Source organism: Lactuca virosa, chromosome 4 (assembly GCF_052849685.1).
Source record: "Lactuca virosa cultivar CGN04683 chromosome 4, Lactuca_virosa_CGN04683_v6, whole genome shotgun sequence".
Lineage (NCBI taxonomy): Eukaryota > Viridiplantae > Streptophyta > Magnoliopsida > Asterales > Asteraceae > Lactuca > Lactuca virosa.
In genome coordinates, this window is record NC_136429.1 from 75,861,463 (window position 1) to 75,933,551 (window position 72,089).

General features: G+C 38.1%; 1 protein-coding gene across 1 annotated transcript; it reads left to right on the top strand.

The window, feature by feature from the left end:
• Nucleotides 1-19,551: 19,551 nt before the first annotated feature.
• Nucleotides 19,552-20,893, top strand: LOC145105551 (ATP synthase subunit delta', mitochondrial-like). The gene is made up of 2 exons (XM_079042634.1): nt 19,552-19,985; nt 20,372-20,893. Exons 1-2 carry the CDS (start codon nt 19,701-19,703, stop codon nt 20,714-20,716), a joined length of 630 nt encoding a protein of 209 aa, XP_078898760.1. The 5' UTR covers nt 19,552-19,700; the 3' UTR covers nt 20,717-20,893.
• Nucleotides 20,894-72,089: the final 51,196 nt, after the last annotated feature.

Here is a 72,089-nt window from a genome sequence, read left to right on the forward strand (position 1 = left end):
GCCTTTGCATGGCTGTAAGAGTCACCAACACCCAAATCATTCCACTTCCAACACTTTAAAGCCCATAACTCAAACATGACTCCCTAATGACGACCAAGTTGGGATTTTTATGGATCTACAACACACATATCACTGAAATGGGACAGATTTAGGTCCATGGAGCCCCTTTTGCTCATAAAGTCTCCACCTTTGGGACTTAAACCCTTGAAATGGACCATGAAACACCAAACCAAAAGAAAGAGGAAAGTTCTGAGCTTTTTACCTCTAAGTGAAGCTCCCTTCCTCTGAAGAACTCAGATCCAAGCTTGAACTCCAAACCCTAGAATCCACAAGCACATCCCCTTCTTCTTCACTAACACACGAAGGCACTTTTAGCTCAAAACACTCACACACAAGCTTTAGGACGAAGGAAATGCTCTCTTAGGGTTTCTCTCTTGTGAAATGGTGGCTGAGGATAAGGCCATATCATTCCTTATATAGTGCACAAGTCTCATTTAGGTTTTGCATCTGGACCAGTTACGCCCAGCGTAACTTTGGTACGCCCAGCGTACCTTAAAGAGTTCGCGTCCATTTCAACCGCATGAGTACGTGCAGCGTACTCTCCACTACGCCCATCGTACTCATTTGCAACATCCCCCCCTCAGGGACCAATCTTGACAACTTGACAAAAGAGATGTAACATCCGGATTTTCAGGGACATTATTGTGTATGTTAATCTTGAGATTTAAGGAGGGACTCGACGAGTTGAGGGACCAACTCGCCGAGTCGAGTCGAGATTGTCGTGTGGATTTAATGAATGGACTCCACGAGTCAGAGGAGGGACTCGTCGAGTAGGTGCTGGGCAGAGAAACCCTAATTTCCCGGGTTTGGGACCTATTTAAAGGCATTTATAGCCTCAATTGCGGCTACCTTCCCCTGAGAGCAAACCCTATTTGCTATTGTAGCTAGAGAGTGAGAGAGAAGCTCATATTGTGGTTCTTGGTGCATTTCTATGGAGAAGGATGAAGAGCTTCTTGATGGGGAACAAAGGAAGGCAGTGGATCTGTGGTATTGAGTGTTTCAGCTGCTAAGAGAAGGTACAAAGTTCTCATCTTGTTCATTCCTTGTACTAGATCTCATTTTAGGAGTTTTAGGGCTTTGCTTCCATTCTTTTGAATCTATGAGTCGAATGAGACCTAGTTGTGGTTGGAAACCTCAGATCTGGACCTCCTAAGGTCCTTAGAGTCTAGATGTCTCAGCTTTAGTGGTCCAAATGAGGGTTGATGAGCAAAAACCTTCATGAAGAGCATGTATTGGCGTTTTGAAGAAGCAACATCATGTATGAACGTAAAGATCGAAGCTTTACGTAATTATTGAGCCTTGGGATGATAGATCTATAGTTTAGAGTGATAGATCTGGTTGAAATCGTATGAATGAGAAATCAGATGAAAGGGACTCGCTGAGTCCATGACCTGACTCGACGAGTCGACAGGGTTTGTCCCGATGGATTGATTGTGCGATAACTCGGCGAGTTGGGGGTCAACTCGACGAGTTGAGCTGGACTTTTGAGACTTCTGAGGATACGAGGGGACTCGACGAGTCGCAGGAGTGCACTCGACGAGTCGGGTCAAACTTGGATTGTTGACTCGAGTTTGACTTCTGTTGACCATGGGATTTTGGTCAACATATGTGATGGAGACCTTGGAGGGGGTAAAATGGTCTTTTACCCACTTTAATGAGTTAGAAAGAGAAAGACCCGCCTTCGATTATCTGAGTTGTTAGAAGAGTATTAATAAGAGATATTCATCCTTTGTGTTAGGAGGAGACTAGTTCGAGATCCAAGCGCGAGGTTATTTGCTCACCTGCTAGCCGAGGTGAGTCTTCTCACTATACATTACCTAGAGTGGTATCTATGTGTAGACCGAAGGGTCTTGTGTGCTATGTGTATGTATGAGATTATGTACATTGTGATATATGTATGCAATGTGTTGTATAGACCGGACCGGAGGGTCCAACGATATAGACCGGACCGAAGGGTCCAACGATACAGACCGGATCGAAGGGTCCAACGATACAGACCGGACCGAAGGGTCCAACGAGCTATGACCGGACCAGAGGGTCCAACGAGGTACGGGACTGGAGGGTCCCGCTGAGACACATCGACCGGAGGGTCGTACTGTAGCCTCGAGTGGCGTATGTGTTGTATGTGGTATTTTGGGGAACTCACTAAGCATTTATGCTTACCGTGTTATGTGATATGTGTTTCAGGTATCAGCGAGGGTTGCGGGAAGGCGCCGGCATGATTTGTACACACTGGCAGAAGATTATGTGTTGAGATACTGGGATATGTTTTATTGTGATGACATTGATACATGAGATTTTGAGAATATTATATGAGATTTATTATGTTTGTAAAATGAAAAATTGTTTTAAAATTTACGTCGTTACAAGTTGGTATCAGAGCCTTGGTTTGAGGGATTCGGATGTACCTTCGGGCGTATCTGAACTCAAACTGAGGATTTGAGGGAATTTTCATAAAAGAAACAATTTTTCTAAAAAGAGTAAAAGATTTTTGAGAAAATCATAACGGAGCAGTGTGTACGATCAGCCAACGCCCGAACGGTGATTTCCCAAAATACCCTTACATTATGTGTTATGAGATATTATGTGATATGCTATGCATGCTAGAGATAGGCTAGGTATTCATATTTTAGGACTAGAGTGGCCTGATTTGTGATGCCTTAGCCTAGGAGTTGCTGTTATATGTGATGTGCCTTCGAGTATGTGCTGAGTATGAGTATCCAGCAGGAATCCTTTTAGAGAGGGATCTGAGTAGAGGAGTAATCTAGGAGAGATACCTAGATGAGCATTTGAGGAGTCTACTGAGAGAGTAGTCAGATGCCCGCGTGGGGTAAAGTTGCTTGAGTTCGGTGATATCCTTTGAGTATCAGGAGAGTAAGTGGGTAATAACCTAGAGTGGTTTTACATGTTGGTAGAAATTATTCGATGCCTGAATACTGCTTGCTTCGTGCTTTGTGGAACTCTTGATGATGGGAGTCACCTACTAAGTGAATATGACGATATTCAGGAGGTAGATGGCTGACATCATAAGGAGTTCTTCAGCAGCTGATGGCGGAGAAGTGTGAGAACCTAGGAAGAGCCTAGGAAAGGGTAACCCTAGTCAGATGAGTACACTGACAAGAGTAGAGCATTTCGTAGAGGAGCGAACACACGTGACAGGATTGGTGATCGAGAAGGTTGAGCAGCTACTTAGGAACTCGGGGATGGTCCGTGTAGAAAATATGGGTAGATGTGGCAGGTAGTATGGGCCCGTACTACTGAAAGCAGAGGACCCATACTCGATACAGGGAACATTCCGGAGGATCTAAGTAGCAGATCGAGAGGTGATTTCATGGTTCGAGTACCATGATTTGTAGCAGAACGAGAGGTGATTTCATGGTTCGAGTACCATGATTTGTAGCAGATCGAGAGGTGATTTCATGGTTCGAGTATCATGATTCGTAGCGGATTGAGAAGGGAGAACATGGTTCGAGTACCATGATTCGTAACGGATTGAGAAGAGACAACGTGGTTCGGGTACCATGATTCATAGCAGATCAAGAGGTGGCCACATGGTTCGAGTACCCTGACTCATGGCGGTTAGTGCTTCTGGTTTACCGATTATTCTGTGGTGATTGTCTAGACTGAGATCATATGTGAAAGAGTATGGGGTCAGAGGGCCATGATGAACGAGTTTTAGTGGAGCATCCCTTGAAAGGGGAATCGAGTTAGCTCCGAGGGATTTTTGGTGAGATGCCAGTTGGAGTTGCAAGACTCAGGGATGAGTAGGGATGGTGCGTTATTGGAGAATACGGTCTGGGCTGAGCGACTGGACGATAGTGGAGATGTCATTTTCTGTGACCTGAGCGCTGCTATTTCTGTTCCAGTGGGAACAGGAGAGATATTGAGATTTTGGGTTTCCGAGGTTGGGGGTGAGCCATGTGGCGTAGTTTTGGTTACGATCTTTCATCAGAGTATCTGGGCAGTATGTCTGCCGCGAGGTAAGGATATAGCATGAGTAGGTTGTCAGTGGGGACTGAGATGGTCAAGGACCAGGATACACCCTATTTGAGCATAGTAGGGCATGTGTTAGCTGCAGCAACGGACGGTCAAGATGAGTATATCGGAGTGGTGGCTCTTATTGACTATGATAGGTATCGAGTGTGGAAATGAGGTCTCTGCTCTTATGATAATTCACGTGATGGGACGTCAGTTGAGGAGTCGAGGATGAGGAGCATGTTAGTTCATTATTTTTAGACTGAGGGTCAGTATTACTACTGGACAGTTGAGATGTCCGGTAGTGGGATGGTACGAGATTCTGAATGACTAGAGGCAGTCATGATGAGAAGTTTCTGAGGATTTCATCTGAGATTCGGGGTAGTTGGAGTTGTTTGATCTCCATCGGGGAGATCATCGAGCATTGTGTATCACCTTCCAAGGGTAGGTGCGATGTTACTGGTAAAAACAGTCTGTGGGATAGATTGTTGGTGAACCAATTGGTGATGGTTCGAACCCTGAGTGGGGGAGAACCGGGTACCTTTGAGGAGATTAGAGGTTGTTCAAGAGTAGTTGGAGAACTGGATATAGAGACCTGCGGTGCAGATTCCTGAGACTAGGGTTATTGGTGGTCAAGGCGAAGTGCAGAGCGAGATAGTGCATGTGGTATGTGTTAAGGAAAGGATGAGTGTCTCCACGGCAGGTGGCTGTCGATCGAAGACCGTGTGTGGCATGAAGATTAGTGGTGAATCCTGAAGGAACGCATTGTTGTATCTGTGTATGATGTGGTAAGTAGGAGATCAGTGGTTGAGACAGGACATCATGAGGTTCTATGATGGTGTACCGAGGTATCCGAGTATGATGTTCTAAATTTCAGACTATTTTGAGACTTGAGTTATGGGATGACGAGTGGTGTATCAGGTGTCTACGGTTCCAGTGGGAGCCCTTTCAGCTAGTTGACATCAAACGGGATTATTCGAGAATGTGGATTGCAGCAGGGAAAGGTGTTTTGTTATGGCAGATGTCGTCAGAAATAGCAATGCATAATTTGGGTAAGTATGTACACCTATGGTTGGTCCGCAGGGCATGAGTTAATGATCGCAGTGTGGCGTCGACCTGAGGATGAGATTGTGAAGTGGTAAGAGCAAGGGTGGTGATGCTACGGGGAGCCGTAGTACTCACTATTCAGTGAGAGGTTGTGGTGAGAGGTTCACTATTCAGTGAGAGGTTGTGGTGATGCTACGGGGAGCCGTAGTACTCACTATTCAGTGAGAGGTTGTGGTGATGCTGCGAGGATCCGTAGTACTCATTATTCAGTGAGAGGTTGTGGTGATGCTGCGGGGAGCCGTAGTACTCACTATTCAGTGAGAGGTTGTGGTGATGCTGCGGGGAGCCGTAGTACTCACTATTCAGTGAGAGGTTGTAGTGATGCTGCGGGGAGCCGTAGTACTCACTATTCAGTGAGAGGTTGTGGTGATGCTACGGGGAGCCGTAGTACTCACTATTCAGTAAGAGGTTGTGGTGATGCTATGGGGAGCCGTAGTACTCACTATTCAGTGAGAGGTTGTGGTGATGCTGCGGGGAGCCGTAGTACTCATTATTCAGTGAGAGGTTGTGGTGATGCTGCGGGGAGCCGTAGTACTCACTATTCAGTGAGAGGTTGTTGTGATGCTGCGGGGAGCCGTAGTACTCACTATTCAGTGAGAGGTTGTTGTGATACTGCGGGGAGCCGTAGTACCCACTAGTCAGTAAGAGAATGTTGCGACGAAGTACTCTCTGATCAGAGCATGAGACAAAGGAGTTTTGGGCTTGGGTAGCCTTAATATTTGAGTTTTGTGGGAGCCTGGTGGTCGAATCAGGGGTGAGACTGGGATCTCCATAATTGTCGGGAGTTGTTATATTCTGAATTGAGTAATGGTTGTCGCAACCAAAGGGAAGTGGATAAGTGAAGAACGCATGAGTTGCGGGTCATGAGTCATGAGTTGAGTGGTTCGTTGGGACGAGTGGTTCCAATTCTGTGCCGGATCAGACTCTTGAGTTGAGTTCGATTCTAGTAGTGTATCGAGTAGACAGAATGAGATTCCGGATTTAGAGATGCATTTCATTTGGAAGGGGGTATTGTTCCATATGGTGTCTTGGACCGGAGTGGGTCAATTTGTTGGTATGAGAAAACCGTGAAACGCATGGAACTAATGAGTAGTGGACGACAGAGATCGAGAGTGAGTCGAATTCAGTATTCGCTTGAGGTACAACGAACTCCGTGACTGGTGTGTGTCACACTGGGTCGAGATAGTTGTTGTGGAAAGGAAGTAGACGAGACGTTTTGGGACATGCAAGGGGTAACCTTTAGAGGTTCAGCTGCTGGGTCGGGTGAGGACCTGGTGCTCAGATTTGAGAGGGGAGCTGAGGTTTATGTTTGTTAGATGTCGGAGGACGCTTCAGAACAAGCATGATCATTATCTGTGTTTGAGGTCAGGGTGTTGAGGATTCGTTGTTCAGATGGATTTGATTGTAGTACATTGGATGAGTCCCTGGTGTGATGTGATCCTTCCATTCCTTGGTATATGATCTGGGTTGTTTATCATGTCTGGGACGAGTGATCGGTAGCCAGTTTTGGGCATGGACTTGTTTTTATTGGTCCCCACCAGAGAATCAGAGGTGCAGTGAGCTATCTGGGTTTATTATTCGAGGAGCGAATAACGAGGTGACACCTGAAGAGAGCGGTCTGGCTGTGTATCGAGATACTAGAGTTTCCAGACTCTTGAGAGTCAGGAGGGATAGCATAGTGGCAGTGAGTCTGTCCTTTTCCAGGGAGGAGTTCCTGTTGGATTCAGGTGCCCAGAGAGAAAGATAGTTGTGTGGTATGAGATCCTTTGGATGGTGCTGTTCGATTATTGGATTAGATCTATATGTTGTTGAGAAGCGATTTCGAGGGCGAAATCTAATTCAAGTGAGGGAGAATTGTAACATCCGGATTTTCAGGGACATTATTGTGTATGTTAATCTTGAGATTTAAGGAGGGACTCGACGAGTTGAGGGACCAACTCGCCGAGTCGAGTCGAGATTGCCGCGTGGATTTAATGAATGGACTCGACGAGTTAGAGGAGGGACTCGTCGAGTAGGTGCTGGGCATAGAAACCCTAATTTCCCGGGTATGGGACCTATTTAAAGGCATTTATAGCCTCAATTGCGGCTACCTTCCCCTGAGAGCAAACCCTATTTGCTATTGTAGCTAGAGAGTGAGAGAGAAGCTCATATTGTGGTTCTTGGTGCATTTCTATGGAGAAGGATGAAGAGCTTTTTGATGGGGAACAAAGGAAGGCAGTGGATCTGTGGTATTGAGTGTTTCAGCTGCTAAGAGAAGGTACAAAGTTCTCATCTTGTTCATTCCTTGTACTAGATCTCATTTTGGGAGTTTTAGGGCTTTGCTTCCATTCTTTTGAATCTATGAGTCGAATGAGACCTGGTTGTGGTTGGAAACCTCAGATCTGGACCTCCTAAGGTCCTTAGAGTCTAGATGTCTCAGCTTTAGTGGTCCAAATGAGGGTTGATGAGCAAAAACCTTCATGAAGAGCATGTATTGGCGTTTTGAAGCAGCAGCATCATGTATGAACGTAAAGATCAAAGCTTTACATAATTATTGAGCCTTGGGATGATAGATCTATAGTTTAGAGTGATAGATCTGGTTGAAATCGTATGAATGAGAAATCAGATCAAAGGGACTCGCCGAGTCCATGACCTGACTCGACGAGTCGGCAGGGTTTGTCCCGATGGATTGATTGTGCGATAACTCGGCGAGTTGGGGGTCAACTAGACGAGTTGAACTGGACTTTTGAGACTTATGAGGATACGAGGGGACTCGACGAGTCGCAAGAGTGCACTCGACGAGTCGGGTCAAACTTGGACTGTTGACTCGAGTTTGACTTCTGTTGACCATGGGGTTTTGGTCAACATATGTGATGGAGACCTTGGAGGGGGTAAAATGGTCTTTTACCCACTTTAATGAGTTAGAAAGAGAAAGACCCGCCTTCGATTATCTGAGTTGTGAGAAGAGTATTAATAAGAGATATTCATCCTTTGTGTTAGGAGGAGACTAGTTCGAGATCCGAGCGCGAGGTTATTTGCTCACCTGCTAGCCGAGGTGAGTCTTCTCACTATACATTACCTAGAGTGGTATCTATGTGTAGACCGAAGGGTCTTGTGTGCTATGTGTATGTATGAGATTATGTGCATTGTGATATATGTATGCAATGTGTTGTATAGACCGGACCGGAGGGTCCAACGATATAGACCGGACCGAAGGGTCCAACGATACAGACCGGACCGAAGGGTCCAACGAGCTATGACCGGACCAGAGGGTCCAACGAGCTACGAGATTGGAGGGTCCCGCTGAGACACATCGACCGGAGGGTCGTACTGTAGCCTCGAGTGGCGTATGTGTTGTATGTGGTATTTTGGGGAACTCACTAAGCATTTATGCTTACCGTGTTATGTGATATGTGTTTCAGGTATCAGCGAGGGTCGTGGGAAGGCGCCGGCATGATTTGTACACACTGGCAGAAGATTCTGTGTTGAGATACTGGGATATGTTTTATTGTGATGACATTGATACATGAGATTTTGAGAATATTATATGAGATTTATTATGTTTGAAAAATGAAAAATTGTTTTAAAATTTACGTCGTTACAAGAGAAGGGTTAAATAGTCGTACCTGTATTTCGGGATGTTACAATTCTCCCTCACTTATTTTGATTTCGCCCTCGAAATCGCTCCTTAACCCACACATAGATTGAATTCGACAACCCGAAAGGCACCACCAAAAGGATCTCATGCCGCACCGAACCTTTCCATGGACATCTGAAAACACACAGAAAACTCCCAAATCCATAACTAATCCAACCCTTCTGCCTCTAATATACTCCTTCTCAAAATCTGGTAACTCTGGTGGCCTGACAGCCGTCAGATCGCCTACTCAAGCGATCACCATGATATTCGCTCCTCGAGTATCAAACCCAGATAACTCACTGGTCCTTTGATTCTCACAAGACCAATTCCAACAATCGGCTACCGTTCACTCATACCAAACATGCCAAATGATCTGATCACGCCCCAAGAAACGAAAGGGTTTACATCCCACCAGGGCTCATCAACTGAACTACTACCAAAATCCATCCGAACAATAAACTTTCAACATCCTGTTCTCTGACACAAGAGAATCATGCTCGCTCAGAAGTCCTTAGACATTTAAAATCATAAGCCTCAGCTGCATCCCTCGTATCCCTTTTCAATACTGAGCACCAGATAAATTCCTGAGTCCACCGATGAACCTCCAAAGGTCACCCATAACATGTCCCGAAATGTCTCACTGACTCCTTCCCTACAACAACTATCTCAGCCCAGTGACACACAAGTCACGAAGTTCGCTTAACCCAAGCGAATGCTACCTTCCCAACTGGAGATCGACTCAACCCCGACCTCTATCATCTGTTACTCATCGTTCCATGCAACTTGCGGTACCTCCCGTACCCGAGTACTAACCAACACAGGTCTAAGACATCATATAACAAACAATACTCCTCAACATGGAACCCACCTCAGAATCCAGATTCTCATCTTGCCTATCCAACGCACCACCAGAGCCAAACTCAGCTCGAAAGTTTGGTCCGACCAAGAGTTGGAACCACTCGTCCCAACGGGGCACTCAACTCAGAACTCATTTCCCGCAACCCATGCGTACCTCACTTATCCCATTCTTTCGGATTGCGACAACCACTACTCATTTCAGTATATAACGACTCCCGACAAGTATGGAGATCCCAGTCTCGCCCCTGGTTCGACCCCAGGCTTCCACACACCCAAATATTAGGGCTACCCAAGCCTAAAACTCTTCTGCGTCAAGCTCTGATCAGAGAGCACTTCATCACAACATTCCCTTGCTGACTAGTGGGTACTACGGCTCCCCGCAGTATCACAACGACCTCTCACTGAATAGTAAATACTACGGCTCCCCGTAGCATCACCACACCCCTCACTGAATGATGAGTACTACGACTCCCCGTAGCATCACCACAACCTCTTACTGAATAGTGAGTACTACGGCTCCCCGTAGCATCACCACAACCTCTTACTGAATAGTGAGTACTACGGCTCCCCGTAGCATCACCACAACCTCTTACTTAATAGTGAGTACTACGGCTCCCCGTAGCATCACTACAACCTCTTACTGAATAGTGAGTACTACGGCTTCCCGTAGCATCACAACAACCTCTGACTAGTGAGTACTACGGCTTCCCGTAGCATCACAACAACCTCTGACTAGTAAGTACTACGGCTTCCCGTAGCATCACTATATCTGGCGGCAATCGTCATAACAAAACACCCTTGCCCAGCAGCTCCTGAAGCTGCGAGGATCGGCACATCATCAATCGAACTTGGCCCCTCGGCGGCCGCTCGTGAATCCATCACATATGCCACAAACCCGCTACAGCCCTGCTGTAGACTCCGCCTTTCCCTAGCAGCCGAACAAAATGCTGACTCAGAATGGGTACCCTCGCCGTACACCGTAAGAACTCCCTCACTAGGGTCTCGTATCGTCACCAACTGTCGCTCGCAGTCTATAACACCCACTATGACACACACATCCCCCATCGCAATCAGGACCAGATCTATCGGGAACTCAACACCGAAGATCTCGAGTACACAACCTCGAATCTCATCTGAAGCATATACCGCTCGTTCGTCAGCTATGGAAACCCGTAGCGGTCGACTCAATGCCTCCCGCTGGATACTGATGTGCTGACTAAACGCTAAAGACACAAATGACCGACTCGCACCCGAGTCGAATAACACCAAAGCAGGTACAGAACTCACAAGAAAAGTACCAGCCACGACATCGGGCGATGCGCGGACCTCCTCCGCTGTCAACTGGAAGGCTCTCTCGCAAGCCTTTGGTGCCTCAGCCTTCACTGGCCTGGTCTCGGTAGCTCTAGCAGCAGGTGCGGATCCCCTCAATAAAATACCCGGTTCTTCCCCACTTAGGGTTCGAACCATCCCCAATTGGCGTATCAGCAAGCTATCACACCGACTGTTTCCACCAGTACTCATCGCACCTACTCTTGGAAGGTGCTACGCAACGCTCGATGATCTCCCAACAGAGACCGAGCAGCTCCAAATGCCCTGAAACTCAGATGAAATCCTCAGAACTTCCCACCATGACTGCCTCTAGTCATTCCAAATCTCACATCAATCAATCACCGGACCTCCCAACTGTCCAACATTAACCCTGACTCTTAGTCTGGAAGTAATGATCTACTGTAATCCTCATCATCGACTCCTCGACCAATGTTCCATCACGTCACTTATCAGAAGAGCAGAAACCATATTTCCACTCTTAATACCTATCACAGACAATAAGGGTCACCACCCAGATATACTCCTCTTGATCATCCGACGCTGCAGCTAACACATGCCCTACCATACTCAATTAGGGTGTATCCTGGTCCTTGACCATCTCAGTCCCCACTGACGACCTGTTCAAGCTATATCTTTGCCTCGCGACAGACCTATTGCCATATACTCTGGTTGGAGATCACCATCCGTGCAATCCCATAGGGCTCACCCCCAAACTCAAAAACCGAAATCTCATCACCTCTTACGTCTCCCACAGGAAACGGAAATAGCACCACTCGGGTCTCAGAAAAGTGACCTCTCCATTATCGGCCGGTCGCCCAGCCCAGACTGTATTCGCCCATAATGCACCATCCCTGCTCATCCCTGAGTCTTGCGATTCCAACTGGCATATCACCCACAATCCCTCGGAGCTCGCTTGGTTTCCCTTTTCAAGGGATGCTCCACTAAAATTTGCTCATCAAGGCCTTCTGGCCCCATACTCATTCACCTCTGATCTCAGTCTAGATAATCCCCACGGAATAACCGATAAAAACCAGGAATACTAACCACCACATGCCATGGTACTCAAACCGCGTGGACACCTCTCGATCTGCTATGAATCATGGTACCTGCACCATGTTATCCCCTCTTAACCTTCTACGAATCATGGTACTCGAACCTGCTCGGTTTTGAGCAAACTAACACTCCTAAGGTGTTCATGCAACCCTAGAAACCTTGGATCTATGTTTGTCTAAAATACATGCAAAATGATTTTCCAAGGTTCATAACTTATCTAGCATACATGGGGTACTTTTAAACATAAAAGATACTAGCAGAATTACATACCTTTTGTTAATGAGTTGATTCCTTGGGAGTTTGAGAGCCAAGCACCAATAATGTGAATGCCTCAAATGGAAATCACAAATCACCACAAACTTGGAAAAACTTATGAGAGAGTATCCAATCACTCTAGAAATTCGGCCACTCTTATGCACACACACATAGTGTCTTTTCAAGCACCATAAGCCTCTTTATATAGTGTAGATGATTAGGGTTATGAACCATGCAAACCCTAATAACCCATGTCTTTTCCTATTCCAAGGATCCATGGGTTAAAAGCTCCATGGACTCCCATTTAAGCTTAGCCCATTTCCTAATGAGTGTTAGCCCACACTATATAAGTACAATAGCCCATTATTTAATTAGTCACCTTATGATCACTAAATTAATTCATAATTAATTTAAGATCAATACTAATTAAATAATACAATTTCATATTAATATATTATAACTTATAATATATTAGTAGGCCGCAAATATACTCTTCTCATAATGTTATCCATATAAATAGTTCGGGTGAAGTGCAACCCAAATGGACCATGCCGGGTCGGGTCAAGTATATACCAAATAAGTTATGGACTTAGACACCTTATCCAACAGAACCATGTTTCCCCCTTCTCATTCCACCTCTCATCATGGAACTCGAACCAAGACATCACCTCTCGATCCGCTACTTATCATGGTACTCGAACTATGTCATCGCTTCTCAATCCGCTACTTATCATGGTACTTGAACCATGACATCACTCCTCAATCCGCTACTTATCATGGTACTCGAACCATGACATCACTCCTCAATCCGCTACTCAAAATCCTCCGGATAGCCTTCCGGATCGCCGCGGTCATCTCGTCATAATCATACGGAGAACCTCATCATCGCTAACACCGCTACTCTTCGGCGTGTGTGGTGTACCAATCATGATGTCTTTGAAACACAACACAAAGATACCAGAGACTCGATCGAGTATGCTCGCACTCGATCGCCCAACCCTACTTGTTCCTTGGTACCCTAAGGATTCTTACTTGGACTGCTCACTGATCCGGTGTCTACAGTAGTACGGGCCCTATACTACCGTCCACACCGCATCAGTATTCACCCCAAGTCCTCCTCCTTGGATCCCAGATCACAAGTACTCTACATCTCGCTAGCATAGGCTACCCTTCGGTATACCTCTCATAAGCTCCTCACTGCTACCTACTCACTCTCAACCATCTCATGGCAGCATAAACCTTCCTAGGCTAAGGCATCACAAATCATGCCACTCTAGTCCTAATATGAGTACCTAGCCTACTCTAGCATGCATAACATATCATAACATGTCTCGTAACACATAATGTAAGGGTATTTTGGGAAATCACCGTTCGTGCGCTGGCTGATCGTACACACTGCTTCCTTCTGCTTTTCTCAAATTCTTTTACTTCCTTAGAAAAATTGTTTATTTTGTGAAAAACTTCCTCAAATCCTCAGTTTGAGTTCAGATACGCCCGAAGGTGCATCCGAATCCCTCAAACCAAGGCTCTGATACCAACTTGTAACAACGTAAATTTCCAAAACAATTTTTCATTTTTAAAACATACTTTTATTCATAAGGTAATATCAAAACATAATGTATCCAATGTTATCATGACAAAACATATCCCAGAATCTCAAGACATAAACTCCATAAGTGTGTACGGATCATGCCGGCGCCTCCCCGCGATTCTCGCTAGTACCTGAAACACATAACACAACAATTGTAAGCATAAATGCTTAGTGAGTTCCCCAAAATACCACATACAACACATTCGCCACTCGAGGCTACAGTACGACCCTCCGGTCGATGTGTCTCAGCGGGACCCTCCAGTCCCGTAGCTCGTTGGACCCTCTGGTCCGGTCATAGCTCGTCGGACCCTTCGGTTCAGTCTGTGTCGTCGGACCCTTCGGTCCAGTCTGTGTCGTTGGACCCTTCGGTCCGGTCTATATCGTTGGGCCCTCCGGCCCGATCTGTTCAACACATAGCATACATATAACACAATGCACATAATCTCATATATATACACATAGCATACAAGACCCTCTGGTCTACACATAAATACCACTCTAGGTAATATATAGTGAGAAGACTCACCTCGGGTAACTCGGATAATCCCGCACACGGATATACTGATCTAGCCCCCGCCTAATCACATAAGCAATATCCTCAAATAAATAATGGCTCTCAAAGGCTAGATTAAATCCCTTTCCACAATCCCAAAGAAGGGTAAAAGACCATTTTACCCCTCCCTGACCTAAAAGTCCATATGTTGACCAAAACCCTAAAAGTCAACGAAAGTCAACTCTCCGGGTTACGCTGCGCGTACCAAGACTGTACGTTGGGCGTACCCGCCCACTCCCAGAATCGGGGTACGCGGCCCCCTACGCTGCGCGTACTGGAATTACGCCCCGCGTAAGTTCCAGTTTCATGCTCCTTTGCTTTTGGGGTCTTAAACGGTTAAGACACACGTCCAACTCCCAGATCTGACTACTCCTGAGCCTCTTAATCCATAAAGTTTGTGACTTTAAGCCTTTGCATGGCTGTAAGAGTCACCAACACCCAAATCATTCCACTTCCAACACTTTAAAGCCCATAACTCAAACATGACTCCCTAATGACGACCAAGTTGGGATTTTTATGGATCTACAACACACATATCACTGAAATGGGACAGATCTAGGTCCATGGAGCCCTTTTTGCTCATAAAGTCTCCACCTTTGGGACTTAAACCCTTGAAATGGACCATGAAACACCAAATCAAAATAAAGAGGAAAGTTCTGAGCTTTTTACCTCTAAGTGAAGCTCTTTCCTCTGAAGAACTCAGATCCAAGCTTGAACTCCAAACCCTAGCCTCCACAAGCACCTCCCCTTCTTCTTCACTAACACACGAAGGCACTTTTAGCTCAAAACACTCACACACAAGCTTTAGGACGAAGGAAATGCTCTCTTAGGGTTTCTCTCTTGTGAAATGGTGGCTGAGGATAAGGCCATATCATTCCTTATATAGTGCACAAGTCTCATTTAGGGTTTGCATCTGGACCAGTTACGCCCAGCGTAACTTTGGTACGCCCAGCGTACCTTAAAGAGTCCGCGTCCATTTCAAGCGCATGAGTACGCGCAGCGTACTCATTTGCAACATCCCCCCCTCAGGGACCAATCTTGACAACTTGACAAAAGAGAAGGGTTAAATAGTCGTACCTGTATTTCGGGATGTTACAACAAAGTACAGTATTACTAAGTAATACATACAGCTTCAAGTACAAGGGAACACTATAACACTACACGTAAACTAATTAATACAGGGTTGTGAGACACTACTTCGGGGTACCCATCTGGGTACAGGTTCAAGTCCTATAAAGTATAACTAGAGTCTTCTGGACGTAGAGCGTGAAATTTGTGTATAGATCTATACGCGGCTGACAATCTCGCACCTCGACTGTTAGCTACAGTCAGGCCTGGGGTGACAAATGTCATAATATACCGACGCCTGAAGAACGTCGTGGAGGCCAATAGGTCATATTAGTATGGATATATGAAACTCACAATAGTATTAAATAAACTTTGTTTACGGGATTAATACCACTTTAATAGTTTTATTTTAATTAATGAAACTACCGTACACTACTATAATCCAATAAAGTAACACTTACTAATATATAAATATTATATGCTAAAAATAATATTTGTAAATATATAATAATACAATAAAAAAGAATTAACACAATAAAGAAGAAATTAAAAAAATAATAATCAAAAATTAATATTTATTAATATATAAATATAATATATTAAAAATAATATTTCTTAATATATAATAATCCAATCAAAAGAATTAACGAAATAAAAAAATTAATTAAATGAATTTAAAAATCTAAAAAAGTAACACTTACTAATATATAAATATTATATGTTAAAAATAATATTTATTAATATATAATAATCCAATAAAAAGAATTAATGCAATAAAGAAGAAATTTAAAAAAAAAAATTTAAAAATTAATAATAAAAAAAGTAATATATATTAATATATAAATATAATATATTAAAAATAATATTTATTAATATATAATAATCCAATAAAAAATAATACAATAAAAAAAAAGTTAAAAAAATAATAATTAATATATAATAATTCAATAAAATGAAAAAGAAAAACTGCATAATTGGTCCTTGTAGTTTGGTAAAAATATAAAACTGCGGAAATGGTCACAGGGGTAAATCCGTCATTTTCCAAAAGTTAACAGCCATGCTGTTAAACTTAACGAGGTTGGGACCAAAACCGCAACAAAACCATCAAATAGGGACATTTTTTGCTAATAAACTGTTTTTTGGACCTTACCCTTAGAAATTGACAAACCACAGGGACCATTTTTGCAATTTTGTCAGGTTCAAACATACCAAATATTCTACTTACAGAAGATTGTTGTTGGTGGTGATATGTCTAATTGTTAACCCTGTAACCTGGTTTCAATCGGGTATCTATACACCACAAAAACAAAAAAAAAAAAAAAATTAACCGCTGTTTGGCAGAATCTGAATTTTTAAGAAATCTGAATTTCTAAGAGGGTCTGAAATTTCAAGAGCTGAATGTTTAACATGCTGTTTGGTTGAGACCTCTGAATTGCTGTGCTGAATTATTAAAATGACCATTTTACCCTTCTGTTTTATTTTTTATTGAATTCAACTGTTTGTTTAGAAAATAACCTAATAAATTTCTTAAATATGTATTAAAAAAATATAAACACCATATAAAATCCAAATTTAGCATAAATCAAAATTAAACACAAATCCAAATCAAACATAAATATTTTTAAATCCACAAAATCATACTAAAATCCAAATAAAATCCTACAAATTTAATTTTACCCAATTGATTCGCAATCTGGTCACGCAAAAAAATGCATGTTTTCAACAACAATTTAACAAAAAAAAAATGCATGTTTTCAACAACAATTTAACAAAACAAATGAACAATTTAACGAAACAAATACACATTTTCAACAACACAAATGCACAATTCAGATAAGTTTCTAGCTCATATTTAACTATTCTTGACTAAAGACATATTTAACTAATGAGGAAGGATGAAGTAACTATTAAATTAGTTGGGAAGAATCAGCCAAAAAAGTAACCTAATCATATGGCAGCTAATAAAGTCACCTGATCAATAATTTCCAACCCCTAAATCGACCTATAATAGCAAATCGAGATTGGAGGGGCAACATGGGGGACAACTTTGCTATTAAAATCACTACCAAAAACAAACATGATCCAACACATCAAATGCATAACTGATAGCATAACAATTTCAGTTTTTTATGTTCAAGTTTAAGGGCAAAGAAGGAAGAAATAGAAGAAGAAACAATGTGCTATCAATTTCAGTTTTTTATGTTCAAGTTTGAGGGAAAAGAAGGAAGAAATAGAAGAAGAAACAGTGAACTCGAGGGAAAGAATGAAGAAACAGAAGAAGAAACAGTGAACTCGAGGGAAAGAATGAAGAAACAGAAGAAGAAACCGAAGAAGACCTTGTTGTTGGCTGCTGCGGTCGGCGGAAGAACGACACGTAGATGGAGGCGGCGGAGGAAGGCGACGTTGCTGGCTGCAGCGTCGTTGGGGATTAGGGTGGGCGGCGAGCACGCGTCGTCCGATGCTGAGGAGAAATACGCGAAGCAAGCAGACACAAGGGAAGAAAAGAAGAGGGGTCGATTGTTTAGGGCAAATAGGGAATCCTTAAACGCACGTCTTTTTTTTTTTGTTTTCAGACTTTGTTTATTCTCTAAAAAAATAAGAGGTATTATTCATTTTAAGAGGCGAAAAATAATACAACAACAAACGGTCTGAATCTGAAAGTTTAAGACATTGCCTCTTAATTATGAAATTAAGAGGTAAACAAACAGCCCCTTAGAACATGAAAGCAAATAATCTAACAAAAAATCAAGGATAAACGGAAAATAAACATTAAATTGGTTAAAAATATAGAATAACACAAGAGCAATAAGCAAAGTATTATAAGTATCCAGGCTTTATTTCATAACAACCACAACACAAATCCAGTAAACTAAACAATGATTAATAACAGTTGGCATGCATTCTATATTCATTAGGAACAAATAAAATGTCACAAACATAGTCAAAAGACAAATTGAAGAAGTACACTTCGGCCGAGTACATGTGCTTCTTTCTATATCTCTCATTTACATCACCTATACCAACTCCGGAAGGAAAAGCAAAACATAATCTAATGTTCATACACAGATTAATGATTTAGAAAATAGAACTATTGAAAGATTTAAAATTACCATCATGGATGTTAATGCCTTCGATCTGTTGCTTATGAAGATAGTATTAGGCTATCAGTTCCCAGAATATCTAATTTCTGACCATGGCTGATAACCTCCATCATATAATCTACACTTATGAACTAATGTAATTTCACTCAATCTATTAACCTTATTTTCGGTATGTCTAATTTATTTATATTTTAATACGTTTTATTAACAAACTATTTACTTGAGTGATCCATTTTTGAGTTTTGGGCCCATTTCACAAAAAGTTCAAGGTCATGGTCTCATGGACTCATCGTCTCATGGATGATTTTTATTTTTATTTAATTTTATTTTTTTTTTACTAATTTTTGAAAAACTAAAAATAATGGTTATTTTGTCATTTTCACTTTTATTAATATCTAGTATAGTAAACATAACTATAAAAATGATATTTTAAATTAATCGTATAATCTTTTTGAATAAAATGATTAATGATATTATGTACATTTAAATACAATTACTCGACTTTCACTCCATTATACCTATTAACTTGATTTATGTTTATCGAATTTATTTATATTTTTAGATCTTATATCAATATATTAAAATGTATATATTTATCTTATATTCGTTTTGGTAAAAGCATAAGAATAATTTATCGTAATTTATAAAATAATTTATAAATAAGTTAGCTTGAAATAACATTAAATATCTTAAACTAACTTATCAATAAATTAAATAAATTAACTTGGAAACTATATTTATGTTATAAACTGTTGATTTACAATAAATAACATACCCTTGATATAGCTCTTGAGAAACCGTTTACAAACATCGATTAAAGTCTTACCCTTGATATTTTCACTTTTTATCGTCTAAAAATCACCTATTTTTATTTATTTATTTATTTAAATTTTATATTATCACATTCATATGTTAAAAAATTTATGTAATTAAAAAGATACAATAAAATGCTACCCTAAAAACAACCCAAGAATCCCCAAAGTTTGCGGTTGCCCTGTCTGCTTTGCCCAATTCAAACCTCCCCAAATCCGATCAAAACCATAAGCAAAAGACGAATCAGGAGTGCCAATCCTCTCTTCAATCGATCTCCGACCTTGCGATCCGAACGATCTCTGCAACTCCATAAAAACCATGTTTCGTCAAGTGGCTTCTCGCTTCCTCACCCGATCCACCAACACATACTCCGCCGGCGCCGCTGCCACCCTTCGCCGGCCCTACTCGACCGAGGTCTCTGCTGATAACGCACCCGGTGACAGTGCATTCGTCGAGGCATGGAAGAAAGTGGCTCCCAACATCGATCCACCAAAGACACCGATCCAGTTTATGCAACCCCGTCCCCCTACACCTTCCACTTTGCCGTCTAAACTTACTGTCAATTTCGTTCTCCCTTACGCTTCAGAACTCTCTAAAAAAGAGGTTTGTGTTTCTTGTTTTAACAAATCGTGCAAGCCGCTTTAATTTTCGCTTATTTGGATTTTCTAGGGTTTGAGATGGTTAATAATGCCTTTAGCTCGTTTATCTTTTCCAGTATACGATAAATATACCATATCTCGAAACTATCTGGTTTATTCATACAAAATTACAACGTTTGCATTGTAATTAATCAGTTTCATTTTAGGTCACTTTGTATATCCGCAACGGTGCAAAGTTATTTTGATCATGTATCATTAGAATCAAATCACAAGTTTTAAATCTTTATTGATTCATTTCTGCACTACATATGAATATGATTAATCTTACCATGTGTCATCTTGAAACTCTGGAAATGTTGTTGATGTTTTGTGATGATTACAATAATACAGGTTGATATGGTGATAGTTCCTGCAACAACAGGGCAAATGGGTATTTTACCAGGACACGTGCCAACAATTGCTGAGCTAAAACCAGGCCTTCTTTCAGTCCATGAAGGAAACGATGTGAAGAAATACTTCATCAGCAGTGGGTTTGCTTTTGTTCATTCAAACTCTTATGCAGACATATTGGCTGTAGAAGCTGTACCAATTGACAGAATTGATCCAGCACAAGTACAAAAGGGATTAAGTGAGTTTACACAGAAGTTGGGGTCTGCATCAACTGATTTGGACAAGGCTGAAGCACAGATTGGTGTGGATGTTCATAGTGCTCTTAACTCTGCTCTTACAGGCTAGAATAAGTATGGTGAGAGTTCATTACTTGTTTTTTTTTTAAACTCAAAATAAGAGTTTTCTCTTAACTTTATGGAAATGGGAAGACTTTTGGTAGAATGTTTTGTGTTCATGATGAACGTGGGATGTAAGATTTGTTACATTTGATATCCAATTTTATCAGATTTGGGTTTCTTGAAATTTGAACTGAAATTCAAGAAATAATATTACTTTTTCCATGTCAATGCATAAGTGGCCTACTACTAGCAAGGAGATGAGAATTCATAAGACTGTGTTGTTATACATGCCCATCAGCATTGCGGGGGTGCTGATGTGGCATAGCTGGTAACACCATGCCACCTAGGGTGTGCACCACTCAACTCAAAATGGAAGGACTTTTAAGGTGGAAGGTGAAGAAGTTCAAGCAACAGTTTTTTAAATCAACGTAGGAGTGATTGTAGTGAATTGGAACTTTTCAATGGGGCGCTTGAGTAATACGGATTAGAACATAATGGGTCAGCTTCATCGGGCTCCAATACATATGACAAATTAGTTCAACTAGTGGAAAATTTGGTAAAATTTAATTCGAGTTATGAATTTATAAAATCATATAAAAGAAAAAAAAAATCTTGCAACAAAAAAAAAAAAAAAAAACACACGTGGAAAAGTTCTGCAAAAAAAAAAGGAAGCCGCAATTGGCTTATATTTTTATTATTATTTGGTATTGGTATTTGACTATTTGGCGCCCTCAACATTTTGGGTTATGTTAAATCTTCATAAAAGTTCTAAAATTTTAGTCAAATTTATGAAAAAGTCCAAAACTAAATTTTATTTATAAAAACACACAGAATACCGGCTAAAACTTCGAAAAAACCCTTTTTGGCCAGTTTCGTTGATTTAGCCGGTATTCTGTCATTTTTCGTTTGTTTGCTCAAAATATTAGGATTTTTTTGAAAATTACCATGATAACCAAAATATTGAGACTTTTTTGAAAATTTCTATGAAATTAATGGATATTATTATTAACAAATCATTTATAAACATAACAAATTTTTTTTTATAAACAAAGAAAATACATTTGTTTCTAATTTCTAGGAATAAAATGGTTGACTAGGTACTCCTCTGTTGTTTGCTGAGCACTTCAAACTCCCTATGTTGCTCCTATGTATCGTTGTGGATGTCATAGTAAGATGTACTTTGTACGTTTCTTCAATTAAATACAAGAGTTGATAATATTTATTAATACATAATCAATAAGTGTCTACTTGCTATTAGGTGTGACGCTATAAGATCACATGTTATTAGAAAATATTATTACATAATGGTTCTTGAACATATATATATATTTCATTATGTTCTTTAATCTAAATACCACCTAACCTCCATACACTATTCGGTAACAAGTAACAACCATTAAATTACACACATAGTGAAAAGTAAACTTTGAATGACAATTTAAACAGACAATCACCCTTTACTTGTTTCCATATAAACTATCATTCACGATTCACTTTTTCACATTTGATAGATGTGTGTTAGCCTATGGTTGTTACCATGTGAGATATGGATGTTGGGTGGTAGTTAGGTTAAACAACATAAGAGGAACACAAACATTAGAGGAACACTCACTAAGTACATCTCACCATCATACCCACAAGGATGCATCAGAGGAACGTAGAGAGTTTGATGTGGTCATTAAGCAATAGAGGAGTACTTAAACCACCAATTTATTCCTAGAAATTGGCAACAAGTGTATTTCCTTTTTTATAATAAAAATATTTGTTATGTTTATAAATGATTTTTTAATAACAATATCCATTAATTCCATGGTAATTTTCAGAAAAGTCCCAATATTTTGGTTATCAGGTAATTTCCGGAAAAGTCCCAAAATTTTGAGCAAACTAGCGAAAAAGGACAGAATACTGGCTAAATCTATGAAACCGACCGAAAAGGATTCTTTCGAAGTTTTAGCCGGTATTATGTGCTTTTCTGTAAACAAAATTTAGTTTGAGACTTTATCATAAATTGAACTAAAATTTAAGGACTTTTCTGGAGATTTCCCTTAATTAATCGACAATAATCAATTTTAACACAAGAAAAGCAATAATGTCCTCAATTAATTTTAACCCAAGAAAAGGAATATAAAGGTTTTATTTGGGAGTTTTCGGCTTTTTACATTTCACCCTTCATTCCTTCACGACATTAAAAAATAATAATAATAATAATTCTTCCATAGGGATGGAAAATTCACCCGACCCGGTGGGGAACCCGGTTGACCTGCCCCAATCGGGGACGGGTATTCCCCGCCAAAACGGGTACCGGGTACGGGGCCGGGTATAGCAATCCCCAACCCGCCCCGCCCCCGCTTATATATATATATATATATATATATATATATATATATCATTTATTGAATTTGAATTAAGTCCACTAAAATGAATTGATCTCTATTAGACCATCAGAGATAGAGTCCGTATATTAAATTATGTTCTCAATTCCAAGAGTTTGTCAATCGTCACTTCGTTTGATGATCTGTATACCAAATCGTCACTTTTCGTTTTGATGTTTGGTAAACTTTATGATTGATGTAAACATAATCTGATTATGGCATCTGGTTTTGATCGCTTATTAAAATTGGTTTTTTTTAGTAAGTTGAGTTTATTATGTTGATAGATTGAGGATGGGTTGGGGATGGACCGGGGTTGGGCTGGGGAATAGCCCAAAATACAAAGGGGAGGCGATTTGATTCACCGCATCCGCCGGGGATGGGGACGAGGTTAGACACTCGGGGATGGGGACAATGATGGTCAACCCCGCCCCAAACTTCGGTTTTGGTAAATGGGAACCCTACAAATGAATTCTCAGTTTCAAAAGGAGTACGTTAGTGAGACATTTTTCCCCATTCCTGTTCATCACAATCATAGAAGTGCTCAGCGTTGCAATGAGACCCGCTTGCGATAATGGCATCTTCCAAGGTATTAGCTTGTCACATGGCGAACCTCTAATCTCCCACCTACTTTATGCAGATGACGCGTTGTTTATAGGTGAATGGTCAAATCACAACATAAGAAACCTAGCTAGAATTCTTCGTTGTTTTCACGTATTTTCATGGCTAAAGGTTAATTTCAATAAGTTAAGGGTTTTTGGTGTTGGCGCCAAAATTCAGGAAGTTGCTAATTGGGCTCGGCCTCTTAGCTGCGAGCCTTCTGTTCTGTCGTTCACTTACTTAGGGTTCTGGTGGGCGCTAATATGAGGCTCACAAAGCATTGGAAATCGGTCATTGATAGGTTCCAATATAAATTGTCAACTTGGAAATCGAAAACACTCTCGTTCGAGGACAAGTTGATACTTGTCAAATCGGTACTAGGTAATCTTCCAACCTATTTTCTCTCGCTTTTTATTGCGCCAAAGGGGAGTACTAGAAACTGTAGAGAAGATTAGAAGATGTTTTCTTTGGGGTGGATCAGAAGGAAAATCGAAGATACACCGGGTATCTTGGGATAAAGTTATAGCTGGAAAAGATTGTGGCGGTCTAGGGGTGGGATCAGTTAAATCACTAAAAACTTCGTTAATTGTAAAATGGTGGTGGAGGTTCCGAACAGATCCGGCCTCGTTATGGGCTAGAGTGATTAAAGGTTTGCACAATCTCAATTGTAAACCTGATCACGTGTACTCTATGAAATCCATGAATGGTGTGTGGAACAATATTGCTAGTATTCAAAATGAATTGGACAAAAAAGGCATTTCACACTCTTTATTGATCAATCAACAGCAGGAACCTAATGGCGTATCTTGGATATGTAGCCTTACTCCTAATGATGAGTTTCAGGTGAATGCTATAAAGTTGGACCCAAGTGAACGGGTAGATAATGACAAGTTTGTGTGGATCAAGGAAATCCCCGTCAAAGTCTCGAGTTTTATATGGAGGGCTAAAATGGGCAGATCCCTTCATTGGTGGCCTTTGCCAAGCATGGCATAATTGTTGAATCTATCACCTATTGTCAATGTGGACGGGATGATGAGAATGGAGACCATGTGCTTGTGCAATGCCCTTTTGCTAAAATCTTATGGTTTGGATCTTCAACTGGTGCGAAATCTCCATGGGTAATTTTCTAGCGGTAAATGATGTATTAGACTATGCATCTAACTGGGGAAATAGTCCGAAAATGAAGAAGCGTTTTTTGGGTATTTGCTATGGTGCAATCTGGAGTATATTTGGTAGGCGAGAAACGAGAGAATATTCAATCATAAGAAGGTGGCTCCCACAATTGTGGCAGACATCATCAAGGCTACAACCTTTTTATTGTTCAGGAGTAAGCTTAGAGAATTAAATTGGACTGAATGAAACATTTACCATTTTTACCGATATGTAATTTATGGTTGTTTTCTTTTCGTGTTGCATGTCCCTCCACAATTATTTTGGGGAGAAACGGAAAATAAAGCAAAAAAAAAAGAAATAATAAAAAAAAACCCTAATATTTTGAGTCTAAAGAAAGAGAATGAAAGGTGATAGCTATATGTGTTAACGTATAAAATTTCATATTTTTGTCCTGTAATGTATATATATGATAACTATATGATAAAAAGTAAAAATAAATAATGATGGTAAAATCTCATTGGTAATACAGGATGGATTTCCACCATTATACAAGGATGAGATTAGAAATAGTCAAGATTTTGCTTGGATCACTAACATCATAAAACTAAGTTTTTTATAGGATGCTGGTTGTAATGGGGTAGATGTGCTTTTTTTTTCTTTCTTTTTATATAAGAATTGCCTAATCCTTTTTAACGTCTTTCTTGCCAAAAAATAATAATAATAATAATAATAATAATAAATAATAAAATAAAATAAAATAAAATAAAATCTTAGACTTAAAGTTGATTATTTGTTTTATTATCATAACTAAAAATTATTGATTTTAGTTTTTCTCTATATGATATTTTAACTTATCGTTATTAAATACTAAACACATAACAAATAAAACTGTAATGAGCCTATGACATTTTAGCTACAACCGTGTCACATTTTTAGTAAAAATTAACGTATATTAAACATATTTATAAAATTATATAATTTTTTTGCCAAATACCTTTAAACTATTGAACGATATATTAATCAATGTCTAGAAACTATATAAATAATGTTACAAAATATAATAATAATTAAAGTGAGAGTTTGTAACCAGCCAACTCAATTCGCTTTCGACTTCAAACATCTATTAAACAACTAAAAATGTCAAATTTCTTTAGTTTTTTTCGATGCAAAGAACAAAACATTATGGTATATCCAAATCATCAAATAAGAACCTAAAACAATCACATCCAAACATTTCTTCTACGTCAAGCAAAGACCATAGTTATCCACCCAACAAATCTATTTTATAAGGGAAATTCTATATGGACCCCTAATTCTTTTGTGTACCCCTTAATGTGACTTAATGTGAGTGTAATAATATTTTTGTATCCTGTGATAATTTATATGAATAAGGATATAGATATAATAACACCCTTTATAAGTGTGCCAACCTAAATAGTATCAATGTCCCATCATTCTCAATTTGCCTCCAAATAGAAGAAACCATATAACAAGAAATAAATAAATGATCACTCATCTCGATATGAATATCGAGAGTCACAAACCTACAAAATAAAGAATCTACATCCACGCACCTTATGTCCTAGTCGACGCTAGTAGGTAATGGATCCAAAAAAAAAAAAAAAAAAAAGTCTCGAACCTAAAATATTTAACTTAATGGGATCCAATTTATTTCATCTAGTAGTTTTTTCTCCACAACCAAAGTTTCGACATCAATGAACTTTGAAGCCAATCACACGGTGAACACTCTTATCGAATCAAGCTCCAAGTCAATCATTCATTTGCGTTTCTTAATCCCCATGTCTATCAAAGCCAATTCCCCAACCACACATCATAACTTCATCACGATTTAATCATATACATCTGTTATTGGTGTTCAAGGTGAACAATCTCGAAAACGATTGTTGGAATAAACACATTACACAACTGCGACTGTTTTGTATTTGGCACAAAGGTCCTGCAATTCACTAACAGTGGGAAATTTGTAATGAAGAAAGTATAGGACAAACAATTTAGAGCCGAATAATTCGAATCACGTGGAACAATGTGAAGCTCCAATGGTTCAACAACCCCAATCCAGGATCATCTCTAGAATCATGATACCCTTGGTCCACCATCGAAATCCCATTGCAAAACAAAGAAAACTAAAAACAAAACGAGGGATAAATTATTACTAGTTATAAATAATGTAATAATCGATCAAGAAGATGATCGTCGACTTAAAAATGACCAACAAACTCCAGTAACCGCTAGAGTTGTGATCGTTGGAAATAGTCCACCCAAATTACTACTAGTAAAATCAATTGTTGCAAAACTTATTATTTATTTTATTTTATTTTTGATGTAAATGAAATCAATTAATATTTTTGATGAGTTGATTTGTTATTTATATGAATCATTAGATTGAGTGTTCCATTAAAGGATTTTTTTAGATACGGTGATTAATTTATCACAAAGGTTACGGATCACCATTGAAGGTTTGAACCGATCAACTTACGAATTAATTGTTAATAAATTATACTGTTATTTTAATAATATTGTTTTATAATGATATTAAATAAATTAATCACCGATAAAACTAAACAAAAAGATACTAATAGGTGAGCATAACATAAACCCATTTATTTTGATCTTGTTCAAAAACTATTTGTTTCTACTTGTTATTCTATCTGCTTAACTTGTCTATTTTATCACTAGGTGTAAGACCCGTATGTTATACGAGTTTGATAAAACAAAAAATCAAATATAAAACTTGAAACAAAATTTATTTAAATTTGAAATTTAAAATTTGAATTTAAAATGAAACATATTAAATACTATATGAATACTAATATTGTAATTTATTGGTTATTTACAATAAAAAAAATTATTAATTGAGATGTAAATATGATATGTTAATTAAGAAAAAATAAAAAAAAATGAGAAAATGACAAATGGAAAAAACATTTATTCAAAAATACTAAAAAATGACATGTGTCCAAGTTAATGAGAAAGTGACATGTGGCAAAATTATTTTCATTTATTAGGGAGGATATCTAAATTTATAAAAGTTTAAATATTTTATATTGTAATGTTTATGTATTAATAACCTTGGGTAGTTTTAGGAGTATTTGGGATCGAGTTTGATAAATGATTATTTATTTATTAGTATTTGACTATTTCTATAGGTTTAAAAAAAATGTTCGAAAAAGCTATATGTAGTTTCGAAAATAGTTTTTTACTACTTTCAAAAAGTCATTTTCTAAAATTAATACTTTCAAAAAGCCATTTTTTAAATTTCATATTTTTTAATGGCTGAAAATAGTAAAATAGTTTTTACTGCTTCCCTTCTCAAGTCGCGGAAGCCGATGCTAAAAAGAATAACCAACAAACTCAATGGCTGGAAAGCAAGAAATTTATCATTTGGGGGCATGTTAACATTAATCAATTCGGTACTAAGAAGTCTTCCGCTCTATTATTTTTCTATTTACAAAGCACCATTAGCAGTAATTGAAGCAATCGACAAAATTAAAAAGAAATTTTTATGGGTTGGCAAAAATGACAATAACAAGATTTGTTCGGTGTCGTGGAAAAAAAATACTTACTTCAAAAAAGAATGGGGTCTGGGTGTGACATGTCTTCGTACCATGAACTTATCACTTTTAGCAAAATGGTAGTGAATGTTAAAAACAGACCCAAAGACACTATGGTGCAAAGTGATCGTACGATTCACAAAACAAATAATCACGACAATACTAAGATGGCTCGGGTAACTGGAAGGAAATAACAAAAACCAAAAAAGATCTTAAAGACTTCAACGTGGATCTACCAAGTTTATTCTCTAGGAAAATTGGAAAGGGCATTGATTGTTACTTTTGGACAAATAAATGGGCTGGAACCAACTTATTTAAAACTTTATTACCTAACTTTTTCGATCTAGAATCAGAAAAACTTTGTTTTATATGTGACATGTACAACATGACAAGTTGGATGTGGAACTAGAGAAGACCACCAGAATCTGATGTACAGTTACAACAACTTTCAGAACTATAAAATATACTATCAAACGTGAAATTGATAGAGGCAAACGATGGATGGATCTGGAAGAGAGATAACACCAAGTTGTTCACTGTGGGATCTCTAAGGAATTTTGCGTTAATTGCATAAATCAAGAAGTCGTAGATTTTCCATGGATCAAATGGGTACCTCTCAAGATTAGTACATTTTGTTGGAGGCTATGGCAAGATAACATTCCCACTTCTAGCGATCGCATCTATTGGGGTATCAGTTCAATTCAAGCAAACTGTGTGTAACGTTCTAGAGTAGCGTAAATGACTTCACATCTGTTTCTCCTTTTTCCGACAACATCAAACACTTGGAGCATAATTAACGGATGAAGTGGCTTTAATGTCTCAAATTTATCCGAAGTAAAAGAGTTTTCTCCAACGCGAATAATTTTTACTATTCAAAGTGTAACACCTAGCTTCCATGATGTCTCTAATTTTGGGATATCGGGTTGTAATTTGGTCGAGTAAAGGTCTTGGACTCCAAAGGAATAGAGTTTAGACCCTATCAAATATTGGTAATGTTGGTTACGTGATTAAAGCCCTCGATTTGAAACAAAGGGTAAAATGGGAAAGGTAATATTTCGGGCTTCTTGTATGAATTAATAGTTTTAGTTCGACATGTTTTTAGTCAAAGTTAATTAGATAGAATTGTGGGGATCGTCAATACCTTCGCATGCATATAAAGATTGTTGAAAACGGAGTTGAAACGAAGAAGTTATGATTGTTTGAAGCTGAAATGGATTTGGGTGAAAAGTCGTCACCACGAGGTAGTGAGCAGGTCACCATGACGTGGTGAGTCACCACGAGGTGGCATGCAGGTTGCCATGAGGTGGCCGCTATGCAGCCTAAGCCTATAAATTTTAGTGTTTTCTATGTACTTAAAGGATGGTTCCGTGTTTTTAGGGTATTTTTCTATCCTCCATCATATCTAGAGCCTCTTGAGAGAAACCCCAACCTTCCTTTCACCAATTTGAGCCTCCCCTGTCCTCTCTCATCCATTATGTGAGACTTTTGGGGATTTTTAGAAGGGAGTTACTTGCAAGATTGAGTTTTGGAGGTTTGCATCAAAAGATCTCAACTTTCATCTATCTTCTGGACCTTAGGTATGATTCAAGTTCCCATCCTTATTCTTATAAGTTGCTAGATCTAGATTCTAAGCATGTTTTTGGTCCATTAAAGGAAGATTGTTTTGATAGATGTGATAAAGTTTGCAACTTTATCATTCCACCTTGTCACAAGAGTAATTTGGTCTATGGATCTGGTCTTTCATGATCTTTTTGGCACCATGCTTGGAGTTAGGATCTAATTTTGGTCATTTTGACCTAGAATGGTGTGGGATATGCATTGGACATGCATGTCCATAAAGTCATGATTTTTATGAGCCATGTGAGTGCATTAAGGCCTTCTGGAAACTATGACACTTAGACTTGATGGATTAATTACTTAATGGGAAGATGAAACTTCCAACGTAATCAAGACGTAGCCAAGGCCTTGCCACGATATAGTGGTAATTTCCATCTCGTTTATGATCTAGCAACCCACGACGTGACAATGGTCTTGCCACAACGTGGTGGTCTGCTGAGTTGACTTTGACCGTTGACTTTTAACCAGTTTGATATTTGGTCAAACTTTGGTAGAATTAAGTATTTAGCTTATGGATAGTCTCGGTTTGACTTTAGGTAGCTCGGGTTTGCTGTTATGTTGCTGAGAATGTTGTTGAGCTTCCACTGTTTAGTTCATGTGAGTTTTTTCACTATACTTTGTACTGCATTATGTATCATTGTTTGTAGGATGTTGGTATGTTGTTAGATTGGTAGATATGTTATGATTACCTGTGCTTTGTTGGTTATTGTTTATTTGGTTGCATATGTCGACATATTGTGGTTGGGTTGAGGCAGTCCTGCTTTGTGTTGTAAGTCAAGATACACAGGCGATCCAAGTGTACCGTAGGCCTTGCGAGATAGTCTAGTAAGACTATAGGCCCAAGGAAAGCGGTCCAGGTGTAATGTAGGCCTTGTGAGGCAGTCTAGTTAGACAGTAAGCTAATGTGTGTCTATATTGTATGTGTATTGTTGTGTGGGTATTTTGGGGAACTCACTAAGCTTTGGCTTATACTTGTTGATTCAAATGTTTTTCAGGTTGATATCAGATTACGAAGGCGAGATTGTACACACACTTCAACAGTTTATGATTCGAGATTCCGCATTGTTTTCCTTATAACTCTAATTTTAATTATGGTGTATGAATAAATGGTTTGACTTGAATGTAACTTTATGAAAATGAGTGTTTATTCTTTTTTAAAATTCAAAAAAAATATTTTGGAATTTGGGACGTTACACAAAGATGGAGATCAAACTAACAAGTACCATCGTAATGGAGATTCTTTTGATCTCTACGGCGAGCACGTAACGATCAGTCCCAACCCAATACATGGGCAAGATAGGCAAAGGCCCAGGGCAACATAAATTGAGGGACATGAGATTATTCCAACAAGTATATATATGTTTCGGCCCAAAAAACTTAGCCTAATACTCTTTTCCTGCAAGGTGTACGGTCTGGGATGGAAAACGTAAAATAATTGGCAACAAGCAGAGGGGCAAGATGTATCAGCGTGTGTGATTGGATTATTGCCAATCGACGCCTCGAAATTCGGAAGTTATAGAAGATCGAGAAGCCTCTTGATCAAATTTAGATCGACTGAATCTGTGATTTAAATCCGATTTTTGTTTTCTTTTATTTTATTATCTTATTCTCTAAATTTGTGAATACCTTTTTCGCTTTTGTAAGGATTCGTCAATTCACTAATTCTCATTTAAGGGATGCCATTTTCTGATTTCGTGATTCTTTTCTCTTATTCTCCTTAGCTTATAACTTTTTTAATTTGGTGATTCCCATTTCCTGATTTATATAATTAGTACACTTGGATTTCGAAGTTGGATTGTTGGTGCCCAGGAGATCGAAGCCTTCATTTCATATTTCCTGATTTGAAAGAGTTGCATACGAGAGTTCGACGCCTTGTTATTTGGTAATTCCCAAATCCTTTTTCTCATCACTTTTCTAATTCCATTTTGAGGTATACCATATATTAATCAATTCAAATTCTGAATTTTTGTGTTATGTTTTGTGATTCATAAGGCTGGAGGTATACAAAATACTAATCAATTGAACTTCTGGTTATTCTGATTTCTAATTAAGAGGCAGTGGTATTGTAACACCCCATTTTTACCGTTCCATAAGATTCAATATAAGCAAATTTTTGTATAATTTGAAGTAAAAATATATTACTCTTTAGCCCAAGAAAAATAAGAAAATAAATCAAATTGTCCGTAAATCGTAAAAATGAGTGCGCCAATATATATATATATATATATATATATATATATATATATATATATATATATATATATATATTGAAAGTATACGTCGACGTGATCCCGAAAATATAAATTTCGTAAAAATTCGAGTTCATATGAAGGAGATGAATTTTATAAGATATAAAAATCAACCACGTAAGTTAAAATTATTAACGTCAAAAGTTATGATTTAATACTCTTTAATACCTAAATCGGAGTCCGTACAGGAGAGTTATGATTTTTGCAAAATCATTAAATCATATAAAAATAAGGGCTAAAAAATAAATTCAGAATTAGCCGATGAAGTCTAAAGAAAATTTGTAGATATCTTCGAGAGCTTTCCGTGGATATAAAGAACGTCGAAAATTGAGTCCGTATGAAGAAGTTACATAATTTACAAAATCCGCAATTTGCGCCCCGCGCAGTGCGCGCCGAGTGCACGAGGCGTGCTTTTAGAAGGTGAAAACTCGGACCACGGAAAGGCTGACACGTGGCACAAAGTGGCTGGGGAGACGTAGCCTTAAAATACGCGACGTGCACCCCTTTTGCATGCCGCACACCCCAAAAATGGCCTATAAAAGGGCAACAACCCTCGTTCTCTCCCTCACACCTCTCCAATCATTCTCTCTCGATAAATTCTCGATACGAGCCAAATTTTCCTTTGTTTCTAGCCTGCGACGAAGTCCTACGACACCCCTGAGTGCTCATCTGAGTAGTAGCCTTCGAGTAGGAGATCTCGAGTCAGTATTCTACTCACTGATATCTCGGTTCTCATCAATAGTACTCTGTAAGTGAGTTACACTTACTCTACCTCTATGTAATTTATAATAATAGTTGTTATTGTGAACCTATAATTAAGGTTTCTCAGTAATTCCATGTTATAATACTGGTTAATCTACTTACGGTAGAGGTGTCTAGAATGGTCACATTGGCTTGGTTGTTGGATTTCAGAAAAGCTATACGCCGAAATGATCCTGCCTCCCAACTGTCCTGAATGGCTGATCCTTACTTGATAGATCTATCAGTATTCACTGGGATTAGTTATAGGTCTAGCATACGTTACCATATCATCGTAGAAATTAATAAGTTGTAGTATTATAGGTTAATACTCGTTAGGTGTGTTACCTATCTATTGGATCACCAATCGGATCGCCCAGATCCTGTCAATCGTCTAAGTAACTATCCATGTGAGTTCATCTTACTATATTATGTATTCCAATATATATCCATGTATGTTAGGATATAGGAACTAGCAGTGTAAAGCCCATAGTATAGTTTTCTATGTTCCTGTAGAGCCGAATATGTAGTATCTATGTGCGTGATTGTTTATATACTTATAAGTTATTATAAATTCATTATGGGATGATGGTGGAAAGACAGAGGTCGGGAGTCTATTGGCCCATGTGTAAACAAAACGGCATGTAGGTCATAAGTACACGATGGTACGTGTTAACGAAATGACATGTGGGTCGTAAGTACACGTAAACTCGTGTTGAAGACAAAATGGTGTGTAGGCCGTAAGTCTAAAATATGTATATTATTTGTATGCATATATGTGTATTGTGGTATTTGGTATATTGGGAGAACTCACTAAGCCCAATGCTTACCCAGTTGTTATAAATGTTTTTCAGGCACTTCATTGGTTCGTGAGAAGGGTAAGGTTCGATTGTACTCATGCACATTCACAATCATGTTTTCCGCATTATACTCTGATGTAATTGAAAATTTAATAAATAAAAATAAAAAACTTGGTTTGAAAAATCGGGATGTTACAAGTATGTATATAAATTTCCATTGTTGCTATTATAGTAGTTTTTAAAAAGGGATTCTTATTTTATATTTCATTATTTATTTTCAAGATTAGTTTGACATATTGTTGAAAAAGATAAAATCACACAGAATGACAACATCAACATATCTCTTACTGATTAAATCAAGATCTAGTTGGTTTTCAGGAACATATAAGAAAAAATCTCTCTACAATCACACTCACACTCAGATGAAAACAATATTAACCTAAATCTAACTCTGAGATTACAACTAAGATGAACAAAACAAGAACACCAAAAACCTAATCTATAGAGAGAACAGATGAAGACAAGAGCAAGTGAATACAGAACAAATGAGACTTCTGATCACAAACACTGAGCTTCCACCTTATATACGTCGGGTAAGGAATGGAGCAAACTCGGGTAAAACCCGTAACAAACCCGGATCCGCGGGTAAGGAATGGAGAAAACATGGGTAAAACCCGGATCAAACCCAGATCCACTACCTGAACCAAAGTGCGCGTGTTTTATAAGTTTGAAGAAAGTGAGCCGCAGTCCCTGCATAAAAGATGTTGACAAAATACACCCTCCAAGAACCAATAACTTTCAAAAATATAACCCAATAACACATTCTTATCAATGTTAATCTTGACCTTTAATATGAATATTTCAACACCCCCTCTCAAGATAAACATTGAGAAGAAACAAAAATCAACCAGAATTAAACAAAGTACAAAGAAAATCATGTTGTCTTAAACTTAATGGTTTTGTAAAAATATCAACTTTCTGATTCTCTAAAGCAATTTTAACAATTTCTAAAATACCGTTTGAAACACTATCTCTTACAAAATGAGCATCCAATTCGAAATGTATTGTTTTTCATGGAATACAGGATTCAAAGCTAATTTAATAGCTGAATCATTGTCATAAAAAACTTTAGCAGGAATCAAACTTTTAACACCAAGATCATAATACAATTTAAGAATCCACATAATTTCACAAGTAACAGAAGCCAAATCCAGATACTCATCCACATCTTTTACAATACTAATACCTCTTCCAAGATTAAGTTTTAGATACCTCAACACACAAAGAGCCACATTTAAATGAGATTTCCTAGGTGAACACATAAATTAGCTAAGGGTCTGAACAGTAACGGATATATCAGGTCTAGTGATGGTTAAATATATCAAATTCCCAATTAACTTATGATACTCTATAATATTAGCCAAAATATGATCTTTATCATCAATACCAATGTCACTTATAACAATATTCAAATCTAGACGAGTCTTAACTGGTTTACAACTTAACAAACCAAAATCATGAATTTGTTCCAAACAGTATTTCCTTTGAGACAAACAAGAACCATTTTCAATATAAATAACTTCAATTCCCAATAAAAATTTCAACTTCCTTAACTCTTTAATCAAATATTTTAATTTCAGAAAATTCTTAACATTTTCAATCTCATGTTCACAATTTCCAGTTAAAACAATGTCATCAACATAGACTAAGAGAATAAAAATCTAATCACCCTTATTTCTAACAAACAATGAATAATCATTCATACTCTGCACAAAACAAGATTCATAAAGGGAAGCACTTAATGATTCATTCCACTTCCTAGGTGCCTGCTTAAGACGATAAATAGATTTTAGTAGTTTACACACACGATTATCACCTTTAGGATGATACCCTTGAGGAAGGGACATATATACATCCTATTCAAGGTTTTCATATAAAAATTCATTATTCACATCCGGTTGGTATAAATTCCATGAATTATTACAACAAAAGAAATTACCAATCTAATAGTAACAATCTTAGCCATAGGTGAAAAAGTCTCTTTATAATCTATTCCTTCTTTTTGATTATATCCTTTAGTGTCACAACTAGGAATTCTAATGCTTCTCTAAACATTAACAATGATAACATTCGAAACTAAAGTTTGGAAAGTATGCATGATGATTATTCAATGACACCAAGATTTCATCAAACACTCTATGCAACACTTCAAATAGTCAACAAAAGATTGGAAACCCTAAAAATCCCGGTTTAAGTCCATTATGGACTAGGATTTCCTTATTGGGCCTAATGGACCAATAAGCTTCCAATTTGACTATTTTGGGCTTAGGACCCTTAAATGGGCCCTAATTGGACCCACTTTCATGAAACTTAACCTTTTTGGGCCTTATAAGTCTAAAATGGATTAGTTTACCTTTAATGGGCCTTCTTGGGCCATAACAAATTTAATAAATCCTAATGGGCCACAAATCCATTCCTTTATGCAAGATTGGACCGTGAACTACTCCAAAGGCCCAATGGGCCGAAAACCATCAATTTGTGCTTCACATTATGGAACTCAATCGCTAAAGGCCTAAATCTTGTCTCTCCTCTCTCTCTCTCTCGGCCCAAATAAAAAAAAAGAATAAGGAGGGTTGACTTTTATGTGCCACCTCCTTATTACCCTTCATACCTCCATGCATAATCCAACATATATCCATGTTATTCATTTCATCACCTCTCTCTTCCCCTCTCTTTTTCTTCTTCGGCCGAAAGCACAAGGAAAACACACACACACAACTTCAAACTTCCTTCAAACTCTCTCAAGCATTCTCCTCCTTCTCCCTCCAAAATCTCAAATTTTTGGTTGTGTATCAAGAGGATTTTCAAGAGAATATCATAATTTCTTGGTAAGTTATACATATCCAAGGATTTTATAACTCTTTTCTCATGTTAGATCCCTTCTCTTAAACATTTGTGATAATCATACTCCTAGAATCACCTCAAGTTCGAGATCCACATCAAGGTGTTGCTAGGACCAAAAATCTTCTTCATATCTTCTTCAAAACCGAAACAACTAATCAAGGTGAGTTCATACCCCTTGTTTTTGGTTTTTACATGATTTATGGGGGAGAATACAAGTAAAATGTGTAGATCCATGTGTTTTTGGTATGATATGTGTGATTTCTTGAATTTATTTGATGATTATGGGTTAGAAACTTGATCTATTCGAGATTCTTAACCTTGTTAAGGAAATATGTTACCTAAGATATCTTATACATATTATTATCAAGGCAAAAGTATTATACAAGTTCAAACTAAGTAAAACAAAACACAAATTCTATTTATGAACCATTTTTGACATATAATCAAAAGATGGAGGAAATGATGTCATTACGGTTTTTATAAGGATCAAAAGGGTCAACTCTATTAAAATATGAGTTATTATGAAAATCACGGTTTTTAAAGGACTAAAAGTGTAAATTTTAGCCTAATGGGCTAAAGTTTGGGCTTTTCGGCTTTTAGGCCCAATTTGCGAAAAATGGGAAACTTAAGGGGCTGAAATTGTAAGTTTATCAAAATATGAGTTAAAAACATGAATAAACAAATTTCAGGGGCTGAAAATGTCTTTCTTATCAAATAGGACTAAAAATGCAAAGTTTTTGGATTTTGGGCAAAAATTGTAAGAATTGCGAAAATTGGGATTACAAGTGTAAATCTTTTTAATTAAAGGGCTGAAACTGTCCAAAACCTTATTTTGGGCTGAAATCATGATTTAAATAAGTGTTGGGCCGAAAATGTCAAGAAACATAATCGAAGGACCAAAAATGTCATTTTTCATAAAAAGGGTAAAAATTTGTCATTTTTACTAGAAAAGGGGCTGAATTGGTTAAACAATTATTTATGGGTCAATTATGTTAATATTAAGATAATTGGGTCAAAAATACATAATTTTTAATAACTTATGGATTTAAATAGAAAGAATATAAATACATTTTATATATAAATCTAAATATCATTATAAGACAAGTTGGTGAATATGGTGACTTTTCGATTAAACAATTCGTGTGAAACAATCCTTACGACATTAATACTATACAAAACAAGTAAACATTATATCGGTTGAGCTTTAATACTCCTAATCATGCTTATTGGGCCTTCGTGACCCATTAACATGACTACTGGGCCCAACATAAATAAGACATGTTTATTGGGCCTCAGGTGACCCAATTACATGCCTAATGGACCCTCAATGGCTTTTACATGATATTGGACCGTAGTGGCCCATTTGCATTGCTAGTAAGGTCCAAATGAATCATATGTGTGATGGGCTAATGTGTCCGTCGCACACTCGACAGCCTTTAATAACATGCGTGATTAGTGGGCCCCCGTAGTCCTCTTCTCTTCGTCTGTTAGGCTTACCTCTTATTCAAGTAAACATAATTCAGGTCGTTAAACAAGGTTATTCAATTTCATTTGGATTTAGTGAGTAATAACGGGTGACACCAAAAAGTGTCGGTCGTAGTCTGTAGTTATAATCAAAGTCTCCTGGAGGGAGAGCGAGAGTTTGTGTATAGATCTATACGGGGGTGACTCCCCCACACCTAAGCTGTTCGCTACAGTTAGACTCGGCCAGTCTAGGGTGACAAAATCTTAAATTCAATACCGACTTTCACTAGAATGCCAAGACAAACGAAATAGTCATTATTATGCATGGTTATAACGACTCACATAGAGATCCAAATACCATCTACGTAATCATGGGAAATCATATATATTCATTGTGTCGATACAATAATACAAAACAATCATACTATTTATATCGGAAAACATCGGGTTTTCCGGGGGAACAACATTATTCGCTTTCACTTTCGATAACTACAATTCAAGAATTCATACTACTTTTACATGTTTGAAATCATTCACGTATATACTTATGGATCATCACACCTATTTCGTAAACAATTGTCTTTTCAGAACATATCGGATTTTCTGGGTTTTACAAACTACACAAAACATTTTCATATCAAACCTGCTTATGAACTCACCAACATTATATATGTTGACCGTTTTCAAAATAACTTGTATTCTCAGGTAACAGATAAGCTGAAGAAAATTGCCAAGTGTGTTAGGATGTTATGTTTTGTGACTCTCAAACAATTTATGCTATGGATTATGTAATGTAAACAATGTACTGGATATGAACAATGACGGTTGAAATGTATTAATGCATGGGGATGTTTATGTTATGTTTCATGTATATTCATGGTGATGATATTTCAATTTAAGTCACACGAGCCCTCGGACGTTTCCGCAGTCTGGTTCGGGGTGTGACATTTAGCCACTAATCTGGCTTTATATCTTTCAATTTCACCATTTGATTTATATTTTATTTTATATACCCATTTACAACCAATAGGCTTCCTATTAGGAGGATGATATGTTATTATCCAAGTGTTATTACGATACAAAGCTTCCATTTCTTCATTCATGGCACAAATCCAATTAGGATCAATAGAAGCCTCTAAATAATTTCTAGGTTCAATAGTTTTATTCAAATTAGAAAGAAAATACAAATTTTCAGTATTTAAACAACAACAATTTATAGATCTTTCTATATTATACTTGTGCTTAATCACTAAAATTAAGTGGCATTCTAGCCTCTCTCTTTTTCCTAGACCTTCTAGCACTCATAAGTTCACTAGTAGATGGCTCAATATGTACAAAACCACTTCCCTGAGGTGGACTTGACACGCCTGGACAAACCTCCTGGGACCGACTCACTTGCACGAAGACATCCTGGTTGTTAACACTAGCGGGCTCAAAAGGAGTAACAACACTAGTGTTGTAAGTATGGTGGCTCACCACAGCTGAATCAGGTTCATAATTTTTCTCTATAAAAGATGAATGATATACATCATCATAGGGATTTGCGTTAACATGAATAGAATCAAATGTCTCAAAAAAAGAAGACAACAAGTTGTTATCACTCAAATTCTTTTTCATTTTAAATGGAAAGACATCTTCAAAAAAACTTTACATCCCTGGAAAAGAAAATAGAGTTATTTTGAAGATTCAAAAGTTTATATCCTTTTTTCTTGTAACACCCGATTCAAGGTATTCTACATTTTGACCCTTGGTATTAAAATAGTTTGTAAAATCGGTCCCAAATGGCATTATTTGAAAATTGAGGTGGTGTGCATACGTTGTGTAACATCCCAAATTTCGAGTCCAAAAATTACATTTTAATTAACTGATTATAAAAACATTCATAAGAAAACTACGTAACAATATATCATTTTGTGAATCAATGTATCATGTCTGAAAACCCAAAACATATAATAGCAACATGTCAGAGTATAACCCTAGAATATCTCAAGTGCGGAAAATCAATGCGTGTGTGTATGATGTGCTGCTACCGCGCCAGCTCCTTCCCCTTCGCTGAAGAGGTACCTGAAACCAAAACTGTAAACTGTAAGCACGAAGCTTAGTGAGTTCCTCCATCGTACCACATACCATATGATCACATAGCATACATACTGCCGGGCAATTCTGGGGTGCCCGTCCTACCCGGTACGGCCTTTCTAGGGTGCCGACCTACCCATGTCAAGCCATTCTGGGGTGCTGACCTGCCCGTCGGTCCTAACAACCGACCCTCGGGGACTATTCCACCCCCTTACTGCTACTATCACATATAACATATCATGCCAACATAAAAACATATCATCACATACTGTCAGACGTATCTGGGGTGTCTAACCTACCCTTCGGTCCTAGCAACCGAACTCTACTACTATCACATATAACATATCAGGTAGTAGCAAACCTAGATGATATCACAAAGACAATCATCTAACATACAACTCCTACTGGTGGGCCGACATTGTGGCCGTAGACCCACTGCTACCGGAAGGTAACTCACCTCAAACGAGTAGCTGCTGATAATCTGTGCGGGAAGTCTCTGTCTGCTGCTGCTCCGGAAATCCTCCGGCTATAATCCCCACAAAACACTCAGTCAGAATCTGATATCTACTCTTAGGGTAAAATGACTATTTTACCCCTAACCAAGACCAAGTCAAAGTCAAAGTCAAATTCAACTTCCAGTTGACCTGACTCGCCGAGTTGGTCCGCCAACTCGTCGAGTCCCTATCCTTTTAACTGTCCTCATCCACGACTCTACTCATCAAGTTTAGAAATGACTCGACGAGTTGTATGAACAACTCGTCGAGTTCATCCTCATCCTATGAACCAGTCCTGTCTTCGACTCGCCGAGTTGTATGAACAACTCGTCGAGTTCACCTTCAAGAGTTGGGAGATTGCCTTGGACTCGCCGATTCTGTTCTAGCACTCATCGAGTCCTATGAACTCCAGGTCTCCCAACACGTCTAAACAGCTATGGGACTCCCTCTTCTAACAACTGACCATCGCAGAAGGGTTTAAGATGGCTGAAAGCGTACCGACTCGCCGAGTCCAACCTTGACCATTTCTATACAGTCGATCTAAATGGGATTTAACTCACCAAAACCATAGATCTGGCCTCCTAATGTCCATTTTATACATAAAGTTCCAAACTTGATGCACATGCATGGGGTTTTTAGCTCAAAAGTCCATATATGGTGCTCTACAATGTGCATGGGGCTCTCATGGCCATAAAGTTGGCACCTTTATGCCATGAAGCCCCTCTACTGGCTCAGATCTGGAAGTAGAACCCCATGAATCACCTTACAAATCCGACAATGGCTTAAGAAGCCCTAAATGCACCATGACTCTAGGCCCTAAAGATGAACAACCAAAAAGGAAGACCAAAACAGGGGGCATTTACCTTGCTTGAGCTGAAGATGAAGTAAGATCTCTGGATCTACAAGGCCCAACTCGAAATCCCAAGCTTCCTCTTTCCTTCCAAGCTTCACAAACCAACCAACAACACCAAAATGGCCTTAACACACACACAAACGGCTAGGGTTTCGATATCCAGCTCTAAGGGAGTGTTAGAGACAAGGGAGGCTTAGTTAAGGTGTTTATATAGGGTGCAAACCCTCAGATTTAGGGTTTTACTCGCACAGCGCCTACTCGCCGAGTCCGTCTTCCGACTCGTCGAGTAGGTCACTTAAGATGTCTGCGGATCTCGACTCTACTCGATGAGTGGGTCCTCCGACTCGTCGAGTCCCAGGGAAAAACATAAAAATGCTTGAATTAAATGCGTACCAGGAATTGGGTGCTACACGTTGGGTATACATTTATGTATGTTGGGTGTACGTGGTCAGGGGACAAACCCTAATTTTTAGGGTTTGGACCATATTTAAACAACCTTATGTCCTAAGGTTCTCTTATTTTTTAGCCTCCATTGCCCTTTGAGCCCTATTTCGAAAACCCTAACTCATTTAGAGAGGTTTGATCCTTGTGTGTGTGCTTTGGTGGGTGTTGGTGAACCTTAAATAAGAAGAAGCTTGGTGAAGGAGCGTTGATCAAGTTGGAGCTTGTAGATCTAGAGTTTACTCACATTTCTCAACTTTATTGAGGTATAAAGTCTTGACCTTGGTCATTATATGCTTAGATCTAGATATAGTGGAATTTTGGTCATATTTTGGCCCCATGAATGAGTTATAATGAGTAAATGTCACTCCAAAAGTTTTGAGTTGCTCCTCTTGATGTTTCTGAGGTCCCTAGTCCATAAAGTTTGCATATTGATGGTTGAAGATCAACCATGCATGGTTTAATGTTAATTTGGTGAAAGTAGAATGATAAATCTAGGTTTTGAGTCCCTTTGGGCCATGTAAAGGCATCAAGTTAGTAACTTTATCGTTTAAGACATTCGCCAAGACCCAAATCTGCATTTTGTACATTTGGACTTAAAGCATTAAGTGCTTAATGGCTTTTTGGCTAACTGGGGCGTACACCGGGCATACAAAAGCGTACACTGAGCATACGTGTCTGGATTTCCGACTCATTTGACGCAAACTAGTACACGGGGTGTAGCCAGGTGGTACGCAGGCGTACTCACCAGAACTCTTACTGGGCCATTTCTTGGACTTTAGGACTTTTGGGCTTGGGCCATGGGTTGTTGGGCCTGGGGTAGGAAAGGAAAATGGTATTTTACCCTTTATATGAAGATTTGGACTCTCAGTCTCAGTTAATGGACTAATTGCTAGTTAGGGTTTTGTTATTTGTGATTTAGTGTGAGGATTTTGCGGTTTAGCAGCCCGAGTGTTATTTGTTTATCAGCTGATCGAGGTGAGTCTTCTCATAGTGTATTGAGTTGGTCAAAGGCACCAATGCCGACCCATAGATCATTGATATTAGAATTCTAGTTGTTTGTATGGCTCTTGCATGTATTTTATTTATTTGTATGTATGTCAGGGGGGAGGATGCCAGGCAGGGCTTGATGAGTGTGTTGGGCGGGGCCCATCGTATGTTACTGACAGATCTGTATCGGTCGGGGGCTGATGGAGGTCGGTCGGGGCCTATTGTATGCTTGGTATGTGGTAATTGTTGGATTAGGTGTCTAAGCCCATAACTATTTTTGGTATGTACTTGATTTGATTATGAGCATGGTCCTTTTAGGTTGCCTTTAGTTATGCAACTTGATAGGATGACAAGAGGAGAGAGAGTAGGATTTATTATATGAATAATAATTTGGTACTCAAAATGGTTTTATTAATATATTATGAGATTAATATATTATTTGGAAATCATATTATTAATTAGTAATTAATCAGAAATTAATTTGATATTAATTTTGGGATTAAAGGGACTGATTAATAATTGAGGGACTAGTTGTGCAAATCATTGATAGTTGCATAATATGGCTGATGGACTCCATAGAGAGGAGTGGGCGAAGTTTATGGGGAAGTCCATAATATTTCGTCCAAGGGCTTTAAGGAAGGAGTCTATGGGTTGCTTGTTGCCTAAGCAAGGTATTAGGGTTTCCACCTGAAAACCCTAGCAGCCACAGCTATATAAAGACCCTCTGACTAAGGATTTTCGGCCTAAGCTATTCTAAGAGAAACCCTATCCGAAATCCTTCCCTCTCCAAGTCTTCCTTTGCATAGAGTGTTTGTGACTCCATTAGAGGTGCAACATTTTAGGCACTAGGCTTTCAGAAGTCAAGATCAAGAAGGATTGTTATTGTTATTGCCACATAACAATCAAGGTAATGTTTCTAACCCTAATCATATGTCAATTTCGAATTGTATGCTAGTTCATAGGGTTTATTGCTTTGGTATTCAATGTTGTATGTTCAAATTAGAAAAACCTAGATCAAAGCAATTAGGGTTGCATGAACACCATAGGATTGATGTTATGCTCATAACCCATCAGTGGTATCAGAGCCTAGGTAGTTTTTATTGTTGAATAGATGCAAAAGTGAACTGCCAAAGGATCAAAAAGTCAAATTTTTGTTGTCTGCGAAGCCGACTCGGCGAGTCCATCAGTGGACTCGGTGAGTTGCATGAACTCGACGAGTCCATCAGTGGACTCGGCGAGTAAAGGGTGTTGTTGACGGGATTTTCAATTTTTTGAGTAGATTTTGTTAAGGATAATTACCAAAACTCGTTTTTATTGCCTAAAATCGATTTTTTATGTTTGGAATGATTATCATTATCAAAATTAATGGTTTTGGTTAAATATGGATAATATATGATTATTATGAGTCAAATATTTGACCTAGTAAGTTTGAAAAGTTTCAATTTACACCCTTTAGGTTTTATAGTTTAGATTTGAACTTAAAAGTTTTAGTTTTTGAAATTTAAATAGTTAAGCCCTAATATTTTTAAAGGTTTCAAAATTTGTCCTCAAGTTTTGGAATTTAAAATTTAATTAAAAGGTATTAATTTTGAAATATTAAATTCTAGAACCCTTGTATTTTTGAATAGTTCAAATTACACCCTTATGGTTTTATTAATTTAATTAAGAGTTTAATTAAAAGAGATAGTTAATAAATCCATAATTATATGGTTTAAGATTAATCAAATTAAAAGTTTAATTTATTAAGTTAAACCGCCTAGTATTTTAAAAGTATAAATTACACCCTTATACTATATAGAATTAAAAGTTTAATATTATATATGTATGAGTAAATGTCAGTCTTACCGTTAGTAGGCCTCATTCACGAAGCTGGTCTATAAGGGGTGTTTAAGGAAGCGGCCTGTAAAATGACCGCCATTGGGTATCCACTCTTACCCACCGCACCATTGACTAGTGGAGGGTCGTTAGACGAATGGGTAGGATAGGACACAACCTTCCATTATAAGTATAATGAAGTACGAAGTAACTAAACACTTTAGAAATTCCCAAATCTTAGTTACTTTAGGAAAAATGTGGAGTTGGTGCTAATCCATGAAATTGCACATTGCACCTTGTTGGTCGTTAGTGGAGCGTGTGTGGTTAACTAACACACTAATATGGGACCAATGAAGGATGGCAGTGGGTAGATCATAGATTATCATAGATCAATGGAGCGTGTGTGGTTAACCGGCACATTGATTAGGTGATAGACATCTTCGAGAGTACCAAGCTAATTTTCATGGTTATCCACACCTTGTTTGTGATCCTCGGCATCCCAGTCACAAACATGAAGGGCATAATCGAGATTAAACATTCCATTGAAAAGTTCAATGAATCTCAAAAGATCTAGGAGTCTCAATTGATTTAAAACCTAATGTTCATTTTTGTTTTTCATGGTGGAAATTGGTAAATCGTCATTTACCTACCTTCAAATATTCTGCAACTGGATTACGGCATCCCTTTTCCGATTTGTAGAACATTGCGTTGGATCCTAGCCTTAATATTTCATTTGGGTGTTATATTAAGGATTGAATCAACTAACTTGAATTTCTCCCGTTTTGTAGATGTCAAAATTTTACAACTATGGTCTTCCCGAATCCTTTGGAAAAAGCTTTCCACATGAAGATGATGTTCCACGATTGGATTGTGGAAATGGAAATCATGCTTCACTTCCTCCACCTCCTTCAGTAATTCTCCCTGACCCACGTGTTCGAAGACTTGAAAAGTTCAAAGTCACTCAAGCCCTATGTGCTCATGTCTTGGATATGAAGTTGCATATTGATAGATTGGGAATGTTGGGTGTCGTTGTCTCAAGGAAGATGGCTGTTGACTTGGTTCTTCAATCATTTCCTAAATCATATGGTGAGTTCATTAGAGAGTACTATATGATGGACCACGACGTGACCCTCATTGATCTTACCTATTTGCTTATTGCTTCTGAATCAACAATGATTTGGTGCACTGGTCAAGCAAATTTGTTGGAAAGATCAACCTCCCAAACTTCTAAGGACATTGATGATGGCAACATTGGAAGTCCAGAAAAGTTTTCTCTACGCAAGAGAAAGGCTAAGTCTGAGATTGTCCCGTGTGCTATTCCAAAGAAGTCCACTTGTTTCTACTGCCAAGAGAAGGGGCATTGGTTGCAAAGCTACCCTAACTACCTGAGAGATCTAAGAGATGGGAGAGTCAAGATGTATGACTCTACTTCAGGTAAAATCCACTATCTAACTCTATTAATTAAGTTCCTATTTGTAGATTCTTAATACATGATGTGATATGATTACATTTTGATGTTTTGTAGGATCGAAGAAAAGAAAGGAAGCTTAAAGGAATAGTGGGCTGAGTCTGATCACGAAGAAATGGATTTCAATCGCATAATTCGAAGATCGAATTTTTGAGCTACTACTTTAGAGTTAGGATAGATTGCTTAGGAATATGTAATAGCATAGTTTTCATTTGAATTTGCATTGTAAGGACAAGTTTTCCGCACTTTTTATAAATAAAATAAATTTTGATTTTGTCTTAGTTATATCTCCTTGCAATGTTATTTGTGAAAATTGATGTTTGTATGTTTCTATTATAAGCAATTATAGTGGATGTGATTCTTAGTTATGTTATTTGTGGTAGTGTCATAATTTTCTAATTAAGGAAAGATTCCCATCGCCCAAGTTTCAATTGGACAGAAGCTTGGAATCATATGATTTGAGTCATGTGATGTATGGAAATCTTGGTACTTTGGAAAAATTAAGACTAATTCCTTGTTCTCACAAGCATGAGAGTCAAGTGAAGGATTAAAGGATCCTAGTACACAATGTTATGCACTGGTCAGATCAACCACAAAGAACGATAAGACTATTCGTCATGATTTGCTAAAATTTTTAGTAATTGTGGTTATGCTTAAAAGATTAAGTATGATTCTAAATCATTGGAAAAGTTTCAATGTATAGCAGAACGAATAAGAAGAATCAATTAGGCAGAAAGATAAAAGTTTCTCCAATCTGAAAAGATGGGAGAGTACTTAAGTATCATGTTTTTATGATTAAATTAGTGATTATGAAATCGTGTCACAATTGATACTCTAAGGACACCTTAGTACACTAGTATAGCTAAGAAGCGGAATCAGCAATTGTTGAAATGGTTAAATCAAAATGTGAATCATACTTCGTTCCAAAATCAAGTCTTAGAGTTGTACTCCAAGATGGTGACTTGAGTGACATCATCTTAAGAAAGTTTATAACACTCATGAAATATGGAGTAGAAAATGTCTTCTTATTCCTGTACATTTGAAATTGGTAAGTTGTGATGTCTTGGACAAGACAAAGACCAACCAAGACCGATTGTGTGAAGTGTTTGTCTTGATAAGAACCAGCACTAACTCTTGAATATTTGTTTGTCAAGGAATGGTTCTTGACAAGAGAGTCTTATATGTCAAGAGGTCAGTGGGAGTCTTAAAGATCTTGAATGTTTCAAGAATTAATCAAGAGTAAACCTATTGTTAAACACTAGCAGACGACTTGAGGTTTGTAACCTATCGTGTTGACATATTCTTGTTTCTGTGCCCATTCCAGTAAAGTTGACTATGCATGTGAGTTCTATGAGTTCTCAGTTGTTTGCATAACAACTTGGAAATAATGGTAGGCCCTTGTGCTGCCAGGTGACAAGAAATTAAGATTGAACAAGTTCAGTCCATATGAGTTTGGATTTGTCACTAACCTTGTCTTGTGATTATGGTTATGACAGATTCACATGGATAGGAACACATACACCATAAAATCTAAGTGATAAGGTTTCTCTCTGCTTCATGAAAATGATTGTGAGAAAACGCTTTCACTAGGAAGATTTTAAGGAGATAGCGATTGTGTAAATTGCATTCTCAAATTCGATTATGATTACGGCATCCCTCTTCATAGTTCGAATTGTGAAATTTGGCAATTAGTTTGAACAATTAAGACTTATTGTTGTAAGTTCTGAAATTGTGTAGACACACATATGAGCTATCTAAGGAAAGGTGTATGAGTTTGAGAAGCTTAGATAAAGGCTTATCATAGCATCTCGTATCAGAAATATGAACTTTCGTTAAGAAAATCAATAAGTATTGATTTCTAGAAGTCCAACTGTTTTCTGAGTACATGTCAAAGCTAGTAGGAGCATAAGTGTTATGCTAGTAAAGTAATAATTATCATGTTAGTGGGAGCATGATTATTATGTTGCAAGTTAGCAATATTAATTATAGAAAACAAAAGTTTCACTTTGCAAAGTTGCAGGGGTTAAAAGGTTGTTTTGCTATAATTAAGGGATAGAATATTATACTTCATTTCAAATCTAAAAGCTTAGATCGAGAAATTTTAATCAAATTTAGTCAAAAGGTATATATGGATGTTATGTTGAAAATATTCAACATAAAGGAATCCTATATATGGCAATATTATGGCAAGAGACTGGTAAAGTATCACGTTTTCATTGCGTATTGTATCCCATATGCTTCGGGTGTAGGATCGATTGCATATGCTGTAATATTCAACCGTTCTGATTTTCCAAATGCCTAGGGCATTAAGAGGGAAAAAGGACCAGAACCGGATATGACTGAAATTAATTAAACAACTGTCAAGAACAATCTAAGGTTTGCCAAGGATTTGTCACTTGTGGGCAGTTGGAAGTAGAGTATTGGATGGAACATATTGACATTATTATGAACATATATGATTCTATTTAGAATGAGTTGTCATATGACAAATATGGAAATGTTTCCATAAATGGGAGTTGGATATCAAGAATCTATGTCTAGATTAGAAACTTTTATGAAAGAAGGATGTTCAAAGGAATGTACTTTGAATGTGAGACTTCATATCCATGGAATTGCCTTGTAACAATCTCCAATAGAGCACTTTGTAATATCATTGGCAAAGTCTTGGTGGCTTTGGTGCTATGACATTACGAAAGGATCGTTGCATAAAATGTTAGAATCTAACATATTCTAATAGTGGCAAGAATTTGGTATTCTTACACTTGTGATAAGGATTGGAAATTGTGAAATGAGCATCAATGGAAATTTGTTCAATTGATCTATTTCACAAAGTAAGGGCCATAGGTAAACATAGTGTACATGCTTGGAGCATGGGACAACTGTTGTTATAATTCAAGTAATAAGTTGATTATCCGAAACATTATACAATGAATAATATGTAATCGATATGGTGATTAAATAAAAGGTGTTTTATTTATACTCAATAGTTTTGAGGCCGTATTGGATTCGATTATTCTTGTGTTTCACTTCGCATGTTTTGAATTCCCGAATAATAAGATTATTCAAACCATCCACAGTCGATAAATACTTTGGAAGTATGTATTGAAGCTAGACTGTTATGAATCCGCCTGTAGATTGTCTAAAGCGTTTAGACATAGCAAAAGTCTGATGTAGTGTTCATGAGTGCTCCTAAAATAAGATTTGAGTATTGGATTAAACCCACGCTCACTTGAATCACTTCATGGATTTTATCACGGGTGATTAGTGAGACGATAATATCTTATATTCTTGAAAGCGAGACATGTGAGTTGTAATTTACAAGTCGATTGCACATTGATAATATGTAAACGCACTAGTAACTTGGTGTTATAAAACATATTCTTGTGTGTGATTTGATGAGTAGGTACAAGCGAGCATTTGAGTCGAAGTTTATCCGTTCCTTTTACCCTAAGAGGGATAAAAGCGATATATGTGGGCCCCTCGATGAATTAGTTATGACACCCTAAGCGCTTGGCCAAGCCTAGACTAAGTTGATGTGTTTAATTGTAGTCTGTTGTCAGTCGTCATAAATCAGAAATCGGGAAACAACACATGAAGAGAGAGAATGATTATAATCCATGTCTCAGTTCATACGATATCTAGAATGGAGGAATATATGATCCCTTATCAAAAGGACGCGTTGCTGATAAGATCAGAGTTCGACAACGGCTTTTGAAAGCTACGATTGCTAATCAGATTCTGAAGTTGTACGCAATAATAGTTATTAGAATTATCCAAGTGGGAGACTGTTGGATTAGGTGTCTAAGCCCATAACTATTTTTGGTTTGTACGTGATTTGATTATGAGCATGGTCCTTTTAGGTTGCCTTCACTCATGCAACTTGATAGGATGACAAGAGGAGAGAGAGTAGGATTTATTATATGAATAATAATTTGGTACTCAAAATGTTTTTATTAATATATTATGAGATTAATATATTATTTGGAAATCATATTATTAATTAGTAATTAATCAGAAATTAATTTGATATTAATTTTGGGATTAAAGGGACTGACTAATAATTGAGGGACTAGTTGTGCAAATCATTGATAGTTGCATAATTGGGCTAATGGACTCCATAGAGAGGAGTGGGCGAAATTTATGGGGAAGCCCATAATATTTCGTTTAAGGGCTTTAAGGAAGGAGTCCATGGGTTGCTTGTTGACTAAGCAAGGTATTAGGGTTTCCACCTGAAAACCCTAGCAGCCACAGCTATATAAAGACCCTCTGACTAAGGATTTTCGGCCTAAGCTATTCTAAGAGAAACCCTATCCGAAATCCATATTTGTCATATGACAACTCGGTGAGTTGCATGAACTCGACGAGTCCATCAGTGGACTCGGCGAGTAAAGGGTGTTGTTGACGGGATTTTCGATTTTTTGAGTAGATTTTGTTAAGGATAATTACCAAAACTCGTTTTTATTGCCTAAAATCGATTTTTTATGTTTGGAATGATTATCCTTATCAAAATTAATGGTTTTGGTTAAATATGGATAATATATGATTATTATGAGTCAAATATTTGACCTAGTAAGTTTGAAAAGTTTCAATTTACACCCTTTAGGTTTTATAGTTTAAATTTGAACTTAAAAGTTTTAGTTTTTGAAATTTAAATAGTTAAACCCTAATATTTTGAAAGGTTTCAAATTTTGTCCTCAAGTTTTGGAATTTAAAATTTAATTAAAAGGTAGTATTGGGCCCATACTATTGGAAGCAGAGGATCCGTGCTCGAGTCAAGGAAAGTCACGATGATGCCAGGCAACTTGTATAATGTTGGATTCTTCAAGTATATGCTGATGGTTTGTATGGTTTATTTGGTGGTTACTCGAGGAAGTTATGGTGGAGTTATGGGTGCCAGTGATGGTTATGGTGCAAGTGATGGTTCTGGTTAGGGATCTGCGACTAGACATATGGATGATTAGATGCGGAGTTCATTTCATCATAGATTACCCGTAGTATTATGGAGCAGACTCCTGTGATATTCGGTACGATCAAGGAGGGTATCATGGAGATTCTGGATGAGCGATTGGGCGTTTTTCGTTCTAAGATGGTGGCAATGATGGGAGCTCGCTCTTTGACTTTCTGAGAGTTTCGGGAATGTGGGGCTCTAGATTTCTTCGGGGAGAAGGACCCTATTATGAGCAGGCGTTGGTTAACAGATGTCTTGAACGTCTTCTGTACTAGCTACTGCCCTGAGGGGTCGAAGGTTAGACTTACATCCTGTCTTCTGAAAGACAGAGCTTGTCACTGGTGGGAGGAGGTTGGTCATGCCTTGGGAGGAGAGGCGGTTGATTCGATGAGTTGATAGGATTTTGTGACGAGGTTTCAAGCTGAGTTTGCACCTGTGATTGAGGTCCAACAGCTAGCGAGGGAGTTTCAGGACCTTTGCCAGACAACTGAGACGGTGACGGAGATCACCGCTATGTTTCGTGAAAGGGCTTTATTGGTTCCACAATATATATGGTAGACGAAGAGATGAAGAAGGCGGGATATCACGATATGTTGAGGAGCGATATCAGACAGTTTTTGAGAATATCCATTTACAGGACACTGGATGATATGGTAGCAAGAGCTAGAGAGAGGGAGATTGATCTAGAGATGGAGAGGAAGAGGATTCCGGATCAGGTTCAGAGTTTAAAGGGTTTGGGCAAGAGGCCCAAGATTTTTTATTTGAGAATGCGGGGCCAGCAGGGCTGTGGCCGTTGTGGTAAGTGCAGCAATATGCATAATGGGGTATGTAGGACGGGTGGTTCTGGCTGCTTCAAGTGCAGTAGGATGGGTCACTTTAGCAGAGATTGCACTGCCACCACCACCGTTCAAGTATCTGATATGATTTGTTTTCATTACAATCTGAGGGGCCACAAGAAGGAAAATTGACAGAGTTTAGCAGCTGTAGGACCAGTAGCAGCACCTGTGCCGATGACTCTGAGGATCAATAATGGCCACCAGGGCAAGGCGGAGGCACCAGTCGTTAGGAGCAGAGCACTTTAGCTGACAGTCGAGGAGGCTCGTGCAACACTTGATGTGGTTACAGGTATATGTCTTCTCCTTATCTCATTATTTATGTTGCTTATTATGCTTACATATTTGTGTTTTGCTTTTAGGGTCGTTCCTTGTGAACAGTATCTCTACTCTGTTTTTGTTTGATACGGGGGCTACCCGATCTTTTGTATCTCTTGTGCTCAGCAAGAGGTATGTCGATGCTATGGGGGAGCTGGATTATCCATTAGAAGTTGAGATTATCGATGATCGTCCCATACAAGTATCGAGGGTTCACCGGGGATGCACCTTGGAAATGTTTAGTGAGTGATACCCGATCGATCTAGTTCCCATTCCCCTGTGCAAGAGCACAATTATTGTGGGGATGAGTTGGTTGAGCCGTAATGGGGAAATGATTGATTGCAAGCATCAGTTGGTACATATTCAGACCCAAACGGGGGAGAGTTGGTGATTCAGGGAGAGGATGTTCAGCATGGACCAACTCTCTGTTTGGCAGCAAGGGTTAAACGTTATCTTCAACATGTTTGTTCCAGATTTGGGGGCTTATGTGATGGATACATGGGAGGTGGATAAGGTGATTGTGGGTGATGTACCGATTGTTTGGGAATACCCTAATGTTTTCCCAGAGGATTTTCATGTAGTGCCACCGGAGAGGCAGGTGGAGTTTCGGATTGAATTGGTTCCATGAGTTATCCACCCAACTGTAGGAGCTGTTGAACAAAGGGTTCATTCGGCTAAGTAGTTCACCCTGGGGAGCACCGATTTTGTTTGTGAAGAAGAAGGATGGGTCTCATCGGATGTGTATCGACTACCAGGAGCAAAATAAGCTATCAGTGAAGAACCGTTATCCACTCTCGAGGATCGACGATTTATTTGACCAACTTCAGGGCGCATCTTGGTTTTCCAAGATTGATTTGCGTTTAGGATATCATCAGATGAGGGTCAGAGAGGAGGATACACAAAAGATAGCCTTCCGAACTTGTTATGGCCATTACCAGTTTGTACGGATGTCCTTCGGGCTCACCAATGCTCCAACCGCATTCATGGATCTCATGAATCGCGTATGCAAGCCTATGCTGGACTGTTCGGTGATTGTGTTTATTGATGCCATCCTGGTATATTCCAAGACTTAGGGATAGCATGAGGATTATCTGAGAGAGGTATTGGAGGCTTTGAGGAGGGAGAAGTTGTATTCAAAGTTTTCCAAGTATGAGTTTTGGTTGCACAAGGTGCAATTTCTGGGACACCTTGTTAACCAGAGCAGTATTCTGGTTGATCCGGCCAAGGTTGAGGCGGTGATGAGGTGGGAGATTCCGAAGTCTCAATCCGAGATTCGAAGTTTCCTTGGATTGGTGGGTTAATATCGGAGATTTATTCAGGATTTCTCCAAGATAGAGGTTCCTTTGACCCGGTTGACGAAGAAGACCGTCAGTTTTCATTGGGGCCTGAGCATCAGACAGCTTTTGAGACTCCGAGGCATAGATTGTGTGAGGCACCGATTCCGACCCTGCCTATGGGGTGTTGAGGATTTTGTGGTATACTGTGATGCGTCAGTCACGGGGTTGGGTGCAGTACTCATGCAGTGGGGTCATGTGATCGCTTATCCATCAAGGCAGCTGAAGCCTCATGAAGCGAACTACCCTACACATGATTTGGAGTTGGGGGCCGTGGGTTTCGCCCTCAAGATTTAGCGACATTACCTCTATGGGGTCCATTGTACTATTTACATGGATAACAATAGTATGAGGTATCTGATGGAACAGTCGAATATGAACATGAGGCAACGTAGATGGTTAGATGTGGTGAAGGATTACGATTATGAGATCCTTTATCACCCGAGGAAGGACAATGTGGTGATCGATGCTCTCATCTTCAAGGCAGTTACCACCCCGATCAGGGATGTGTGTTTAAGGATGACCATGATTACCCCACTCTTAGAGCGGATTTGAGAGGCTCAGGTTGAGGCTATGAAGGAAGAACGCGGTAAGAGTGAACGTATAGTGTGTCAAGTGGCTTCTTTTGATTATGATAGCCGAGGATTATTGACCCTTCACCGGAGGGTGTGGGTTCCATATTGGGGTAGTGCGCGTCGGTTTTTGATGGAGGAGGCGCACAAGTCGAGGTTATCTTTTCATAAACATGTATAGAGATCTTCAGCTTGACTATTGGTGGCCATGCATGAAGCGAGACATGGTCTGGTATGTGGAGAGATGCTTGACTTGCAGAAAAGTCAAGGTTGAGCATCAACGACCTCATGGAAAAATAGAGTCGTTGGGTGTTCCCATTTGGAAATGGGAAGAAATTATGATGGATTTTATCACGAAGTTACCACAGATGGCGCGTGGAATGAATTCGATATGGGTTATGGTGGATCAATTTGTTGGGTTTTAGTATACTACAACATCCTATGGTGCACATACAACCCTAAATACCTTGGATCTATGTTTTCTCTATTATACATGCAAATATGAAGTTTCCAAGATATTACCCTATACTAGCATACAAATATCATATACTTGGGTAATAAAATAGATAGAATACATACCTTTTTTTGATGTAACTTGTCTTCATGAAGCTTGAGTGCCTAGTGCCCCAAGTGTGACACCTCAAATGGTTCACACAACACCATGAACACTTGGAATAACCTTGAGAATAAGGATACTTTGGTTCTCTCTAGTGAAATCAGCCTTGCCCTTTTGTGTACACACACTAGTGCCCATTTCACCAACCAAGGACATCGTTATATAGTGTGGAGATTAGGGTTAAACCCTAATACCCATGACCTTTCATTTCATATGATCCATGGGTTAAACACTCCATGGACTATCCATGAAAGCTTAGCCCAACCTAAATGAACTTGGCCCATCACACACATATATCTTAGAGTCCATATTTAATTAGTTCCTTTTGATCACTTAATTAATTATAAATTAATTCTTGATCAATACTAATTAAATAATATGATTATATATTAATATATTAGAACTTATAATATATTAATATAAATCACTAGTATCCTTTTTCCTCATCTTGTCTATCCAATTGTCCCGATGCCATGCAACCCAAATGGACCATGTCGGGTCGGGTCAAGTCTTACCAATTATAGTTATGGACTTAGACATTAGTCCAACACGATTGACCAAGAGTGCGCACTTTATTCCGATTCAGGAGAGTATCTAGGTCGAGAAGCTAACCGACATCTAGATTCGGGAGGTTGTGGCACGGCATGGAGTGCCGGTTTCGGTGGTTTCTGATAGGGATGTTCAGTTTACTTCCAGGTACTAGAAGAGATTTCACGAGGATTTGGGTACTCGTCTTCACTTCAGCACGACTTTCCATCCACATACTGATGGTCAGAGTGAGCGGACTATCCATACTTTGGAGGATATGTTGCGAGCATGTGTACTAGATTTTGGTGAGAGTTGGGATACGTATCTTCCTTTGGTGGAATTTTCATATAACAACAACTATCACGCTAGCATTGATTGACCTCCTTTTGAGATGCTCTATGGGAGCAACTGTAGGACCCCGATATGTTGAGGTGAGGTCGGTCAACGGGTTATGGGGAGTACGGAGGTGGTACTCAAAAAAACGAAGCTGATTCAACAGGTTTGCGGCAGACTTCAGACAACACAGAACCGACAGAAGAGTTACACAGATAGATGTCAGTCAGACTTAGAGTTCCAGGTTGGGGACATGGTACTCCTGAAGGTGTCACCTTTGAATGGTGTCATCCAATTCAGAAAGCGGGGAAAGCTAGGCCCCAGATATGTCCTTTCAGGGTGTTAGCCCGAGTGGGATGGTTGTGTATCGTTTGGATCTACCAGAGGAGCTCAGTCAAATCCACAACACTTTCCATGTTTCCCAGTTGCGAAAATGTTTGGTTGAAGATTCTGCAGTAGTTCCATTGGAGGACATTCCGGTGGATGATCGCTTGCATTACATATAGAGGCCAGTGGCGATCTTTAACAGGAGGAGGAAGACTATGCTAAACAAGGTTGTAGATCTCGTGAAGGTGCATTGGCAACACCGAAAGGGTTCAGAGTGGAAGTGGGAGTCTGAGGACGAGATGAGGGAGCATTATCCAGGATTATTTTCGACAGCAGACTTCAAGGAAGAAGGCTAACTCAAGTGGGGGCGAATTGTAACACCCAAGTCAAGGTATTTTACATTTTGACCCTTGGTTTTAAATAGTTTGCAAAATTGGTCCCAAATGGAATTATTTGAAAATTGAGGCGGTGTGCATACGTTTGGCGTACATTCATGTACACTGGGCGTACGTGGTCAGGGGACAAACCCTAATTTTTAGGGTGTGGACCATATTTAAAAAACCTTATGCCCCAAGGTTCTCTCCTTTTTCAGCTTCCATTGCCCTTTGAGCCCCATTTCGAAAAGCCTAACTTATTTAGAGAGATTTGATCCTTGTGTGTGTGTTTTGGTGGGTGTTTGGTGCACCTTGAATAAGAAGAAGCTTGGTGAAGGAACCTTGATCAAGTTGGAGCTTGTAGATCCAGAGTTTACTCACGTTTCTCAGCTTCACAGAGGTATAAAGTCTTCACCTTGGTCATTATATGCTTAGATCTAGATCTAGTGGAATTTTGGTTATATTTTGGTCCCATAAAGGATTCTAGTGAGTAAATGTCATTCCAACAGTTTTGAGTTGCTCCTCTTGATTTTTCTGAGGTCCCTAGTCCATAAAGTTTGCATCTTGATGGTTGAAGATCAACCATGCATGGATTAATGTTCATTTGGTGAAAGTAGAATACTAAATCTAGGTTTTGAGACTCTTTGGGCCATGCAAAGGCATCAAGTTAGTAACTTTATTGTTTAAGACATTCTCCAAGACCTGGATCTGCATTTTGTATGTTTGGACTTAAAGCGTTAAGTTCTTATTGGCTTTTTGGCTAACTGGGGCGTACAAAAGCGTATGGTGAGCGTACATGTCTGGGTTCTCGACTCGTTTGACAAAACCTAGTATGCGGGGCGTGCTCACCATAACCCTTGTTGGGCCATTTCTTGGACTTTAGGACTTTGGGCTTGGCCATGGGTTGTTGGGCCTAAGGTAGGAAATAAAAAGGGTCTTTAACCCTTTATATGAAGATTTGGACTCTCTGTCCTAGTTAATGGCCTAATTGCTAATTAGGGTTTTATTATTTGTGATTTAGTGAGGGAATTTTGTGGTTCAGCAGCCCGACTGTTATTTGTTTATCATCTTATCGAGGTGAGTCTTCTTACATTGTATTGAGCGGGTCGAAGGCACCAATGCCGACCCATAGATTATTGATATTAGAATGCTAGCTGTTTGTGTGACTCTTGAATGTATTGTATGTATTTGTATGTATGTCGGGCGGGGCCCGATGCCAGGAGGGGCCTAATGAGTGTGTTGGGTGGGGCCCATCGCATGTTACTGACAGATTTGTACTGGGCGAGGCCCGATGGAGGTCAGGCACGACCCATTGTATGCTTGGTATGTGGTAATTTAGGGGGGGGGGGGGGAACTCACTAAGATTTGTGCTTACAGTTTTCAGTTTATGTTTCAAGTACTTCCGATTCGAAGGGGAAGAGCTCGGGATGATCACATTGCACACACCATGATTTACGCTTTATTGGACTCTGATGTATTTTTGGATGTTTATTGATATACCCTTATTTCCTTATGGTTTTGATAGACATGTTTGGTTGACGGTTTATTTAATATAAAAACAAAATTTTTTGTTCTGAGTTTTGAGACGTTACATTTCTCATTAGAGTAACCAATTAAAATACACTTCTTAGACTTCTCACCAAACTTTTCAGACATATTTAGTTTCACAGCAAAACAAAGACAACCAAAGAGTCTAAGATTGTTGAAATTAGGTGAGCACTTATAAATCATCTCAAAAGGAGACTCCCCTTTCAGAACAAGAGCGGGAAGTCGATTTATAAGAAAAACAGAATTTAAAACAGCTTCACCCCAGAACTTAAGTTGTAATCCAGACTGAAAAAGTAAAGATCTAGAAACATTCAACAAAAGTCTATGTTTCCTTTCAACTACCCCATTTTATTATGGCGTGTAGCTACAAGAGGTCTGATGAGTAATACCATTCTTATAAAAAAAAGGTTTTAAACTGATTATTAACAAATTCAGTACCATTATCAAACCTAACAATTTTAACATTGCAATTAAACTGATTTTTTTTAAAATTATAAAAATCAATAAAACACTTCAGTTTTAGACTTTAACAAATAAATCCACACACCCCTAGTGAAGTCATTCACAATGGTTAAAAAAAATACTTAAAGCCATCATAAGTAGTAACCCTATAAGGACCCCAAACATCTATATGAATAAGGTCACCTAAAGAAACATACTTATGTTCACTAGACTGAAAAGTATTCCTAGATTGCTTAGCATTGTGACATACATCACAAGGTAGGCGAGGCTCAGAACCAACAAAAAGTTTCTCCCTAAGAATATTTAAGGACTGAATCGTAGGATGTCCTAACCTATTATGCCATGTAAGTTTAGAAACATTGCAAGAAGAACTAAAAAATAAGAGTCCTTTACCTGAAGAACTAGTTCCCTCATGGTAATGAAGACCCACAGACTCATTACCAGTCCCCACAATCACCTTGAACTGTGAATCCTGAACAAAGCAATTAGATTCATTAAAGACAACTTGACATTTATTATCCTTGCACAATTTATTAATAGAAATAAGATTTACATTAAAGGCTGGAACAACAAAAACATCAGATAAGGTTACAGATTCAGACAGATTCATGTTTCCAGATTTATCTATTATTGCAAATGAACCGTCAGGATGATCCACCCTTAAATAAAGTTTAGAAACATCAACAATATTATTTAAAAAAAACATTCATTTCATGTCATATGATGATTTTCACCTGAATCTATAACCCAATTTTTATTAAAAACAATGGAATTTCAACAAATACCTGCCATATTTGCTGCAACCTTAGTAATTCCTTCTTTTTCATTTATAGGACTCAAGAATTTTGAATACTGCTCTCCAGTCAGAAAAAACTTATCATTAGAACTGTTAGTTTTACTTTCAGAAATGGAACCATCGGGTAAATTAGAAACAACATTGTTATTACCAATTATAGTTTTATTTGAACTCTGAGAATTATTTCTGAATTTGAAATCTTTAGGATATCCTATAAGTTTGTAACAACGTTCAATAATATGACCTTTGAGGCCACAATTTTTACATTGCAAGTTCTGATTATTTCTCGATTTGTCCTTTTTTTATCATTGAATTTACCAACAAAAGCAGTACCCTAAGACCTTGTGGAAGTGTGACTAATGGAACCATTTCTTTGATGTGACTCTTCACGAGAAATAATAGAAAAGACAACTTTCACATTAGGAAGTGGTTCCATGAGTAAGATATGAATTTTAACTTGACTAAATGTGTCAGCAAGACCAGATAAGAATTGCATTAATTTCATTAGCTTAGAGTGACATTCAATTTTAGAGCAGCATGACACACACATTTAGTAAGATTAACAAGACCATCAAATTCCTTCCACAAGGCATCAAGTTTACTAAAATACCCAGACACGGACATACCACTTTGAGTAAGAGAATTAATTTTATGATGCAAATTAAAAACAAATGAACCATCAGATTTGTGATATGTTTCATATAATTCAAACCAAATATCGGAAGCAAATTTAGAACAAGCATGACTAGCATAGATGGATTCAGAAATAAAATCTAACAACCAAGAACAAACAATAACATTTATACGTTCCCATTTACGAATCTTGACTTCATCGTTAATAGGTTTAGGAAAAGTTTTATCAGTAAACCCTAATTTGTTTCTACCCTTCAAAGCTCTTATCATAGAGCTTCTCCAAATCCTATAGTTTTCAGTGCCAGTAAGGTTAATTTTTATTATAGAAACAACTCCATTATTTGAAGGATGCAAAAATAAGGGATCATCATAATCATAATGATTAGGTTTAGTGCGAGAGGCACTGGGAGTTTCTCCTACCATGATTACTATAGATTATGTGACAACAGAAGTGGTTCCAAATAAAGATTTGTACTGAACAAGAATCTAAAATGACTTTAGGGGCAAGACAAGTCCGTACATACCAAGAACAACTGAACTGCAACCAATAATCTGTACGTAATCAAGGAACAAAACAGAAGATAAGAGAAAATAAGCACACAAGGCACATAAACAAACAGATAACACCCAATACATACAAACTGAACAGAAAAAGTGCATGACAAATTACAACCTCCTTAAAAAATGCTCTGCAAGCAGTTGTGTTGGTTATTGTTAGATCTACTGTTTGTACCTGATAGAATCTAACACTGATGACGATCGGGCATTCAAATGCCTGAAACACCACTGATCTATCAGTCGTTTGCACAAACCTTAGCGTTGGCCGACTAAGTTAACATTGACCACTAGATGATAAGATCAGGTTAACACTAGTGTTTACTCTTAACCGGTCGTTTACAACTAAGATTGCGACGACCAACAGATAATAGATCAACCAAGAAAACGATCAACGACCAGGAAACCCTAGACGAAGAAACCCTAAAACGAGGGTTTTTGAGATAAATAAACACAAACACAAAAACGATCGAAAGATGAACAGAACCAAAAAAACAAATACAAACCCTAGACCAACATTGATCTAGACAAACAGGAGGAAACCTTAGATCTAAACAGACTTAGACACAAAAAAAAACAAACAATCAAACTCAAAATGGCTCTGATACCATGTTGAAAAATATAAAATCACACAGAATGACAACATCAATAGATATCATATTGATTAAATCAAGATCCAGTTGGTTTTCAGAAACATACAAGAGAAAATCTCACTACAATCACATTCACACTCAGATGAAAACAATATTAACCTAAATCCAACTCTGAGATTACAACTAAGATGAACAAAACAATAACACCAAAAACCTAATCTATAGAGAGAACATGTGAAGACGAGAGCAAGTGAATACGAAAAAAATGAGACTACTGATCACAATTACACTGAGCTTCCACCTTATATACATCGGGTAAGGAATCAAAGCAAACACGGTTAAAACCGGTATCAAACCCGGATCCACTATCTGACCCAAAGTCCGTGTGTTTCATGAGTTTGAAGAAAGTGAGCCGCAGTTCATGCATAAAATATGTTGACAAAATACACCCTCCAAGAACCAATAACTTACAAAAATATAACCCAATAACACATTCTTATGAATGTTGATCTTGACCTTTAATATGAATATTTCAGCACATATTGACAGTGTTGGATTAAGTGTCTAAGCCCATAACTATAATTGGGATGTACTTGACCCGATAGTAGCATGGTCCTTTTGGGTTGCCTTCACACTGGTGACCGGACAGGATGACTGTTAAGGAGAGATGCTGATTTGTTATTAAAAATGATAAATTGGGGAATAAATATGATTTATTAATATATTATAAGAATAATATATTAATTAGGAATCATATTATTAATTACTACTTAATCAGAAATTAATTTAGAATTAATTTTGGGATTAAAGGAACTCATTAAAAGTACAGGGGTTGTTTTGTAAGTATTTGATAGTTGAGGCTTTGGGCCATTGGATCACCTTATTAGGGATAGGCCGAAAATCCTAGAAGGATCTAGGAGTTTTCGTCCAAGGCCTAAGGAAAGGAGGTTCATGGACTTGCTTAGGCCCTAAGCTAAGGGATTAGGGTTTCCACCTTGAAACCCTAGCTAGCCTCAAGTATAAATAGACCCCCTAGGCTCTAGATTTCGTCCACCCTTGGAGAAACCCTAGAAGAGCCGATTTTTGGAGCAAGCTACCCTCTCTCCTCTTTCTCATATTCATCCTCTCACTCAAGTGTGTTTGTGAGCCATTAGAGGTACTACATTTGTGGTACTTGTTCTCAAGAGCAAAGGGAATTCAAGAAACTAGTTGTTATTACTACATAGCAACAAAGGTATGCATTCTAATCTTTGATTTTTAATTTTTGAAAATAGTAGATGCATGCTAGGTTTTTCTTTTGTGTTCATTTGTTGTATGTCTAATAGAGAAAACATAGATCCAAAACTAGGGTTGCATGCACACGTAGGATTGTTTGTATAAAATCCATCAGTGGTATCAGAGCCTTTGGTTGTTGTTTTCAATTACATTTTTATACAAAAGTATGAATTTGACAAATTAGGGTTTATGGAAAAAAAACCCTAGGGCTTGGATTTTCAAAATTAGGGTTTCCAAACCCTAGTTTTCGAAATTTGCTAGGGTTTCTTGAACCCTTTCCTTTGGCCTCATATTTTCGATTTTAGGGTTGGTTTACCCTAGGGTTTTCGAAAATACCTTCCTCCCCAAGATTAGATTTCAAAATTTTAGGGATTAGGATAATGTAATCTTCAGTAATTATCTTATTAATTGTTTAAGTGGATAATTAAAGATTTTGAAATATCCCTTCCCAAATTTTCGAAATCTAGGGGATAAAGGGATTAGGTTAAATTAATTGTTTAATTTAATGGATAATCCTTTAACATTTAATAATTAAATTAATTGTTTAATTTTGGATAATTATTAAATCAAAGTTTTAATATTTAAGATTTTAAAATTAAAAGGTATTAATTTTTCGAAAATTTTAAATTTGATTAAAAACCCTATTATTTTGAAATGTTTAAAAAACACCTTTATATTATTATAATATTAAAAGATTAATATATATATATATATATATATATATATATATATATATATGTATGTATACGACGAGTCAGTCTTACTGTTAGTAGGTCTCATTCACGAAGTTGATCTATAAGGGGGTATAAGGAAACTGCCTATAAAATGGCGGTTGAATAGGTGTGCACTCTCACCCACCGCTTCCTTGATTGGTGGAGGGTCGTTAGCTGAACGGGTAGGGTAAGACGAATTAATTCCTCATTAATAAGTATAATGATATTATAAACTAACTAAATGTTTTCATAAATTCCCAATCTTAGTTATTTTAGGAAAAATGTGAAAATGATGATATTCCATGAAATTGCACTTTGCACCTTGCCAAATCGTTAGTGAAGCGTGTGTGGTTAACCGACACACTAATTTGGGGCTAACAAGTGTGGCAAAGGGTAGCTCGATGTTTATCATTGATCAATGGAGCATGTGTGGTTAACCGACACATTGATTAGGTGATAAATGACATCGAGAGTACCAAGCACATTTGCATGGTTATTCACACATTGTTTGTGATCCTCGGTATCCCAGTCACAAACTTGAAGAGCATAATCGAGATTGAAACTTGCCATTGAAAAGTTCAATGAATCTCAAAGGAATCTAGGAATTTTAATTCATTCAAAACTTAAAATTCTCTTTCGTTTTCATGGTGGAAATTGGTAAATCGTCATTTACCTACCTTCAAATATTTTGCAATTGGATTACGGCATCCCTCTTCCGAATTGTGAAATATTGTGTTGGGTCCTAGCCTTAATATTTCATGTAGGTGTTATATTAAGGAATCTTAACCAATCTAAACTTTTTCTCTTATCTTTTTCAGATGTCTACTTCAAACAACACTTCTGGCTCAAATGCTTCTGGCTCCTTTTCCCTCATGAACTTATGTGGGAGAGTGATCTTCGATGGATCCAATTTTAACGATTGGATTTGTAACATTCGCATGGTCACTCGCTACGAGGACAAGGAGTATGTCCTCAACAAAGAGCTAAAGGATATTAATGAAGAAACTGCTACTCCTGAGGAAATCGTCGAGTATAGGGCGCATGAGAAAGACGTGACAAAGGTGTCGTGTATCATGCTTTCCACTATGGCTGCTGAACTCCAAAAGTCCTATGAGGACTACTATCCTTTCGAAATGCACCAAGACTTGATGGAAATGTACCATCAATGTGCTCGACAGGAAAGGTACGAGATCATTGCCTCCATGATAACAACAAAGATGAAGGATGGAGAGTCCATCACGACCCACTTGCAAAAGATGCAATGGTTTATGGACCGCTTGCTGAAGTTAAATGTCAACTTCGACGAAGAGTTGGCTATTAACATTATCCTACACTCTTTGCCTCCTTGTTATGATCAGTTCAGAATGACTTATCATATGAACAAGGAGGAAGTCACTCTAATCAAGCTTCAAGGCCTACTAAGAACTGCTGAGAGTAGTTTAAAAGGCAAGTCTGTTGCACCCACTCCTACCACTGCTGCCCCAGTCTTCGCAATTGGACAAGGGAAAGGAAAGAAGAGGAAGGCTCCTTCTAAGAGCCACAAGGGACAGTCCCACGATGGATCCTCTTCTAGTGGGACCAAAGGTGGTTGTGCTGCTCCTTCTTCAAATCCAAAGGATTCAGAGTGCTTCCACTGTCACGATAAAGGTCATTGGAAACGAAGCTGCCCTAAATACTTGCCGGACATCAAGGATGGGAAGATAAAGCCCACCTTTGCAAGTATTTACACTATTCAATCTAACAAATCATCACATGCTATTTCTTGGGTCCTTGATACAGGATGTGATTTTCACATTTATTCTGATTTGCAGGGTCTAAGAAGAAGTAGGGACGTGGAGCACGGGAAGATGAACTTGATCATGGGGAATAGGAAAGCGTCGTCTGTCACCAAGATTGGAGTTTACTCTTTATTGCTTAGTAGTGGGTTAGGGTTAGATTTAAATGATTGTTGCTACTCGTCGAAAATGGCGAGAAACATTATTTCTTTTCATGGTTTGTATAGACAAGGTTTTACATTTTCATTTAATAACGAAATTGGTTCTATAAATGCTTTCTATAATGGTATTTTTTATTTTGAAGCATTGCCTTGTAATGGAGTATATGAAACTGTGAATGTTGTAGATAACTTAGAAAACAATGTGTTGCATATTGATCCGTCCAATGGATGGAGTGTTGGAGTCATTTGACCTTAGGGCCGATGACACGTGCGAGTCTTGTTTGCTTGGAAAGATGACTAAATCACCCTTCACTGGCACTTGTGAAACGGGTGAGGGATAAGTGGTTCTCATACACACCGATGTGTGTGGGCCCTTTAGATCCACCACAAGGGATGCAAACTGCTTCTATGTGACTTTTACCGATGATTATAGCATATATGGGTATATCTACTTAATCAAGCATAAGTCAGAAACTTTTGAAAAGTTCAAAGAGTTTAAGCAAGAAGTGGAGAATCAATTGGACAGGAAGATAAAGATGCTCCAATCCGATCGAGGTGGTGAATATCTTAGTATCGAGTCCCACGACTATCTTAACGAATGTGGAATTGTTTCACAATTGACGCCGCCTAGGACACCACAGCTGAATGGTGTAGCTGAGAGGCGCAATCGAACCTTTTTGGACATGGTTCGTTCCATGATGAGTCGAGCTTTGTTACCTATCTCATTTTGGGGGTATGCCTTAGAGACTGCCGCCCATATCCTTAATCTAGTCCCAACTAAGAAGGTTGCCAAAACACCTCACGAAATGTGGACATGGAAGGTTCCCTCATTGGCACACATCAAGGTTTGGGTTGCAAGGCTTTCTGAAAGAACCCCTTTCTAAACTTTACAATATTATTCCAAACATGCTACATGCATATTCATAAACATATTTTACATATATGGTCTTATTACAAAAGACTGGATACAAACCGACTAACGAGGTTTTTACAAAGTTTTATATATATTACATAATTTCCCAGGAATTTATACACTAAATACAAAAGTTATAATATTATCTATTCTACATCTTCTAACAGTAGATAACTAACTGGATGCATATCACCTGCAATAATTAAACACTGAGAGGGATAAGCGGTGACGCTTAGTGAGTTCAATAATAGCTACAATATAACGTTATGTCATATATATATATATATATATATATATATATATATATATATATATCAATATGTCAGAAGCAAATGGGGACAAAGAACAACAAAAGCAGATGAGTATCATATGACATGCTTTCCATATCAATGAATAATCTGATTCAAAGATTTACAATCAATGAGACATAACGATTTCAACTTGATATACATCAATAAGACTTCTGCCTATGTGGCATGGAAAAATAAACAATTTCTGAATAAACATTTTGGCTAGCAATTTATAGGCTTTCAGCCCTGCCTAGCCTTCTGCCAATGCTAAAGTGATGCTTAATCATTCACTTCATGGTCAAAGGCTACATACTAATACCCAAGTGATGCTTAGTCATTCACTTCAAGTCAAAGGTATAGCTCATTATCATAATAACACGGGAAAGCACATTGCACATATAACACATAACATACAATTGTCCCTATATTGAACTCACCGTGAAATAACCGAATGATAAAATGATAATTTGGGCAGCACTTCGCCTCTAAAAACGACTTTCTTTGACGAAACCGAGGATTTTTGTTGAAAACCGGGCCTTGCGCGGGCAGAGTTTCAACTTGAAAAGATTATTTTCTCGGGTCTTTGGTGTGTCGGGACTTGCTTCGGGTGTCGAGGATGTTTTCTAGGCTTCGGGGGGTGTTAGGGTAAATTGAGAGGAAGTAGAAGGTGTAAAAGTGTGAAAATTCTAAAAACAATTCGGGCAGCCTCGCATCCTATTTATAGGGGACCGAAGCACCTAATTACGTTGAGCGTAATTCATCAGTACGCGGGGCGTACTGCCTCGCACATCTCTTCGCTGGGTGTAACTTCGTACACTGGGCGTACGAAGTGGATCAGCTCGGACGCATCAAGCCTACGACACGTGGCACTCATGCGAAGGAGTAGGGAGGGTGACGGACTCCGGGTCTCTTACACGAGTACGTTGGGCGTACACCTTCGGACCAGCCTCGAAGTTTGTGCCCAAAACTTCAAAAATTCGTATCTTTCGCATACGAGCTCTAGTTCTGACATTGTTTATATCCACGCGTAGGTGACATTATGCTCTACAAGTTTCGTTTCGACTCCGTCGGCTAATTTTGAATTTATTTTTAATGTTATATTTTTAACAGACCGGGACAGGAAAAGTATGTTAAAAATTCATAACTTCTTCATCCGACGTCCGTTTTCGTCTGTCTTTTTACCGTTGTAATACTATTGACGAGATCTTTGATTCTCGTTTAGGTTGTGTCAGCTAAAAATCATTCAATGTTTATTTCGAGTTTCGGGCTGTGTACTGCTATGCCGATTCTTAGGAAAATCATAACTTCCTCATACGAAGTCAGATTTGGACGTTCTTTTGATGAAAGTTCTCGGTTTAACGAATACTACGACTTCCATTTAGATCACTTAAGCTAAAAAGTAGTTTATCGTAAACTCACTTTTTACGTCATTCGACGTTGTGCCGGTTCTGTCGCGAATCTTTAAGGAGTCATAACTTCTTCGTTATAACTCGGATTTCGATGAGATTTTCGCCTAAATGTTTCTAACGAGATAATATACAACTTTCAATAACATTATTTTTACTTATTTCCAACTTAAATTTCACATTTTCGTCAATTTCAATATTTGACTTTTGATTGGAATCTCATAAGACTTCCAATACTTCCCGAATGATTCTAAACATAGTTTTACTTCAATTCTCATAAAACTATCGTGTTAGAACTCAATGCTCAAAACCATATATTATTTAATAATATTCATTTTTAAACTAATAAAACATGATAACTGAACGTGTATGTTACAAATACCTCATCCTTTTGAGGATTTCGTCCCCGAAATCACAACGATTTAAACAAATGGGGATATTTCGTTCTTATCTCATTCTTACTTTCCCAAGTATAATTTGGGCCTCGATGGTGTTTCCACTTAATAAGCACCAACTCTACTTCTTTATTACATAGATTAACCGTTCTTTCGTTTACGATTTCTTCAGGCTCTTCTACATATCTTAATTTATTATCCAGTTTCACCTCGGATAACGGAACTGTTTCATCATATATGCTCAAACATTTACGCAGATAACTCACATGAAACACATCATGAATACCTGCCAAATCTTTAGGCAATTCCAAGCGGTATGCTTGTTTACCAATTCTTTGGATGATTTTGAAAAGACTAACAAATCTAGGACTCATTTTCCTTTCTTCCCAAATCATATAATTCCTTTCCATGGGGATACCTTCAGCATTACGAAATCACCCAACTGGAATTCTATAAGTCGCCTCCTCTTTTCTGCATAGGATTTCTGTCGATCCTGAGCCGCTTTCATTCTTTTCGTACAATTTGAATCTTGTCAGTGGGGTCTTGAATCATTTTAGGACCACCAAGGACTTTCTGTCCTACAACACGCCAACATATTGTAGTACGGCATTTATGCTCCTATAGTGCTTCATATACCTTCAGTATATTTTCTACTGTTTGGATTGTATTCTTCGTCTGACCATATGTTTGGGGATAATAAGTTGTGCTGAGAGTAACACGAGATCCCAATTCATATTGCATACTTGCCCGAGAATGAGAAGTGAAGCTACTATCACGATTGGAAGTAATCTTTAGCGGCACACCATGTCTCGTAACAGTTTCATCCAAGTATACTTGTGTGTATTTCTCCATTGGAGTTGTTTCACGCATGGCAAGAAAATGTTAACTCTTAGTTAGTCGGTCGACAATTATCCAAATGCTATTATTCTGTATAGCAGTCTCTGGCAATTGGAACAACATTGGACATAAAGTCAGTTCTGAATTCTACTTGCCTATCAGGGGTAGTCTAGGCAAATCATCGGGGAAAGCGTCAGGATATTCGGGAATATCATTTACAGTTTTCTTCTCCTCTTTTGAGATATCAATTGTATAGGCTAGATAAGTAGAATACCCCTTCAATATAAGTTTACGAGTTTCTAGGAAAGAGATTATTTTTAATATTTTAAGTTTTTGTTTACCGTAGATATAAATAGGATTCCCCTTTTCGATAGGGATGCGTACCATATTTTCGTAACACAAGAACTCTGTGCGGTTCTTTGACAACTAATTCATGCCGAGAATAATTTCAAAGTTGGGCAAGGAGATAAGAATCGGTTAGCAAGAAAATTATGACCTTCAATTTCTATGACACAATCTCTGTAGATTTTATCAACAAGTAATGATACAGTTCTCGCGGTATCTACATGAAAAGATTGGGCGAATGTATAAGAAGCAATTTGAAAAGAACACGCAATTTCATGAGACACAAAAGAATATGAGGCATCAGAATCAAAGAAGATGTGAGCAGGTCTAGAGTTGACGAGAAATGAATCAGTCACAATATTCGGGTCCTCGTGTACTTCCTCTATGGTAATCTGAAATGTACGGCCTTTAGCTAAACGATTGTCAAACTCTTCAAACTTCTTAATTGATGGCGGTGCTCAAATCTGCACTCGCTCTTCATTCTCTATTGGGCCTTCGGTTCTAATCTCCAAATTAAAAACTCAATTCTCATTGTAGACTCCTGCTCATTCTTAAATTTGATTTATAGACTCAACCCAAGATAAGGTCTTCACTTTTGCTACAACAACAAGTCGAATGGTCATATTCTAATGACCTTTGATTTCATAATGCAAAAGACATACAACGAATCATACTCTTATTTATATTAGTCAAACACTATCATAGAAGAAACCTTCCTTCATGTTCTAATGTAATATAATATCTTCATAACTAGTAGCATTTCTAGCTAATAGTTGCTTAATCCTTTAATGAAGGTTGTTATACTTTTATCGACTAGCTCGACCATCTCCTTCTTCAATCTTCTGACTGAAGTTTCGTCGCTTCACAAGACATGGTTCTCTAAACCAATCAATTCACTTCGCAGATTTATATCAATCAGACTCAATTCTTTATGACCACTAAGGTCTGAATGAAAATCATCTTCTTAGTCATCACCGAAACGAAGGTAATGACATACTCGAACAAAAACGTAATCAATTTCTGGCTTCTTGGTAACCTTGTGACTTTCCCTGATCCAAGTGTGAGTCCTGTGCTTCCAGTAGTATAGGCCTCTACTACTATTCACACCTACTCATACTCGTCCCAAGTATTGTCTTGCAGTTTTCCAAGTCACCATTCAAAAGTTTTCACAAAGTAACTTATCACACCTGAGTGTGTTCAAACAAGTACATACAACAATTTCTCCTAGACTCAACTAGGGATTTCATGTATTTATCAAACACATCTTGGATTTCTTAGACTCGCCATTTTTAGAATCCTTTTTTTACGCATATGCTCGATCTAGCATATCCTAATACTTTTCCTAAATCGATACGAATTTTACTTCCAAATTCTTCATATAAATTCTTTCTCGGGTAGTGTCTACTCTACAAGACCCACTATGCCAGAATTTACCCTAGTAGTATGGAGACAAACGGTCTATGGGAGTTTATATAAAATAAACTTTATGAATCAGAAGTGGCTATCCTTGAATGAATTTCTGTGAATTGAATAACTGTTACCAGCTATAAGAAAAGAAATGATCCTAACACATAGTGTGAGTAGTGTATTCACTAGCTCACTAAGTCATTTTAGTTTATTAGTTATTAGTGTGACGCATAAGACGTTCAGTTTCTTCGGCTAATCCCTCCTTGGAAAACTCCTCATGAATCTCTTTTTGTTCCTCCTTGACTTCTCTGTTGACTGCTATAATGGAGTGGTTACATCTATCTAGGTTCGTCGTGCGAGGATGAGAGTGTCTAAAGAATCTACGAGATTAAGTGAAACATTATGGGGTGATCCTTACCGGGTCCTCCTATAATTGCGCAGTGTATACAAGTTGTATATAATTTAAGATTAAATATACCTTCGAATAAGTGATCCTACTCTAAAACCACAACCAAACAAGGAACAGGAAGTAGAGCATAGATCACAAATTCTAAGTCTATAAAATCTCAGTTATATAAAACCTCGGGAGTATACACTCCGAAATTATAGACCTACCAGAAGGGTCTTTTAATTTTCACATAAGTTATTTATAGTGCCTAAAATAATCCTATAGTATTTTAATGGTATGAACTTGGTAAGTTTTAAACTTGTTGTTATCTTATAGTATCATAAAATACTCCTATAGTATTTTAACTTTTTGTTCTGCTCTAGAAATCCCCTTGCATAAAGAGTTGAGTAAGTTTTAAGTCTGCTGCATCACCACATCACTCCCAAACACATGTTGGTCATATCTTAAATAAATATAGTTGATCAGGCTATATTGATCCCAGATATGATTACATAATTGTCCAGGTTTGACCGCAGTATCCAACCTTTAAATACTTCTATTTTGTTCTTCTTGTGATACTTGTTCTAATATGTATATATATCAAAGGTATGTATACTTTTATAAAGATATTGTTATATTTTAAGAATACACTTTTAGTCAGAGCACTTCGGCTAGACCTGGCAAACGTGTCGTGTCGTGTCGAGTTCATGCCGTGTCAAGACATTAAACGGGTTGAGAGTGCTTGACCCTAACCCGACCCGTTTAATTATCATGTCGTGTCGTGTCAACCCGTTTATTTTCGTGTCGATTTCTTGTCGGGTTTCGGGTTAAGGTTTAAACCTTATAAATATGTTGTTTCATGTCGGGTTGAAACATTTTAAAGGTTGAAAAGCAGTGGCGGAGCCAGGATCAAAGTAAAGGGGTATCCCAATTTTATTTTTAGGGTAACCCAAAAAAATTTCCGGGGTACTTGGGCTTCCCCGGTTCAATTTCAGTTTTAAATCCAAACCTTAATCAAATCTTTAGCTAACCTCAAGTCTTGTTATATAAACATGAAGTTGAAGTATATTTTGATTCTTGAATCGATGTGGGATTCAAAGTAGATATCAAATAAAGTATGAGGATAACATGCTTATATAATA

Coding starts and splice junctions, on each gene's coding strand:
- LOC145105551 (XM_079042634.1), top strand. CDS start 19,701: ATGTTTCGTCAAGTGGCTTCTCGCTTCCTCACCCGATCCACCAACACA. Junction 19,986..20,371: donor CAGAACTCTCTAAAAAAGAG/GTTTGTGTTTCT, acceptor ACAATAATACAG/GTTGATATGGTGATAGTTCC.